We start from the raw sequence: 71,732 nt of genomic DNA, 5'->3' as shown, positions 1-71,732 counted from the left end.
ACCTGGATGTAAATCAAACTCCCAGTGTGACTTGGAGCTGTTTCTCAGGGTTCCTGATTATGCAGGGATTGAGACTCATATTGAAGCAAGGGCGAGTAGAAACCCCATTCATTTCCCTCTGTCCAGCACAGGGAAGTCACAGACTGGGAGAGCTAGCAGCCCTTATCCTAATTCTTCAACAGGGCTAAGGGAGAACTTCTGTGTAGGGAATAGAGAGAAAGAGAAGAGAATGAAAAGGAGGGGGCAGCTATGAGCAGGGCCAGCTCTACCTTTTGGTAGTGTGAGGTGATAACCTCAGGCAGTAGATGCTGGGGAACACCACTGGCACCCTTCTAGAGGTTCCTCATGAACTCTCTGCTGGAGGACAGAGCTGCGTATGCCTCACATGCTAAAAGAGAGTCACCTAAATTCAATTGTGGTGGAGGACACAATGCCATCCCCTGCATTGAAGTAAGATTCAGCTGCCAGTTTAGTAAACTTCTGTATGTGTACTGGGTATTTATTTATTTATTTAAAACATTTTTATACCGCCCCCATCACAACAAAGCCTCGAGGTGGCTCACAACATTCATAAAAAGATACAATTATACAAAAGATACAACACAAAAAAGATACAATGGGTAGGGGCACCATCTGGTTCTTAATCTCAGGCAGCAAACATCTTGAGAAGAAACATGGGCCCCATGGCTCTCAGTACTGCTAAATATCCTCACTGAAGTAACAAGGCTTCAGGTAGTGGTGACTAACTTGCTTATCCCATTGCTTTCAAGAGGGCTGTGACATGACTAACTACAGTCAAAAGTTGTACAGTAAAATACCAAAGGCTGGTTCAATGTTTCTGGTTCCAGAGGGTCAGGAATGGCCTTCAGGTATGAAACAGCTACAGGCTAGGGACAGTCACAGCGATGATTCAGGTCAGCAGCTTATTTGATCAGTTGTACACAACCTGACTCATAAGTTAGATAAAGCCAAATGAATTGTTTATAAACCAGAAACAGACTATCTTTGAACAATCTTGTGAGAACCAGATTGTTTTATCTTTTCATGGCCTACTAGTATGTATGAGACAGCCTGGAAAATCCCTCCTTCACAAGGAAGTGCTAGTGATTAAGTTACTTCTAAAGGAATACCAATGTCTTTTTCTGCTCTATTTTGAGAGAGTTAAATATTAATGTCTGCATTTCCAATATTGATGATGATGCCATTTCATTCATAGCTTTGTATATGGTAAAATGTCTTTCAAATATGTACAGAACAGTTAAAAACAATGACAAATTATTCTTTCTTTTCCTCCAAAAGGGCAGTGACAGCTATGATGAGAACTTTCATTTATGGGAATCATTATGGAAAACCACAAGTAGGTCTTCATATTAATTATCAACACTCATGATTTGGGAATGTCACCCGGGGAAGCTGCAGTTCACCCTGAATAAATAGAGGCTAGAAACTCAAGTTGCATGGGCAGAACTCTGCAAGCTGGATGATCTCACAGGTAGAAGGGGGATGACAATTTCCTTGTATTCCCCTCCCCACTTGCAACCTACCATGCTCCTGAAAATTTGCTTGGGGGACCCTCCAGAACAGTGCACAAGGTTGTGCCAGGGACTGCAGGGAAAAGGAGAATCAGTGAAAATGGACACTCTGCACAGTTAATTTGGCATTACACCTTCTTTGCTTGCAGATTGGATGTAGATATTTTGCTATCTCAGTTGGAGCAATAAATAAACCTGCTCTCCCGCCCATCTGTGTGTACTGTGTCCAAGAGTCTACTATAAGGTTGGGGCTAGGGTCTGTATCCAACCCTTCAATTACAGAGGGCAGGTTCACATGGATATGACTACAGGGCAAACACAAGGTTGGTATTTTCACTGAATTACAAGAAACACCACCATGAACCATGCAGGTGGGCCAATTAAAGGCAAACACTGAGTAGGTCTGGTGACTACATAAGTTGTGCAAAGCATTGTGTAGTAAATAGATATTGTGCTAGTGATTGTATTTGCATGTATCCTCATAATTCTCAGTGATGTTGCAAGGAATCATGGGATGTACTTCAGGTTTTTAGTTCATGCAATGTGGTAAGAGACTCATCTGTGTTAGGAAAGTGCCTTGCACTTCCAGCTGATCTATTTTTATGCTCAGATTTAAAGGGCTAATTCATTCCTCCATTTTACTGTACTGTAACACATAGAACTCCCTCTGAAAACTGTTCAGGACTGTTCAGCATGTGCTCCTGACCATTTCCTGAGCTAGAGCTAAAGGCAGGTGAGGAAGAGGCTGTGGTGCTGTAGAAGAGTGTGTCCAGGGCAATGGTCACTGGGCAGCTGCTGGGCTGAGTGCCCTCAGTGGGTCCTGGCCATGCCTACTGTGATGTGGGCACTGCCATTCACCTGAACCCTTTCTTTGGGTGCATCATTCTTCAGAAGCTAGGTGGGTGGCTAATTGAACAAAAGCCTTATCTTTGGTGGCACCTTGTTTGTGATATTTCCTCTCTAACCAGATTTGCCTGGCACTTTTAACTATCATTACTCACCTCCTCCTCCTCCTCCTCCTCCTCCTCCTCCTTCTTCTTCTTCTTCTTCTTCTTCTTCTTCTTCTTCTTCTTCTTCTTCTTCATCGTCATCCATTATAATCATTTGCCCCTTGACTTCCTTTCCCTTTTAAATGATTTCTTATTATTTTCCATTTTATCCATAATTTTATAATTACTTGTCAGGCTAGGAGAAATGAAATGGAAACACACACACACATGTTCTTGGTGAAATTAACCCATGTTGATCTCAGTCATTCAGGGTTTTGAACTGACCTTGTGAATGCTCTTTTCATTATATGAATGACCATTTCTATGGTTTTCATTTCCTATCTTTAAAAGAACTAACAAATCACTGCTTTTGTTCCCACTTTCAGCAAATCCATTCAGTGGCATTGCATGCAACATCGTGGCTGTGTTCAGACAACACAACGGCCATGGTGATTTTTTAACATTGTTTGCCTATCGTGTTGTCTGAACCCAGTCATGATATTTCATCATGGTAAATTTGGTCTTTACAAACCACAGTAAGAACCAATGCTTTGTCCTATGGTTTCTCCATACCACCATGGCCTGTCAAGTTGTCTCGACAGAGGATCAAGATTTTGGCAGTCCTAATATGCAATTACCAAAGAGTCCTCTGGAAATAGCAGCAATTGCAGTGGCTGCTGCAAGCATCCAGCCTCTGTGAGGAACAGGCAGACAATACAGGCAGGGAGTGATGCACCTTGGGATCAAATTTCAGGCACAGTGGCTGATAGGAAACATGCCACCAGTGGAAGGGATGATGGAGAGAATGGAAAACATGATAACACAGAAAGCACTAGATCATCTGTTGGGTAGGTCATGGTTAAAAACATGAAATGTGGTAACTATGTCAGGTTGGGTGAACACAGCCAATGTGTTTAAGAGGAAAAATCATTAGGGGCATACCTGCGTTTCACACTTCCCTTGATACTATGCCTTATTTTACTGTGAGCTTTTGGGAATTGTAGCTTGGTGTCGGTGCCGCTGAGGAACATCTACAGTTCTCTGGGACTTTGACTATTAAACCAAGTTGGCCTGTAGGCACTGGAACATGAGAAGAGATTATAAAGGTATTTCCTTTGTCCTTCTTGACTGAAGCTACCATTGTCTGTATCTATATTTATTTTTGATCAGCTATTAACAGGTAAAGATGAACTCATCGCCTTGACCTCAAGCAATGCTTACGCAGACTCGTATTTGATATTTAATATTTGACATGAGATATTGGAGGTAGTCTGCTGTTCTGCTTAAAGCAGACCGATACTTCAGGGCTTATTCATGAAGCCATGATGGAAGGACGGACATATTCTGCTTATTTCCTGCAGAAATCAGAGTATTCATTCTCAGTTCTGGCTGTCAGATTATAACCTCTTTCTGAGCATATATTCACTTTGCACAGTAGTACACCCAGCAGTTATCCAATCTGTCTTTCAATTGTGGCAAATGGGAAAACTAGAGAAGTAGACCTATTGATTTTTTTGTTGGATGAAAAAGAAGAAAAACCAGAGCCAAAGCCTTTCTGACATTACGTCAGAATGAAGTAAATGCTATTCAATTCACTGCTTGCCAATTTTATTGGAGAGAGGAAAAACCCAAACTGAAGTGAAATCCCACAGGATCTTAGACTCATGAAAGAACGTATCAGACAGAATATGAATTGTCTTTATTCAAAAATCCAGACTCAGTGGGTCAACCTGGATGTGGGTAAGCCGTATCAAGTAGGATGTCTGTGTTTAATGATGGAAAACTGTAATATAATGAAATAAGTTGGCCATAGAAACCCAAACAGAATATATAACATTTATAAACTACCCAAATCCTTATGGGCTGTAACATTAGGTGTATTAAATGTTTCCTGGGTTGTCTTACCCATGTAGTCATAGTGATGAGGCATATCTATATATGAAGGATGGATCTTCTCAGTGGACTGTTGTGTTGGAATGTATGGGAATTTTTGAACAAATGCAATGGTGGAAGCAGCACTAAATTTGACTTTCAGACAGGCATGATGAAATCGATGATTTGCAAATATATACGAGAAGGGAAGAAGAAGTGTCTGGAGGTGGTTTGGGAATGGAAGAGGGCAAAGGAGCTGAGTCCATCCAGATTAACTGGAGGGCCTGTGGGTAGGGAAATCGGCCAGTTTCAATAAAGGCATATTATATGCCTGGCTTGAGATGGGACTTCAGTCTCCACGAAGGACCAAGTGTGCAGTCGGGGAGCGCTCCCGGATTCTGTGTTGATCGGGGAACACTGTGGGGATGGGCACGAGTACTTATTGGCCTTTTCTCAATTTTGGGGCAGGAGCTTTTATTTATATGCCAATATGTTATTGGTTGCATTGTAAGCAACTGCACCATTCTATCTGAAGGGTGAGGTGAATGCTTCTGTAATAGTTAGTTTGGGAGTGCTCCTCGAGCCAGAGTTATCCTTGGAGCTGCAGGTGACTGTTGTGGTGAGGAGTGTTTTCCTTCAGCTTCGCTGATCCACCAACTACAACCTTACTTGGATGAGCAGAGCTTAGTGACTGTGACCCATGCTCTGGTAACCTCCCGACTGGACTATTGTAATGTGTCTATGTGGGGCTGTCCTTGAAGCTGGTCCAGATACTTAAATTGGTCCAGAATAGAGCAGCCAGGCTGCTAACAGGGACAGGCAGATATATGCACATAATGCCAGTCCTATCACATCTGCATTGGCTTCCAATGGAAGTCTGGGTCCAATTTAAGGTGCTGGTGAGGACTTCTAGAGCCCTCAATAGCTTAGGACCTGGATATTTGAAGGAGTGCCTCCTTCCATATATACCTGTCCGGGCCGTGAGATCTGGAGCGGAGGTCCTTATCTGGGAGTCCTCTTTGAAGGAGTTCAAAAGAGTGGCTACCCGGACAACGGCCTTCTCTGTGGTGGCACCCTGGCTATGCAATGGGCTCCCCACAGAGGTGAGCCTGGTGCCAACACTTTTTTCTTTTTGGTGCCACGTGAAACCCTTTTTATTTTCCCATTATTTAAAATGCTAATATCATTTTAAGATTCGGTGTTATTTATTGCAATATCTTGATGCTGTACCTTACATTATTTTATTGTATTACCTCCCTGGAATAGTGAAGGGTGGGATATAAAAGATTTAAGCAAACAAACAAATATTACATAAGCAAATAACTCAAATTAATTTATTGATTTCTTATATATTTGTAACACCTTTCTGAAAACAGCCAAGGTAGTTTTCAAAAATAATTCGTAACAGCTAGCTGTATTATTAAAAAGAGTTTTTCACTCATCTAAAACAATTGTGACCAGCACAAAATACGATGAGTTGACACTGTGGAAACACAAAATGAAATTCTTCAAGGGTTCTATTTCCTCTGGCCTGTGGAAGCAAAAGAGGGATATTGTTTAGGAGACTAAAGGAATAAATACTCGCCAGCTCTCTTGGCAGGGCCAGAAGGAGAGGCTGGTGAACAAGCAGTTACAATGATGAAGAGAAGGAGAAACTTCACAGGGTGCCTTGCCAGGATTCCTGTAAGGGCGCGGGCTTTTGACAGGTGTCTGGTGGCACCTGACCTTGACGTTGAGCCTGATCTCAGCTTTTGTGGTTGTGAATTCCATGAATTAATTGAATATAGGATATTGCATAGGGTTTTTTGGGTGACAGAGATTATTGCAGAAACTATCAAGCTCCCAATTAAAGTAATCAGGGAGCAGAGATCCAGTATTTTATTCCGTGACCAACCATGCCCTCACATGAAGGCTTTTGTTTTACTGAATGTGTCAGTCATTAAGGTGCTACAAGAGTCTTGGCTGATTCAGGTTACCACCCATGGATTTCCTACATGTAAAGCATACCTTCCACAGAATTACAGTGCCCTTCCTATTTCTCCCTGGTCTTTAGTTCCAAGAGGTGTTCATTTCAGACCCCTGGGACCAGGACCCAGATCAGAAACATTCTCCTGAAGCAGGAGATATTGCTCTTCTTTTCCTGGCTCTTCCCTTGTATCAACTGCTGTGGTGGGAGCACCATACATGATGATAGCTCTGCTCTTCACTCATGGCTGTGAGCATGTGTGGTGATGAGCACCAGTGGAGTCAACGATGCAGTCTATCCCTTGCATGGCCAACGCAGCCATATCTGCAGACCAAAGGGAAGAGCCATGCCTGCCACATACATCTCTTTTGCTCTGTTGGGATGAATTAAATCGATTTCCATGGGGCTGGAATCCTACAGAAATATACTGCATGGCAGGAAACAGACATCTCATATTGAAGTTTACCGTATAATCTTTGAATTCTTCGCCGATCATCAGATGGGAGCTTGAAGGTTTTTGGATTCTGGTAAGAATAGGTAGGGAACATCAGAGCTCCAGCGACATTTGAATGTTCCAGTCCCAGGGAGTGGCCAAATTCATGAGCAGCAACAAGGAAAAGGTTGACCTCTAAACCACAAAAGAAGGGGAAAATAGAGAATCAGGTGAGTGTTAGGTATGTAACATAAAAGGTATCACATGCCCATTCCCAGCCCTGCTGCCTGAAATGCATTACTGGAGTTTTCAGCAGTTTTAACTGGGATGTCATCCATGCCCATGGGTAGTGTACCCCGAAGCACGGTCCCGGATACCCGTGTGGAGCTTTCACCACTTCCTGTGCACAGAACATGGTCCATGCAATTCATCCAAATCTGGCATGCAGTCAACAGTTTCAGTATGATGGAATTTTCCAAGAAAATGTCCAGCCACTCCTTTATATGGGCTGGAACTCCTGGGCACAGTCCACATTGCCCTGCATTTGCAGTGCGGACAGAGCTGGAATAAGTTGTTCTGTACTTGGCTTGGAACAAAATAAGTCCTTGCAGTACTCTTTCCATGCCTTTTATGACTAAAATACACATATCTGATGGACTTTGATAGGACTTAAATCCCTGGTACGGCTGTGTAGCAGGGCTAGGGGATGCTTCTCAAAGGGCTGAGCTTCAATTCCAACCATCATTACATTTGTGCGTGTGGCTAAAGGCAAAATGGGCAGAGTCGAAGTGTGATTGCAACTCAGCTGACTCAGAAGTAAGTGGGACAAGCCTTTGCACATCTACTAAGAAGTAAGCAGGACTGGATTACTGAACAGCTTTCTGAAAGAGCACCCCAAATGCCAAGCCTCTGCTTGTCTACTCAGCTTTTAGCAGGACAACCCTCAGAAATCAGCAGCACTGAATCACACATAGATTCCTTCACAGCCCCCTTCCCACAGTACCTATCTCTACTCAGCTGCTGACCAGACAGAAGATATTTTCTCTGCCAGAAAGCTCTACATTTGCTTTCATTGTTGACCACTGCTTTCTGTATTTTGTCATAATTGCACTCTTCCCATTATCAGTGTTATTTTAAGACTAATGGTTATTTATGGTTTATAGGTTGCCTTGATTACACTGTGATTTGAAAGAAGGGACATAAATACTGAAAATCCACCCACCCACCCAGAATGGCACTAGCTAAGGAATGGCTCACCTCTGTTGACTTCCGACCAGTATTCACTGTCATCAAAGTGAGCATCGCCCCCAATGCCCGGTCCAGGAAAGTAGGCATGCGCCAAGACTCCTCCTCTTCCATCAAAAGGGCCAGAGTCACCATGGGCTAAATTGGTAAGGAAAAACCATTATTTCAATACAAAATGCTGCAGTTGCATCAGCTGCAATAACTTCCCATTTTTAGCCTACTCAGCCTTGCTCATTGCCTGGGACAGTTGTGCTGCCCAGGAGCTGGCACTGTTCGCTGCACAGGATGGCAGGGTTTTATTTGGTCCATTTAAGCCATTTCTTGGCCCTTGCAAGTGGCACCCAGCCACATAAACCATCCAATCATACTTCTGTACTGGTGGCAGGACGATCTATATTGGAGAGGAGGGCAGCCAGCCAGCTCAGCAGGTACAGGGCAAGCTGGACGGCATGTGCCTGGCTTTGTCCTTCCAAGGAGGGAGCAGCCAGGCAGCTCAGGAGGAATAGCTGCGTCAAGGGGCTGCCAATGCAGCTGCTGCTGGCCACCTTGCCACATGTCTGTGCTGGTAGTGTGGCATTTTCTGGTAAAGATGATGTTATCATTATTATATTGATATCCTGCTTTTTCCCCTCTTGCAAGGAACCCAGGGCAGCTTTCATGAACTTCCTCCTCCTCCTGTCCATTTTATCTTCAACAACCCAGTGAGGTAGCTTAGACTGGGAGCCAGCAACTGGCTCAAAGTCATCCCGTGAGCTTCTCGGCCAAGCAGGGGCTAGAACTTGGATGTCCAGCACTCTCAGCACTGTACCACACCGGCTCTCAGCTTTGTCAAGATTTCACAGTTTCTATTTCAAAAAGGAATTTGGAATGTTTGGGTGGGAACTGAGGGAAGGGTGCTGTGCAATGGCACCATGATTGATACTGGAGTTCAGGTGCTCATTATCACCATCTTCCAAGGAACAACTCTGGGTATCTGCATTGCGTGGGTGTCTTATGTATGTGTGTCCAGGCAAAATACACATGCCAAGCACACCCACAGCAGCTGTGATAGGGCCAACAGCAGCAGTGCAGACCATAATATCCAGTTTATTAGGGCCAGCTCATAGCTACAGACTTTTTAATGTGTTGGCCTTAGTGGGGAGAACATAGGAACATAAGATGAGCCATCCTGGATCCGACCAGAGGTCCATCTAGTCCAGTGCTCCATACACATGTGACGAAGCAGCCGCCCACAGGATCTCTCAAACAGGAGGAGCTGCCATTTAGGCTCTGCTCAGACTGTACTAAAGGATGAAGAAGTCTGTTTAGGGCTCAACCCTGTGCAAGATTAGGCAGAAGGAGGGCCACAATTTCTGCATGCCAGAGCTGTTACTATTCATATCAAGCCTTTACAGCACAAACAACCAGAGCAATCCAATTGTTTTTACTGCACCTTTGGCTCAAAGGAAGTTCTGTGATGGGTAATGTCTCAGAAGAGGCCTCATTCTCTTTCAGTGCGAAAAGTGCATGCTGTTGTGTTTGAAGGGCCAAGAGACAGACTTACCCCCACGTGCAAAGCCAATTTCAATATCTGCACGCCTGTGAGTTCTTCTGAACATCAGTGGGGTCACATCGCTCCACACCTTGAACGCCTTTGCTATCACTTCATCCACTTTGGCTCTAGGCAGATCGGGGGTGTAGTTAGTGATCCTTTGAGTGAAAGAGAAAAGTTCCAGTTTAGTATGTATTCAAGGAACAGAACTTCTGATATTCAAGAAAGAGAAAGCAAGCGGAAAAGTAGTGAACCTGTATGTCAGCACATTGGACCTCCACCTTGATACATAGCCAGCTTTGTGGTAACTGGGGGTATCTGGCATTCCACAGCGAGGCTTCTTTGCCGTCGCCATGGTTTCTTCATCCATTTTCCCAGTGACGTTCAAATGGAAGAATTTCTGCATTTCTCTAATTCTGTCTTCCAGGCTCAGAGCACTCTTATGATATGTTGGGAAGAATTTGTCAAGATAAACCTGGACCAGGAAAGAAAAAGATCACTTCATATTACTTAATGCATTCCTTTTACTTAGTGTGGGACCTTAAACAAGTCTGCCTTGATGGTTGTATGGTTAGAATCCAGTTTTAAATATTTTAACTTTATATTTGGATTGCAGTTTCTGTCTGTTAGTTTTCAATGCTCAGGATTCCTGTTGGATGTAAATCCACATATAAATCTTACAAGCTCAAATAAAATATTTTTGCGACCTTTTGGTTGGCCTAATCAACACACTATACCAATAGGGATATAGAAATGCTGGCATTGCCCATATTAGTTCTTGCTCCACATGATGGGATTATTTATTTTGTTTCTATTTACTCAATAAGAAGGAAGGCAGGGTGAAGCCTGCGAAATTTACATCATGCCTATACAGAAACAGAATAAATATTTGAGAATTCTTTCCCATGGAGATGCCTGAAAACCTCTGCACGCAGAAGAATATGGGCATCCGATGCAGAGAAGGAGGACCGAAGAGAGAGCTTGCCTGTGATTTGGGCTGTCTGCCTGCATCACTTTGGAGATGGAGAGGACTTTGAGATACACCCTTGGAGAATCAGCCAGGGCAGTTCTTTCTGTGCTGGATGCTGGCTGCGGATCCCGAGCTCTGAGGTTAGAGTGATTTTCTGAGTTTGGAGCTGGGAATTCCAACAGTCCCATGTCCCCACAGGGACGGTCTGGGGGCCATAAGATTGCCTGCAAATTATTAACTATAAAATGGCCTCTAAAGAATAGCAGCCATATCCTACCCTGCCCAGTTCAAGAGATAAATCTGGATGATCCTTACCTCTAGAAACTTGACGTCTCCAATCCCTGGTGTTGTGTTCTTAGGAGCTACTGGGATGGTGATGCCGTAAGGCACGAAAAGTGCCATGCAGATTAGGATGGACTTCATAATGGACTTTACTGAAGACTCTGTGTTAGCAGAGAAAGTCTTCGTTGTCCTGTGGTGTCTACCAAGCAAAGAGGGTGAATTTATATAGATCCATCCAGTAGGAGCCCTCAAATTACTCATCTTGTCACACAGTCTGTGGTTTGGTGACTTTGCGTAATACTCTACGCATTATAATTCTGCAAAGTGTGAAAAATGAGTATCTCAAAATGATTTATTCATGTCACTTTAGCATAGGAAGTGGTCTGCATCTTCCCTCTTTATAATCATCTAGTAAAGCTGCAAAAAGAGCAGCTGTCTTCCTTGAATTCCATTGCAGACCATTCTTTGGTTTGGTGGGTTAGTTCTCATGGAGGAAACATCAGTCAGCTGGTGGGAGAAGCCTTATAATTCTTCCTTTCTGTCTGAATGAGGTTCCCACTGGAGCCTATACTCTAGAACTCTCTCAGTTGGTTAAGTACCATGTGTGCGTGGGAGAGAGAGATACTATAGATTTTTTTTTAATTTCTTTTTCTTTTTTTCAAACTTAAGTTCAGGCCATCACTTTTCCCCTAATACTTGAATTTTGTATGGGATTTTGCCTAACAGAGACATGGCTGCCACAATTTCCTTAACATCATGCTTTTTTCAAAGTTATTTCCCATGATATATGTGCTTTGTATTCTCACTGGAAAATGACAGTTTGCAGAAGTGCACATTTCAAAATATCGCTAAGTTTTGCTTGGAGTATTGTTTTGGTGCTTCAGAATTAGGTACATATGTATTGAAATGCGAATGCGTGTCTCCCCCATCCTGAACATATATGGAAAGTGCATAAGATGTTAGCTGAAGGCTGAAAGCAGTGTGTGTGTGTGTGTGTGTCTGTGTCTGTGTCTGTGTCTGTGTCTGTGTGTCTGTGTGCATGCATGGCCTCTCTCTGGAGCTCTTCCATGAGCAGATTTTCTGTCGAGCAGGAACACCTTCTGATTGCCTCTCGCCCACTTCTCCCCTTCCCACAGATGCAGGTGGAAGCTTCAGAAACACAGGCCTTCACTGGAGCACAGCACTTCTGTTCTTGTACATGTGTAAATATAGTACACCTTGCGAAGACACCGGACCTCTGCTGTGGTCCTCTCACTGCAAAGAAATAAAGACTCAGACAGCACTGGCTGGGGATGTGTGAGGAATCCATTTGAGGTTGGGAATCCACAGGGTCCCCTGGGCTCGGCTACCTGGACTCCAGTGTGCTTTGCAGCAGACCTGAGTCCAAGTTCCTGGTGAGTGGATCCCAGGGCGCTTGCCCAGAAATGAGCCCTGAATGGCGTGCAAGCAGTACCCCTCTTCTGCACAACGTCTAGGCACTGTTAGGGTGGCTGCACCTGACTCGGAGCAAGGTTGGGCACGTGGGGCTCACCAGGAATCGAGGCCCCTGTGCAAGCAGCATCCCTCTTCCACATCACCTGCGGCAGCTATTTGGGCTGCTGCACCTGATGTGGAAGAAGGCTGCTGGGTGTGTGGCTGGGGGTCCAGAGCATTCAGGGACTTCTTCACAGTTTGACTCTCTTTGTAGACCACGTCCAGAGGGATGGATTCTGAGAGGCTTCATCACAACCCTAGGCGTAGCCCTCCGGGAAGCGGGAAATCAGCAACAAGAGTGCCTCAAAACACATTTACCAACCAATTGAAGGACAAGCTAATGGATTGGTTAAATTAACCTGCATACTGGTCAGGGCCAAGACATCTGCCAGAAGAAAAGAACAAGGTGCCTCCTCCTCATTCCAGATGCACAGGCCAGCCGGATTGCCAGTTTCCTGGTTGGGAACAGGATGTGTTTTCTGCTGTTCTCAAGGGCAGCAGGTCAGTTCAGGAGGCACAGGACAAGCTGTGTGTGCTCGTTATTGCACTGGGTGCCTTTCTGAAGCTTGGGAGAGCCTACAGGCTCACAAGCTAAAAGCTCCTCCCCATTAGGTGGAAAGACTTCCTTGCATATTCTCCTGCAGGTTTGCATTCACCTCGGTGCAGCAGTATATGTGGGCACTGTGCAGGGTGTTCCTCCCTCCCCTCCACGGCAGCAGTTGCACAGGAAAAGCCCACTGAGGAAACTGCCAGTGCAAATTTATGGATAGTGTTGCATTACTGGCACAGTATCCCATTTCAAATTAGAAGGATGTCTGGGCCTGCCAACTGGAGATGCCAGAGGTGCAATCGAAGATACACAAACACGGAACATCTGTAGTGGTTGTATTACTGTAAGCATATCACAGCTACACGTATGCTGATTGCAAAATACTGGAAGAAGCGGAAGCTGCCTTCTAAGGAAGAATGTACAAGGAAACTGTGGCGAAGGATGTTAATGACTAAATGTGCACACTTCTAAAAGATGCTGGGAAACTGCTCGATAGACAGTCATCGCTCCTGGATCAATGGTGACCATTCATTATTTGTTGGCAACCTGTTATAAGGTCCAAATGATTCAGATCTGCATCTTTTCCTTTGTGTTTTTTCTTTGTTTTTCCTGCAAGAAGAGTGGAGGTAGTTCTGAATCAGATTTTGTTCCTGCTTAATAGCTGATCAGTGCAACAGATATTCAAATTTTGCTGTCGGCCCGAAACTCCAGCAGTTGCATTGACAGATCAGAGAGGAAAGAGCAACAGAGCAGAACCAAAACAACCTTTTAAAATAATCAAACATGCTCTTGTCCCCACCAGTTACATTTTGACCTTCATGAATTAGAGTTTTCCTCCAATGTGCTGATTAGTTCGAATGTTGAGGGAATAGCACGACAAGTGGAACTAGACACAATGTGTGAGTTGTGTGACTGGCGCATTCAGAGTGAGTGGGGCAGCTAGGCTAGGGCTGGGCTGGATCTTGGGGCCAAACAGGCCCTACAGCCAGACCTCCCCACCTTCCATCAGCCACAGCATGGCAGGTGATGAAGACATCTCCTTTCATTCTTGCAGTCATGCTGGTGCTGTGACTGAAGTGGATTCAAAATGCACAACTGCACATGCTCAGAGCATGTTTTTAAAAAGCCAGATTGGCAAACTGTTTTGTCACAGTTGGTACAGGAGCCAGGAGGAGAAATGTGGGGTGCTTCACAATTGAATTAATTCACAAGGCATGATAAGACCATGGTCTGTAAGAACCTAGCTGCACCACTGCCTAACTTCTTTTCTTTGGATTAGGAAGTACTCTTCCCCACGTGCTGTGATCCTGATCGTCTTAGCTCTGCCCTAGATTCGGTATCAGCCACAGAAGTAAAAACAAATAGGCACAATTTGTGTGTCTGAGGCTGCATCCAACAGATTTCCATAAGACTGCCAGAGTGAATGGAAATCCTCATAGGAGAACATTACATATTTATTAATGTATTTATTAAGCAAAATTCTATGCTGCCCCATTCGCCGAAGCCTCGGGGCGGATCACAACAATAAATAAATAAATACACAATTAACCATATAAAACAGTATAATTGGAGATGTCCTGGCTGAAGATATAAAATCAATAAATAATATTAACAATTAAAATGACGTTTAAATAAAAAGGTCTTGGCCTGGCGCCGAAAAGCAAATAATGATGTCGCCAGGTGGACCTCTATGGGGAGCACATTCCACAGATTGGGCGCCACCGCAGAGAAAGCCCTCCTCCGGGTACTCACCCTCCTAATGGTTCCAGTATTACCCTCCAGTAATACAATCACTACAGATGCTCTGTGTTTGTGTATCATAACATATGGCTCCCACATGTTATGAGAAGCACAGTCTTTTGAATGGTCTGTATATGGCAACCTCAGGGACCACGGAAGTACTTTTAAGGTGTATTCATGGAGGACTCAAAGCAGTCCAACATTAAATAAAAATAATTCAAAAGGGATGCCAACAGCACTGGAAAGACAGTTTGTGAGTACCCTACTTTGGTAGAAAGACTAAAGTTCATTCTTTAGGCTCTGCATCTCTGCTCCCAATCTCAACTTCTTTCTTTCTCTTGTAGACTCTCAGCTCAGTCTAGGTGTGCTTGGTTCCTCCATCCAGAGCAAAACTCTGCTGTTAAAGCACAAGAAGCCTTTCCGATTGTATGCTTTTTTTTGCATTCAGAGACTTGCACTCTCTAAAGTCTTGCCACAGTTCCCACTAACCTCTTCAATGGGAATACAAGCAGCAGCCCTTTTTTCCTGAGAAATATTCACCTAGTCCCAAATTTGCAATTGTGTTTGAAACAGGCATATTTTAATGTATACCTCATTTTTTTAAAATAAAAAATGTCCATTGTCACACATGCATGGGAGCAAGTGCACACTTTTGAAAAACAGACACATAAATGCACACTCTCTTCATTCAACACACACATTTTCCCTCATTGGAACAAGCCAAAAGGCAAGTTGAAAATGAAAATGGAAGCAAGGTAAAATGAGATTCAGAGTGATTTTGAAAACAGCTAGGCCAGTTTGAAAATGGCGGGCACTCCTTTTCCCAGGTACAGTTTGTTCTGGGTTCCAGACACAGGGTACACACTCCTCTTTTTCTCTTTTATCAATCAACTCTTGATTACAACAGCATCTCTTTTTCCTGCCTGATTGTTAAGGGGTGGTCTGCCCCCGCCCAGGGTCCCTTGCTGGCTGTAACATAACAACAAACTGCTCTGAATCAGAACTAAAAGTGAGCAGATGCCTGAGGGCACTCATTTGCAGAGAAGACATTTTCAAAATCTTTTGTCCTTTATTGATAATTGTCTGGAATTTATTTCCATGGGTAAAATTGCTGGTGTGCCTTCTGGAAGCCAGAAAAGCAAATACAGCTGGGTTTAAAATCGGCCGAGGCACAATCCCATTCATTTGCCAGTTTTACCTTTTGAAATATATTACAGAATGGGAATCTTTTGGTTTACTTTGTCATCCTTTCCTCCATCAACTTCCCAGGTGTGATGGAAGAACTTCACAGGTTATGTGAAGTCACCTTTATCACACCTATAACTTTGTACCCCAACATCTGCTGCATGAGATGGTTGCATCGCTCTGACTTATGGATGACAAACCCCATATGGTTCAAGGAGTCTGTGTATCTGAACTTGCTAAGGAGCAGCTTCCTCATTTTGTTACAGCTCCCCAAGAAAGCCTATCAGACCCTTCGCTTCCCATTGCATTAAAAGTTTCCATCCTCCATCGAAACACAGCACTTGTGGACAAAAGAGAAAAACAAAACAGCTTTACATTGGATCAAGCAGGCTGTAGATCTGATTTGACTTATTTTAAATCTGCAGGCTTCTAATAATGGAATAATTTATGACTGACCTTATTGACTGCCTGTTTTTGATGTTCTAATTTTGATTTCCATCATGTAACAGTAAAAACCTATACATGTCTACTTCAAAGGGAGTCCCATTGAATCAAATGGGCCTTACTCCCTGATAAGCACATGTTCAAGACTGCAGTCTTAACTGCTGATGGTATGTAATTTTTTTTCAAGGTACATTATGGAAAGTTGCAAGGTAAATATGGTAAACCAAGAAGAGCAGAAATGCTTCATATGCCAACGTGCCCTAAAATGTAAACCCAACAATACCATCATGATTAAACCTGTTTAGGCTAAGTGCAGCCACAAACCAGGAAAAAGCTCCTAGTCTTTTGTCTCAAGTGGATTCCTTTCATAAAGCTTTGTAAAGAAAGCAGTTTGTTTTAGAACAACTACAAGCCTCTCCCCAAATCCTTGCAACAGATCTCGTTCCTTTCTTGAAGAGTCATGATTCTAATTGTAAGCTGATCGAAATGGGTAAAACATTGATACGCTAAGCAGTTTTGGGAACAGGTTATTTGAAACCTGCCCAGGATTTAAGTTCAGCCAAAGAGGAGCTGGCCGCAAATCAGACATCAAGATTAATTAGTCTGAATGCAAGGCAGGGAGCTTTTAGTGGCAGCTTCATCTCTTGTGGAATGGTTCCAAATGACATGTTTGGCTTCTGCCATACTAAAATGTACTGGATATATTTATATTGAAATTTAGTAATGATTCCTGAATTTGAATCTATACATATACATACATACACATACATACATACATACGTGTGTGTGTAGAAGGGCCTCTCCTGTGGTGGACCCCCATCTTTGGAGGAAAGGTTGTCCCCCCATCTTTGGAACAACCTCCCTGCTGCAGCCCAGCTGGTGTCAAAGTTGTTGTCTTTTGGGTGGCAGGTCCCTCTATGCAGAGGCCTTTAAAGATCTCCTTGGTTTTCCAGGGGCCTGAGGGGATTAACCCAGTGATCCCTCTTCTTCCTGGGTCTTTTTATTGTATTTTAACTGCATCTTTAAGCTATTTAAAATCAATTTAAAATTCTTTATACTTTTTGGTTTTATGTTATTTGTATTGTATCTTATTGCTTTGTTTTACCCATTGTTGAAAACTGCCTAGAGAGCTTTGGCTATGGGGTGGAATAGAAATGAAATAATGCATAATATATAATAATAAGGAGCATATGAAGATTTTGTGCCAATCTCTGTCCTCTTTTGACCTCTCATTGGATAAGGGATGTCTTCTTTTTGGGTGATGGGTAAATAGCCACCTCATTACACACCCAAATAGGATATTCTGAATGGAGGCTATTACCCTCTTCATTACTCTTTTCCATGGAGGGTCATATTCTTCATAAGCACAATGTTTGTGCAGTCCATGATTATATCAAGATATTGCTTTGTTTGTTAAGTAGAGTTGATGAATCTGTGGAAGTCAAAAGCAATCTCTCTCTGCCATGCATTTATCCTGACTGGTTGGGGAACACCGATACAATATCTCTGCATGGAACTGAGGCACCCAATGAGTGCCATGTCTGAGTGGGAACTACAGTCCAGCTCTCCTGAGTCCCAGTCCCACACTCTTAACCACTGGCTTTGAGTTTGAGAGAAATGAAGCCACATCCAGATTTTGTGAGCCTAAAAGGGAACATTCTTCCCATCATAACTTTCTAACAGCTAACCAGACTAACCCCAAATGATGCAGAACTGGCTGTAATTAAATGACCTTTAGCCCTTTCTGCTAGGATTCCATGAAAAGTTGGTTTGTTTAGGCTGTTTCATATGGTGCATGTTGCAACTATTCCCTGACAAACTGGGATTGGAGGCTGCAGCAAAATTTTTGTCAAATTTTATAATGTGAAAGAGACTTAAAGCCTCAGGACTGAGTGATACTGCATGGGAAGGGCAAACAGTGTGGGCAATGGATCCACAGTCTCTTGCCTTGCAGTGTCGGGATGGGTTGGCACATAAGCATGGGGAGGAACGAAATGCTGAATCAATATGTTTGCCCTAATTCTGCAAGTGGCTCTCCTATCATGGCCTTGGTTTCTCCTTTGATGAATCACCGCTGCATATCCTCCAAAAAGCATTCCTATTACGATTGAGGTGAAAAGTTCTGTTCGATCTGTGCTGGCTGGTTCCAACATACACAGGCACTGCTAGGCGCTATAATGACAGGTTAACATAATGTGCGAATCTGACTCTGGTCTTGCTTGCAAATCACTAGGTCAAGCGATTCCCCTGGATCTTGGGTCCACAACCACAGCGCAAGGGATGTGTATAAGCCAAAGGTATCTTTGGTGGCCCCATTAATGGCACCACTTTTACCACCAACCCTGCTTTGATTGCCCCTGCTGGAGGCCATGCAGCCCCCTGGCACTCACCCCTTTCCTCACCTCTGATCACTGCCAGCTCCTCTAAGGAGGCCACGTGTTGTTGCTCACCATCCCTGGACTGACGCTCCAGGAGTTGGTCCCAGAGAGCTCTCTGACCTATGGCCAAAATGACAGGGGAATTCATATTTCAAATCCTCACTTGAAAGAAGGCTTCCACAATAGCATTTTTGTTTTATTTTATTTATTTTATTTATTTATTAAAACATTTCTATGCCACCCCTTGCCAAGGCCTCGGGGCGGCTTACAACATCAAATACAAAATACATTAAAACAATAACAATTAAAATATATACAGTAAAATATTCTTGCCACATTCTTTTTTCCCATCTCCTAGCTTGAGAACATAGCAACTTGCTTTCCATTATACTGGACTAGAAGAGTCGACAGTGACTGCCAGATGCTCTCCAGGGTTTCAGGAAGGAGCTTATCCAGCCTCACTTGGAGATACTCAGGGCTGAAGCTGGGGCTTTCTTCCTAGAAAGCAGGCTCTGTGTCACAAAATATAGGCAATTCACCTGAAGATCTTAAATCATATAAAGGAATGAACCTCTGGCTTCTAGACAGTGTTTGAAGGGCCAAACTCAGTTTGAGCTCCAAGCTGAGAGACAGCATTCCAACCTCAGAGCTAGGAATAGGAGTTCTGCCCCTTTGCTGCCCCTTTGCTGCCAGTGTGGAAAGAACCCCACAGGCTGCTCTCCGAGGTCGGGGGAGCAACTTTTCAGAGTGGGAGAAGGGGGCATTGCAGGGGCTGGGGACAGAAGGAGATTGGGGTGGCCAGGAGGAGGAAATGCTTCACCCAAAAGGAGGTCAAAAAAGACATAGATCTGCATACCTATGCTTATGCAAAGCTGTAAGTAAAGGTAATTTAAATAGAAATGCAAGCTAACACTCCATAGGCGGTAAGATTGTGACAAGGAGATCTGTGTGCCTGCTTGCTCGTGCTGCTGTCCAGCTGCTAACTGGAGACTGTCAGCCTCAAGACACAGTGCTCCCTTCTTGTGTTTCTGTATCTTCAACCAGATTTGGACTGGGCACTCATCTGGCAGACTTTCAATTAGAGGACTGCTGCCTCTAAAGTAGGACGTGAATCCACCCTCATTGGCTCCTCTGGCACAACGGTGCCTACACAGACTGGTATTGCCTCTGCGGGGCCTCAGGGAAAAGCATTCCTCAGACTTTCTGCCTGCAGTTCCTTGAACTAAAGCTGCAAAGCGATCAACTTGGGACAAGGTTCTTAAGGTAAGAATCCACTTCTTTGTCCCTGAGGAGCTTCCTCTCCTATAGCAGGTTAACAGGGGTGTGCCTATTGTCCATGGAGATTTGCGTGAACATTGGAATCCCTGTGTTCTGTCAAGGAATTGCAAAACTCAAGCGTTGTGAGATCTGTGCAGAATGTTGTTCAGCAAGCCCCACATTCCTCCCAAATGTGACAACAGAGACCACAAAACTGTGACTGCTCAATGGAGCTGTGTTGGTGCAATGGCGACTTCATCAGCTACCTGTGGGGCTGTAGCGTCCAGAAGGAACTTGGCCCCTTGCGTCAGAACATGTCTATTTCCCATGCTGTCAAATTCCTCCGTGTTCATTTCAACGATCATATGACTCAGCTGCTTTTGCAGACGTTCTGTGAAATGTCCCTGCTTGCTCAATAAACCAGGAATCAAATGGAGATTAAGAAAGTATTGTTTCCTACAGTCATGAGCTTGGTAGCACGGGACAGACCAAAAAAAAAAAAAAATCTCAACATTTACTTGTAACAGAATTTGTTTCTTGTTTTGCTTTGGTAAAATAAGAAATCCCAGTGTTTGTTTAAAATGACACAACACTGAACAAAATGTTATTGAATCTTTTTGGTGTGTGTGGCCCACCATGTGAGAATGGATGCCAATTGTATTTGGGGTTCCTTGAACTGGGTATGTGGTTCTGAGCAAAGTCTGTTTCTGATATGAAAGAAGAGCTGCCTCAAGGGCAATAGAAGGAATAAACAGCAACTATCTAGCAATTCTGAATGCATTCAAAGAGCTTCACATATATTATCTTGCTTAAAACAGACACAAATCAGCAGAGATTTAAGGTTGGTCTGGAGACCAAGACCAGGACTGTCCATAACTTTGCATTCCACATCACTAAGATTGGCATTAAAGCTGGTCAGTGAAGAAAGCTGACAGGTAGAAAAGTTGATGCACTGGAAACATGATGCTGGAGGAGAATTTAGTGAATATCCTGGGCTGGCAGAATGATGAATAAGTGGGTCCCAGATCACATCAAATCAGAGCTTGACCTAGAAGCAAAAAAGGACAAAAACGAGGCCATCATACTGCATCGTGAAAAGCGAAAGTCCCTGGAGAAGACAATTATTCTAGGGAAAGTTGTAGGCAGAAGAAGAAAAGGGAGACCAACTATGAGGTGGATGGACTCCATAAAGGGAGTCACAGCCTTGAACTTAGAAGAACTGAGCAGGGCTTTCATGGATAGGACACATTGGAGGGCTCTAATTCCCTGGGGCACCATAAGTCAGAGATGACTTAATGGCACAGGACAACAACTTTTAAGGTCGTAGCCTGACAGTAGCGATTGGGGGCTGAACCCTAACGTGATATAATTGCATGGTTGTAAATCCATGTCTATTTTTGAAAAAAAAAATCAGCAGAACATACATGCATATGAACAGAAGGTCCATCTGCTCCAGCAATCTTTTCACCCAACTGTCTGTGGGATAGCTATGAACAGGACATGAATACAATAGCACCCTCCTGCTTATGAGCTGCGACTATTGGAGAATATGGCCTCTGATACCGGACATGGTGCATCGCCATTGATAGCCTTCTCCTCCATGAATTTGTCCAATCCCCTTTCAGAGGCATCCAGCTGGATGGCCATCACTACATCATGTGGAAGCAAATTCCATAGTTTAGGTGCTGCACAGAAGAATACTTCCTTTCATCTGTCCTGAATCTCCCACCACTGGGTTTCATGGGATGACCATGTGTTCTCCATGAGAAAGAGGGAAAATGTCTCTCCACTCACTTCCTGCACACCATTTATTATTTTGCACATCTCTATCATGTCTTCCCCACTTGCCTTCAGTTTCCTAAACTAAATGCTCCCAGATGTTGCTAACTGTTCCTCAAAGGGCAGCTGCTCTAGCCCCTTGGTGCAGAGAACTGGTGGAACTCCATCTGAGCTTTCACATAACTTGCTAATAGCTGTTTCATTTCTAAAAATGCTCAAGAGATGCCCAAGCAATGCTCTATCATCTCAGCCTTGAAAAATAACAGACTCATTCATTTCAGTGTCTTGACTTGGCTTGTCTGAAATGCAAAGAACTGTGAAAAACAATGAGGTCAGGAGACATTTTCCTGAGGTTCCGCCCGGTAAATTACTGTTTATAGGTCTACATTTGGAATATACCCTAGAGAATCTGATAGCTCCTGCCAAGGTTGTGTCAGAAATGGGAAGTTCAACTGAGTGCAAACATTCATAAAGGCAGCTTTTAATACCTGGGTTGAAAGATCAAACCAAGAGGGACGTCCTTCTGTATACAATGCATTTTAATGCCCAGGGTCAGCTTTTACAGCTGGGTATCCTTTAGGTTTTTCTGGAATAGGCACACACACTTCAATGAACTGGTATTTGAGATCCATTTAAGCTAGAAAGGTATAATTAGTTTTCTAATGCTCCATCAAAACAGAGTCTATGGGAATGAACTTCACCATAGACATGGGGTTTGTGATGGTGTGGTGTGCAGAAACTAGCACCATGACAGAGCCTTTTGGCTAGAGTCATTCAAATGCTATCTGGAAGACAGTTTCCATTCTGTAGGGTGTTGCCCAGCTGATCCTTTTTGCTGCTTCCTTTTAGGGATGCAAGCAGGGTTGTCTGGAGATGGCCCTTACCTCACATACAAATTTGCATTCAAGAAGGCAAAAGTTTGTGCCAGATAAACTGAACTTTGCAGCTTGCAAAGATCATGCAAGCAGGCATTGTACAATCATTTCCCTTCGTTCTGCAATGTTTACTATTTTGCATAACTTGCAGCTCAATCCTACGAACTTTTTTGCAGGAATAATGCCAGTTGTGTTCGGTGGCATTATTTTATAATAATAAAATAAGAAATAAATTACTACCAGGTAAATGTGCATAAGCTTGTGGCCTTATTTTGGTTTGCCATTGGGATGCCTCTCACTAGTTTTTTCAGTCTCGGCCTGACCCACAGGTGGCCCTTGCATCCACTTTTGCCAAGGTCGTGAGAGGAGTGTCCTCCATTTTGAAGTCACCATCTATTTGAAGGATTCCCTGGTCCAAGTCCAGGTTAAAAATAAAGGACCATCAGAAGGAATAACTTGGACATTGACATCAACAGAATTGAGACAGCTGGCTGAAGAAGGCATAGAGGTAACCTGGCTGCATTCTTCTGCAAATGGTCTTTACTGCACTTCTATCTAAATTATAGCACATTAGCTCTGTATTGACATGCCAATTCAAAAATGTAAATTTTGTGTAAAGTGCTGACCTCTTTTGTCCTCTGCTTGGTGAGCAATGTGCCCTTTTTTGGCCATTCCTTGCTAGCAAACTCCCAAGCTTCTGAGACCACAGTAGGCACATACACATTTTGAAGCATATTATTACAGTGGTGAGAACTAGAAACTTCCCCCTACCCTGCCCAGTTTTTCATTTTCCCCAGCATCTCCCAATCATCAGTCAGCATTCTGCAGCTTCTGTTTTTTGGATATCTATTTTCATGCTTCTGCAAACCTTAGAGTCCCCCAGGCTTACTGCTATCTCCCTTTTGAGGGATGAGAGGTGCCTTTTGGCTGCATTAGTTTCTATTTATGCGTAGGATATGCTCTTCTTACTAATTTGCTATTTTGCTGGCTTGCACTATCATCCACATCCATCCTAGGGAAGGATTTTAGCTGCCTTCAGTGGCTCACAGAAACACCATGGCACTTCCAGGTTCACTTTAAACCATGTGCCCCAACCTTGCAGCAGCCGGAGCCGCCCAGGGCAGTTCACTGCTGGAGGCAGAAGAACAGATTCTTCTCTGCAAATTTTGCCACCCCTGCATGCTAAAACCAGGTGTAATAACCAATCCAGAAGATTTATTTTGACATATGAGTGACCAAACCCTTCACGCGCTTCTCTCCTTCCCCTGAAATTGCCTTAAATATATCAGCAATAAATCAATTAACTGACAATTGGTTTCCCTTTAAGACATCCAAAGACTGGCGGCCAAGGGGTTTTCCGCAATGGCTTCAGATGCAGTTCTTGTGCTTCGGCCCTCTAATGCATGCAAACTGCTACTGTGTAATAGTAATGCATAAATTAATTTGAGGTAAGGAAAATAAAGCAAATGTCTGGAAAAAACAGAAGAAAAAAGAAAAATTCAGAACACGTACAGTTTCACATTTCAGAGTTTGAAACCTGTATTTTTTGTGCTATTGGCAGTTGCTTTGGCTACTGGGCAGTAGAGAAATAAGATAAATCATAATTATAAAGTTCAGTTTAATCATAGCACCATCTTGGCCAGAAATAAAATGGAATTTGCCTCCACTGGCCAGATACTAAAACAAATATTGCTATTATTTCATTACATTTATACCCCACCTCTCTTCCTTTTTCAAGGAACCATAAGCAGCTTACAACTTTTTCTTTCTCTCCATTTTATCCTCACAGCAGCAACAACAATCCTGTGAAGTAGATTGGACTGAAAGTCTGTGACTGGCCCAAAGGCCCTCAGGGAGCCTCATGGCTGAGTGGGGATTAGAATCTGGATTTCTCAAATGCTCAGTCCTGCTCTCTAACTACCATACCACACTGGTGCCCAACAATAAGCACTATCATATATCTATATATTGTGCGTGTGTGTGTGAATATAGTATATTGTGTATATATAATACACACATACACATACATATACAAGGCCAATGTAAGTATAAATAATAGAATGAGCATTTGAAATCATGCATGTTCTTGACTATAAAGTGCCTTTTAAAAACACGAACAAGGAAAGGATAGGCTTGGGAATGTGTGGGGAATCCGTTTGGGCTTGGGGGTCCATGGGGTTCCCTGGACTTCGTTCCCCAGACGCCAGTCTGCTTGGCAGCAGCCCTGCGTCCAGACTCCTGGCATGTGTGCCCGGCTCTTCTCTGCCACCTGCACCAACCGTTTGGGCTGCTGCACTTGATGCAGAAGAAGGCTGGCTGTGTGGTGCCAACCAGGCATGGAGCCCTGTGTGACCGCCGTGCAAGCTTGTCTCTCTTCTACTGCCATTTTGCAGCAGCCGTTTCTGCTGCTGCATCTGATGCAGAAGAAGCTTGCTGTTGGCTCAACCATCATTCGGTGAGCATTCATGGATTTCCTCCTGCTTGCCTCACTTTACAAGAACAGGCTGAGCATGATAGCAGGTCCAGAAATGCTGGAGGGATAGATTCTGCCATCATTCACCCCAGCCCTGTACATAAAATCATAGAATTACAAACTCACAGAATCATAGAACAGTAGAGCTGGAAGGGGCCAGAAGGCCATTGGCTTCAACACCTGCTTGGCGCAGGACACCAAGTGAAACCATCCCTCTCAGATGGCTGTCCAGCTGCTCCTTGAAGGCCTCCAGGGTGGAGAGCCCGCAGCCTTCCTAGATACAGATATCATTCCTGCCTTTAAAAATCTGCAATGGCTGCCAGTTAGCACTGAACCATAATCAAGGTGTTGGTGTTGGTTTATAAGGCCCTAAATAGTGCCTGAGAGACTGCCTCCTTCCCTCAATGGATTTTAATTGTGTTTGCTGGAGTTTTAGTCAAGAATCCTAGACCTGAGATCAAGAGACCACAATCACCTGTAATGAACTTTCTTTTGTTCCTTTGTTTGGTGTGTAACAGTATCCCATGCAGTTATTTGTATGGAGAGTTGAGGGGCCTTTTGAGCCCTATGCTATTTGCTTTAACAAACAAACAAACAAACAAACCCATACAGGGCAGGAGGTTGACATTTGGGGACTTTTTAGACTAGGTAATTGCGACAAGTTGTAGAAGGACAAGTCTATAGGACTACTTATATGTAAATTACAGGGCAGAATATGAGCTAGGATTACTCAAGAGCCCCCACGAGGCTGGGAAATCAATAAATACATAAAATATTGTTCCCTGGTAGGCTACAGTGAAATTCTTTAAAGCATTTGGCTGCCTTTGGACAAATCAGGGTGCTAATCATGCATGCATGTACCCTGATGCACAGTTGTCCTTACCTGGTCAGCACGAAATCAGGCTGTGCCCTGCCTTCTGGTCCATTTCACAATGACAAACAAAGATGAAAACAAGTGTGACAAAGTGAAGAAATGGACCCAAGTTAGTCCCCATATTCCACGATGAGAGTTTCCCTTCCCTTGCTATCTCACAGCTTTATCGGACTTGGTAGGCTCCCTTGAGCGATTCACACGTTCTTCAGACATGTGAAATCAGCTTATCAGGAGCTGAGATATGAGTGGATTGACAAGAGGATCGCAAAATGCATCAAGCACTTGTCAAGTTTACTGGGGATTGCCAGTGACCTTGAAGGACCTTAGCATTCACTCATGAAGTGAGCTTGCTTTAAAACTTACAAAACTGGCAGATAAAGAGAGTTCTCACAGATGCGAGGCAGGGAATACAAAACAATCATTGCCCAATTCTCTCCTAAATGTGAGTTAATTTTGTCATTTTTGGAGTGCAGGCCTGGTAGCTCAGGAGATAAGCACACTGAACATCGCATGCAAAATGTCCCAGTCTCAATTTACTTCTCCAGTTAACAGAATCAGGTAGTGTGGAGGAAGACCGTCTGCATGATGCCCTGAGAAGCTGCTGCCTGTCAGAATGGAATGCATTCTGAAAGTCACTAGGAAGATGTCCATTATTCACAGATCAACAAGTATGCTTAGAGGTTTATAGAATTACATGGTGGGGCAAGGGAAAGAAGGAATTTGATTTATTACTCTTGGGGAAGAGAAAGAGACTGATGAGAAACTTCAAAGAGTTGCCTGTGAAAGAGAAACACATGGACCAGCTGTTCTTGTTTGCTGAGGAAAAAAAAGAAAGGAAATAATAGGAGAAAGCAGACTAGATAGGATGGGCTTTGGGAAGGACTTTTCAGCTGAATAGTGGTGGCATTTTTTGGTAAAATGGAAAGGTGTCTTGCAGCTTTCAGGCATGAAGGGTGTGATCCTGTGTGGAGGGTCCATTGCTCACTGGTAGCAGGTGATGGGAAAGACCTCTGCCTGAGGCCCTGTACAGATGCCAAGAATAGGAGCTGAAAATATGCACAAGACAGCTAATAGCCTGAACTGGGATAAGGTGGCTTCCTAAGTTGCTGAGAAGGGTGGATTGGAAATTACAGATTGGGACATGGTCTAAACTTTAGAGCAAGGGTCCTGGAACTTTTTCAATGGGGGCCAGTTGAAAGGTGGTGGCGGCAGGTGCAGGCCGGTGAGGCGGGGGTGCCTTTGGGCATGGGCTGCTGAGGCAGTGGCAGCGGTGGCGCAGGGAGTCCAGAACCTCTGAGGTGGGCCAGACAAATGGGCATGGCAGTCTGCATCCAGCCTGCGGGCCATAGTTTGAGAACCCAAGATCTAAAGTGTGTGCTAGGCTGCTCTAGATCAGGTCAGTGTTTGGAGAGGAGACCACCTGCAAGTCCCTTGAATTCCTTGTTGGAAGAAAGGCGGGCATCATCATGATACATGAAAGAGTTCCTGTGCTCATCATGCCCAAAATGAAACATTCAGATCCTTCATTTCTGAGTGATGTAGAAGTTCCTCATATGCATTTATGGCATGCATCCCGCAACACTGAGTTGTCCAAAGAAGTTCATAAGCAAAGCACCAACGTGTAGCAGAGAATAAAGAAATAATAAACCACCCCACTGACACACATGCCGTCAGCCTCTTCACTGGTTTAATACAGAAAAAAGTACTTGAGAGCCCATGTGGTGCAGTGGTTAAGAAGGCCGAGCTGGGACTCAGGAGATCAGGGTTCTAGTGCCCACTTCGCCATGAAGCTCACTGGGTGACTTTAGGCCAGGCACTGCCTCTTTGCCGAACCTACCTCACAGGGTTGTTGTTGTGATCATAAATTAGAGAGGAGGAGAACTTTGTAAACTACTGTAAATTCCTTGCAAAAGGAAGAAAGTTGGGATAACGTGCAATGAACAGCAACAATATACTTGGAAAATTTATCCCTTCTGTTTCTAGTGTTCCGGCTCGGATTGTGGATTCTTATTTAGCAAAATCAGGGCCATCCATGTCAGCACAGATGGGCTTTTGCTCCCAAGGGTTTTATTTTACTTACTTACTTACTTACTTACTTATTTATTTAGGAAACTTCTATGCCGCCCCATTCGCTGAAGCCTCGGGGCGGCTCACAAACATAAATAAACTTCGTTAAAATAATATAAATTAACAATATAAATTTAGAAATAGATGACTATCAAAAACTTAGGAACTCCCCCCCACCCCCCACCCCTCCCACACATCTTTGGAATGGCCACCTGTCCAACGGTCCAGTGAGGGCTGAGGGTGAACAATGGTCATTGACTGCTCACTGCCTGTTGAGTGTGGGGCGTGAAACGAGGCACAAGTGGTGGGGGAGGGTGAATGCAGGGCAGGATTCTGGACGGGAACATTGCCTGGAGCAGTTTTGTGCATCACTTGCTCCACGCCTGAGATTTCTTGGCAATCACTAGCTTGATGGGCGCATCCACACAATAACCAACTGATCAAACACCCCTAACTTAAACAAACTGACTCATAAAAAGTGAACCCAAGATCCGGAAATGCTTCCTGAAAAGGATTTTAAAAAACAGAAATCAAGAGTATGACCAGCACTTCCTTTGAATCCTCTGTTTGTCTGTGGTGTAGGTAGGGAGAATGAGGCTTTCCAGACGTTGTTGGACTGCAATGCCCAGCATTCCCGGTGATTGACCATGCTGGCTGTGGCTGATGGAAGTTGCATTCTAACAGCATCTGAAAAATTCCCTACTTTTGTTCTAAAATATTTTGAAGTTGTTTAGTAACAATCATATGCATATGTACTTGGGATTAAAGCTTATTGAATTCAAACAGGGCTAATTGTGAGTAAATGTGCATAGGACTGGGTGTTCTAATGTGCTTGTTTATAGGGCTGGCTTATAGAGGGCTACCGTGGAAAATGGTCCGGACATTACAACTCCATTCATCAGCTGCATTGGCTCCCTGCTTCAGTGCGAGCCCAATTTGAAGTGTTGTCTTTGACATACAAAGCTCTAAATGGCTTGGGACCAGGGTACCTGAGGGAGTGCCTCTCTCTATATTTCCCACCTGCCCACTTAGATCCTCCTCTGACCTCCTCTTCCAAATACCCCCTCAGGAAGATCAAGGGAGAAAAGACTAGAAGGGGGACTTTTTCAGCAGTAATGCCCGCACTGTGGAATTTGCTCTCCAGACACATATGGTTGGTGTCAACTCTTCTTTCCTTTAGACACCAGACACCAGATGAATTTTTTTTTTTTTTTTGCTCAAACAAGCTTTGGGTTAATTAAATTAATCATTTATATTTTGGTTTTGAATAATTTATTTAATTTTGGGTTGTTAATTTCTTGGCTGCATTTCACATGTTGCGGGTGGTTTTATAATTTTCTCTTGAGGTGGTTGTAATCTATTATTTTACAGCTTTTATCTAATTGATCTGTTTTATGAATTGGATTGTATGCTGTTTTCAGCATTTGTAAGTTGCCCAGAGACTCTTCAGGTTATGCAGTGGCATGGAAACAGAGCTAATAAGTAAGTAAGTAAAGGTGATACAAAGAGCGAAGGAGAGGTGATACATCTCTCTGGCTTGGGCAAGGCGTTCAAAGTTGCATTGCGTTTTTTCCTCGGAAATGTTTGTTTTCTTTATCAGAACTGTTGCTTGCGAACACACTAGCTGTGGTTGCAGTCTTTGGACTGGTTCTCAGGACAAGGCTGGCCTACCATGGGCTCTCACCATAGAGATCCAGTGTGGTGTAGTGGTGAAGAGCATGGGACTGGGACTCAGAAGATATGGGTTCTAGTCCCCGCTCGGCCATGGAGCCAACTGGGTGACTTTGGGCCAGTCACAGACTCTCAGCCCCACCTACCTCACAGGGTGGTTGTTGTGGGGATAAGATGGAGGAGGAGAAGGATGTAAACTGCCTTGAGCCCTTTGAGGAAAAAGGCAGGATATAAATTGAAAAATAAATAAAGAAATAAAGAAATAATCCACAGTGCATGTAGTCCGACATTTTGATTGTGCAGCTCTGGATGGGGGTTGCTGAGTTATGTAAAGCTGTTTGGGAGTTGTCTATTCAGAATGCCAACCAGTCTGCATCTAGCTCGCACCACAATTCTTTGTTGGTTAAACAACCCCCAGTAAACCCAGCATATAGTGTGAACCAGGTTTTTGAGGATACTGCTCAGAATTGCTGTATCATCATCAACACCACCTTCTTCATCATCATCTGGATCCAATTACTTTCCAGTGTAAGTGGGATGTAAGTTAGATGGTTGAATCTCTAGGTTTAGTCTGAACTTTAAAAGGATTCTCAGTATATATACCAGAATCTCTGAAGGAACAGGCACCTTTAAATATGTAAAGGTACATGTTTAGACAGAAAAAAATCCTATGGGTTCCAGCATTCCCTTGCCAGTGATGGAGGCAGGGGGAATGCTAGGGGCCATAGGAGTTTTTTCTGTCTAAACCGTCATGGGATTCTGCCCAAACAAACAATGCGATGTACTCAGAATTCCAGATTTTATCCGTCATGCAGTGTTTATTTATTTGTTTTATTTATATTATGACTTTCCTCTAAGTTGGCCTGCATGGCCCCTCTCCCTTTTATGTTATCTTCATTGCAATCCTGTGAGCTGGTTTGGGCTGAGAGTCAGTGGGTGGCCCAACATAAATCATCCAGTGAGCTTCATAGCTACTTGGGGACTAGATTCCAGATCTCCCAAGTCCTAGCCCAACTCTTTAGGGTGGTCCTCTTTCACAGAAATTAGTCCTTTATTTGAAGGGTTGCCAGAGGACAATCTTCTGTCCTGAATGCCACCTCTATCCATTTGAAGTGTGACGGAAAGATAAGCAACAGAAGGAAAAGCTGGACCTTGAAGTTGCTCATGGGCAGCAAACTGGAAGGCTATGTCACTGGCACTGTCTTCCATGCCATGGTAGTATCTACTTGAATTATAATAGATTTGCATACATATGCAAATTTCATGCAAATTAAACCCACCCTTTGTCCTATGTTTTGATATTTCCTCTTTTTGGGAGATTCACAAGTTTCAACCCTGAGAAAGAATGAGAAGTGCAGGACAGGGATCTGTGAGGGATCCATTCTGGGGGTGGGAGTCCATTGGATTCTCTGCGCTCATTGACTTCGACTCTGGTCCACTTTGACGTGCTTGTGAGCCTGAGCACCTGGTGACTGACCTCAGCACTTGTGCAGTGCTCACCAGGAACAGAGACCCTTGCAAATGTTGTGCAAGCAAGTCTCTCTTTCATGCTACATACAGCGGCATTCGTGTTGCTGCTCATGATGCAGAAGAAGGCTGCCAATTGCGCAACCTTTGTTGTGTGAGTGTTGGCAGACTTCCTCACAGCTTGAACACTGGAGGGATGGATTCTCTGGAGCTTCAACATACCCCTCCTGCATTTTGCCCTGAGTTTCAGGGCAAAATGAGTTTCAAGGCAAAATTGGGGCATGAGCTCATGTTTCCTACCACACCACCCAAACTAGGACATCAAACTTTAGTCTGGAACATTGGACCAGATGCTACACTCAAATGACAGTATATTTTTGACGCATAAAGACAGGTAGTTGCAAAACACCAACTACTTCCTTTTAGCTGCAATGCACTAGATTCAGCATTGTATGGTCATCATATTCCAAGCGGATGAATGACTTCAATTTTACTCCAAGAAACTCAGGCGGGTGGATTTGTTCCCCCTCTTGAGGTAGATTTAGCAAAGAGATGGTGTCTGGCTGAAGTATATCTGGAAAATTACCTAGATTGACAGGGATTTGAATCTCAGCCTTCCTCCTGCTAGTAAGGCATTCTGTCACCAGCTGGTCCATACAGCTGGTGACAGCAACTAGTAATTGTTCTCCAACATATCTTGACTAAAACCCCTTATTTGCCACCAGACTGAGCATTCTTAGTCAGCCATATTGGAAAATGGCATCTATAGAAAGCATGTATTGGAATGGGCCTGCCTACCCATGTACAAAGTGTTTCAGCTTGAGACCAAAACACAGATTTCAAGAATCTCTTCAGGCCTATTTTCACGCCAAATCTAAAACTAAGAATGGAGTTATAGAAGTTGGGAGTGAATGTCTTACCTTAGGGAAAGGTGGGTAGCAATTTCCTCACAGCCACAAAGCTGACTGGCAGACCTTGGGCCATTCACTATATTTCAGCCCAATTTACCTCTTATGTTCATTTAAGAGCTTTCTTTCTTTCTTTCTTTCTTTCTTTCTTTCTTTCTTTCTTTCTTTCTTTCTGAATTTATCCAGTTCACACCTCCCTCACTGCAGTGAAATCTGTGGTGGAAATCCATATATTTTTGATTGTACAGTATAATTTGAGGAACTGAAAAAGTGTGTTTTTCCAAAATGCGCATGAGAAAAATGTCATTTTGAAAAAGATGGACAAATATGCTTTAATCAGTGGGAGAATGCATGCATTTCAACAATGTGCACATTTGTGTACATTTGGGGAAAAATGTGCACATTTGGGGAAAAAAACAGGAATGGAACTAGTCATGAACGTGAAAAGAAAAAAAGCAAAGTTCCCTATCTGATATGGATGTGGGATGGGATGAACTTTGAGGTGGAATCTGAAAAACTTGGACAAGCTCAGGTTCTGCTTGTAGATACATCTTACCCCAAACTCCTTAAAGCCAGGGTGATAAAATCCATAATAAATAAATATATGAAAATCCAATGCATTATGATCCATTAAGTAACTCTCAGAGCTGGGTTGAGGTGCGGAATGTGTACCACTTCAGTTGTTGTTGAGTTGCACCTCCCTTCACCAGTGGCTCCCAACTTATGGTCCCCATGCAAATGATCATTTCTGTGGAAGAAGAGGGCAGTAGACTGCAATCCCATTGAACATATTTCTCCTTCCTGTGGCCACATGGTGATGCTGTATGTGCCATCTCTTATGGCAACCCTATAAATAAAGGCCCTCAAAATTCCCTGTCCAGGAAGCTCTGACCAGCTCTTCTAAACTCAAGGCTGTGCCTTCCTGTATGGAGTCAATCCAGTTCATGTTTGGTTTTCTTCTTCTCCTTCTGCCTTTAACGTCCTCTGCCTAGCATGTGGCAATACTCTCACCCAAAGTTAAACCAGACGCAAAGATGGAAGCAACAGAATTTTGGGGAAACAGTCTCCTAAAAACTAGAACTCTATATCACTTTTTAAAATTGATTGGCCCTGTTATACATTAGGCATGATATGAAATTTCAGGACCAGCTAGTTTCTTAATAAGTCCTGATTTTGGACATGGTGAAAGTAAAGAGCAAAATGAGGAAGAAAAGAGCAATCTGGTTTAAGACAATTTGCTGTGATTATCTTTTTCTAATGCCATGACTACAGCAATGTTATTAAGGGAGGTAAAAGACTAAGGGTGCCATGCTGTACACGTTTACGAAGCCGTACAACTCCCAACCAGTTGGATTAAGCTAGGAATTGCAGGAACTGTTTTCCTGTCTAAACATTATAGGATTGCACCTGAAAACACTTGTTTTTGAGGGTTTTTGAGCCTTTGACACCTATGGAGCAATGCAATCATTGAAGCCGTAGGAATTTTCAGTCCCAGCTCCAGGGTCTCCATTCTGCAGCTGACATGGAAAGATTTGCACTAGCTGCTTCTCCAGGGTTGCAAATATGACTTTGAAAAAGGGGCTTGGTGGAAGTTTTGGGGGCTGCAGAAGGGGAGGAGCAGGTACCCCCCCCCCCACAATAGGAAGTACCTGCCAGTGGCTCCTCAGCATCCTTCCCTCCTTTTCCAAAGACCTGCTAGAATTGGCCGTCTAAGAACTTTGGAGAGTGGGAGGAATGTAGAAGTGACTTCTCACCCACCATAGGATGTCTGTAATCTTTTGAGTCTAGAGGGCTACACATTTCCAGAGTACCCTCACATATTTGTAGGGGACGGTCAGGCTTCGGCGAATGGGGCGGCATAGAAGTCCCCTAAATAAATAAATAAAAATAAATAAGCCACAATCCATCCAACTGAAGCACTTTTAAGTGTCATTGATACCCGAAGGAACGCCTTCTTCCATATTTGCCCTCCCGCCCCTTGAGATCGGCAGCAGAGGCCCTCCTCCGGGAACCCTCCGTGAAAGATATTAGAAGGCAAAGTACCCGGAGGAGCCCCATCTATGGAATGCGCTCCCCAGAGAGATCTGCCTGGTGCCATTGCTATTTGTTTTTCGGCGCCAGGTTAAGACCTTTTTATTCCAGTGGTATTTTAATAAGTTTTAATATTGTTTTTTTATGTTTTTAATTGCAGCCAGTGTGGGTCGGGGATTTTATTTATGTTATTTATGTTATTACATTGTAAGCCATCCTGAGGCTTTTTTGTGATTAGGACGGCATAGAAATATTTTAAATAAATAAATAGATTGATTGATTGATGGATGGATGGATGGCAGCAGTTTATTCATTTGTGCACTTGTTCTAGTGACATGTGAAGAATTGTTTGTGGGTGTGGGTGTGGGAATCCATCAGATTCCCTTAGCTTGGCTCTGCGGAGTCCGGCCTGCTTTCTTTCTGCCCTGAGTTCCCCTCCCTGCAGGTGTTCACCTCCGGGGCGTTCCGCAGGAACCGAGTCCAGGTGGGCGTGGCCTGCATGCCCACTGTGCGAGTGGAAGCGGAGTTTGACTTCTGCACACATGACTTGCACTTTTTTGGTTTGAACACTTTTTGTGCAAAGAATTACATACACTGAATGAATGGCGCAGAGAAACCAGCTTTTTCGAGTGCGGGTAGACTTGATCTCTGGTCGGCTTGCTTCCTGGCCGGGATCAGGAGTGGAAAAGAGGTCCGCTGAATACAAGGAAGTTAGATTTGGCCTGATCCTTGCATCCCAAACTCATTTTTTCTGTTTCCAGAATTTACACACTTCCTTTTAACAGCAACAACAACAACAAAAAGGTTCCCAAGGTGGTTCAAATATAATAAAGGATTTAATTCCCCCTCAAATAAAACAATATAAAACATTTCAGATACAGTTGAAAACGAATTCAGAGAAACAGTCAAGAAATGGACTTTTGGTTAATTACCAAAGTCCTTGTGAAATTTTTAAAAAAGTATTTAAAAAAAGTATTTATCTCTAAAAAGACACCTAAGTGTACAGAGTGACCCTGTGCCCTGCATTACGGAGGACAGTCCTTTATTTGCAGGGTTGTCAGACAGTCCCATCCGACACCATAAAAGAGGAACATAAATGAACCTTTGGAGGAAGAAAATTTCACAAGTATGGTGCCACAACTAAAAAGACCCTGCTTCTCTTGGAAACTCAGTTTTAAAGATGGGGTGAACAGTCAAATTGAAGTGGAAGTCTCAAAAAGCAGTTCTTCTGCTCACAAAAGCCTGGAACAATCTTTGGAATAGCTCTCAAATACCCTTGCCCCACTTTCCTGTTCTCTACTTCCCTTTCAGAAATGGCTATCCAAATATACTTTTGCTTGTGAACAGGGAAGAGCCAATGTGGTGAGAGATTCTTTGGCTCCCACATGTGAAGGTGGGCAGGCATACTAGCTCACAACTGGAAATATACCGTTTTCTAAATGAATTGAACTGTCATGTCCTACTGGGATCAAGAATCTCACATTCTTCTTGAAGGAGACCATTCCACCTCTTTGGAACCACCACCAAAAGGGCTTTGCTTCTGTTAGAAATGCCCGTCAGCTCTCAAATGGATGGCACCTGGAGCACACTTAATCTTGCATTCTGGGTGCTGAGAGGGAGATGCCTCAGTTCACTGTTATGCCAACAAGTCCATCAGATGTAAATGGCCTTAATGCTGATACCACTACGCCCTACATGCATTGAACAAGCAGCAAGGCAGAGGCACCCCTGAGGAACACTAGCTGTGATCGTAAAATGAAGCTGAGGGAAGATGACTCCCAAAGGCTTGCCATCCCATATGGAGGTGGTGAATCGGGGTGCAGGTGGAGGCTTTCTGTGCAGAGGGGCTGGAATTATTTGCTAGTGTTACTGGGAGGAGTGAGGTTCTTCCTGTTGTCATTTTTCACATAGAGCTACACGGACTGGAGCAGAGTTGCTCTTGACTGCCATTTAAGTCCCAGTGTGCTCTCCTAGAGGGAGGGAAATGACGCAATGTTGTTCTGAGGCCCTGTTACAGGGTGGGCTTGCAGCTGCAGAGGGAGTGGCAAGTAGGAAGTGCCCCTTTCCTTTCTAACCCCCCCCCCATCTTTAAAAAGCTGAATTGCTCACAGTATGCAGGTGTGGGGAGGCTGGTTTTTCTCTCTTGGTAGGGCCTATCATGCATCACTGCTTTTCTTTTCAGCTCTTTCGGAGCGACCCATGGTGCTCTGTTGCGTAAACCTGCTGGGGGTGGCGTTCAGCACCATGGACCAAGCACCTATGAAACTCAAAAGAAAGGCTGCAATGGATGAGCCCCCTGCTGACTTAGCAGCCACCAGCCTCCCATGACAAAGAGACACCCAAAATGGGTTGAGGCATTTATTGCGCAATCTGAAATGTTAGTGTGGAATTTATTTGAATATTTTCCCCCTGTTTTCCTTTCTTTTTTGTCTAGGCTTGACAACCCTTGGTCATAGTTCTTGTGAAGACAACGCCAAAGGGAAGGCAGACTGGGGCTGAGGCACTCCACATTTCTAGCATCCTCTTGCTCATCGCGATCATCCAAGGTTGGCTTGTATTCAGCAACCCACCCAAGAGCTGGATTTCACAATATTAACCACATCTTCCTTTTCCTTGTCATATTTATAGGCTTTGGGGCCTGAAAAGAAGTAAATGAATCCTAGAAAATGGAAAAGGAAGGCAAAATAGGAAGTATTAATCTGAGAGTACAAGATTCACTGTAACTTCTCTCCAGTTCCCTTTTCCTAGAATAGTATTGCTGGAAGGACCAAGAAGGCCATCAGGTCCAAGCTCCTGCTAGCTCAGGACACCAAGCTGCACCATCCGCTCAGATGATTGCATCTTCATTGCTTCTAGTGTGGGAGAGCCCAGAACATCTTTGAGTAATTGGTTCCGTTCTCATACTGCTCTGTCAGGAAATTAACAGTTCCAATATCTAGTTGGATTCTGGTTTCTCGTAACTTAAGCCTGCTCTGCCATGTCCTGCTTTGACTGAGAAGATGCTTGTTTATGATCTCTTCAATCTCGTCCACTCACTTATTTGTTCGGACTGCAATGCTGGCAAGATGCCTGCATCCTTCTGACCCTGCAAGACTTGACTTCCTGTGAAGAGCAGGAGGATTGTGGATGCTACAGGGGCCTATGTGCTTTGCTACCCAGCTAAGTGGCTGATTCAGGCCATTTAGCAGGCTACTGCAAAGCAGGAGGGAAGGAGGCTGAAGCGCCACTAGGATAACAGTGTTCTCGCTTCCTTGTTCTGCAGTGCAATGAGTTAATGGTGGCATTCTTCACAAATCCAGTCTGCTGAAGTCTGACTTAAACATGGGCAAAACAATTTCCTGTCTAAGTTTTTCACAAGACTCTTGTTTCGTTCAAATGCACTTATATGTTGTGCCAAATTCACACGAAAGCAGGACCACAGATGACTTTCGTGGCAATCCTGTACCCAGATAGACCATCAGAGATGCTGACTGCATTTAAACTAGAGACATCCAAGGTCCATGATGTCATGTTTCAGTCACATAGTTAGAATAAATGGGAATAGGCTGACGCCATGGCATAGAGGAACAACCATGGGTGATTTAGCCTCTTCGCTCTCCTAAGGGCATCTAGTTTTTAGGCCTGAAAATAGTTCAGTCAATGGAAGCATAAAGTGTGCATTGTGTATTCTTGGCTACAATAGTAACAAAAGTCACATGTCTGATCGAGGAAAGGGGAGATACTCACCATTCACTTCTACCGCTGCATCTATTCTTCCGTTGATTCCTGAGAACTCGTCCTCAATGCTCTTTGGAAAGTCCTTCTCCATTTTCCTTTTTGCTTCGTCATAGCTTTTGAGAAAAAGACATGTCATAATGGGGGGTTTCATATAGCTGGAGTCAGCCTTCAGCCTACATTAAAGTGGTTATCTCCAAAAATAGCAAGAGCTGAAAAGTGAAAATCATTTCACTGTAGAGATTGCAAAAGGGTTGCAATACTAATGCATTACTTCTGACCATCTGCAAGAATTGTCCTGTTGGAACAGACATACTTGGTTGTCTAGTGATGGGCTATTTAATCATGAAATTATAGATACAACTGCCCCTCTCTCTGTGCATTGACAACCAGCACGGTGGTTGGGTTGTTGGACTAGGGATCTAAGAAAGCTGGGTTGTAGCTCCCATTGGCCATGAAGCTCACTGGGTCAGTCACCTTTGGCCAGTCACTGACTCTGAGTCTAATCTACCTCCCAGGGTTGTTGCTGTGAGGATAAATGGAGCTATGTGACCTTCTCTTGGTTTCTCAGAAGAGGAAAACAGATGGGATATAAATGCAATGCAATAATAAGAATAATTGTCCAAATGTATGGAGCAAACGGCCAAGAAGGATTAGCAGCCTTGCCTCAACTTGGACTACAGCTCCCATCATCCCCAGCCAGAATAACCTACACAACTGGGGGCATCAGCTTGTAAAAGCCTTAGTGCTCTCAATTAATTGGTTACGAACACACTTTTGATCCTTTACTGCATGACCCCAAGAATACCCCAGTATTATTTCTGGTAATACCTGGTTCTGGGGTCACTCAGAAAACATGACTAGAGGTATTGTTGCAACGAATTTCTTCTCCATTTAAGTACTAAGGAATAAAGTCCTGATTCATGAGAGATTTTTGATGCTTTTATTAGAAGGCAAAAATAAAGGAACCTGTAGTATTCGTCTCCTACAAAGAAGAGTGTCTTCCTTTCATCGCGCAGGTGGACTGCTGCATCAACGTTCAGCACATTCCTAGGAAGCCCAAAGTCTGCAATACTCCGAGGAGGACCTTGCATTTGGAATCCACGGGTTGTCCAATAATGAGGCCCTGACAGACAGGATAACACAGAGAAAGGATGCATTTCCTAGCTATACATTGTGGTTTGAATATTCCAATCTGCACCTGTGCCTGTTTCCATGGAAAGGAAAACTCAATGGCTCATTCATTGGGGGAATGTTTGGTCTACTAAGCCATAGACTATTAATGTTAATGTGCTGCAACTATGTAGTTTATGACTAATTTCTCTTGCTAGAAACATTTTTGTATCAATTGATCAAAGCAAATGAAAATTTATGGAGTGGAAATGTCTGGAATTGTCTGGAAAACCATGTTAGTGCAAGGTGGCCCTCCTCAACACAACTGCATCCATCTGTTGCACAAGTCCCATAATGCCCAGGCAGCACTTGGAGGGAACCAGGTTGGGAACAGCTGGTGTAAGGAGTGGGACTACTCTAAAGGCCCTCCCCCTACTTCACCATTCACAGGGGACAAATATAAAGGGTGAATTATGTCATTGATTGGGGCAGTCCAACTGGGACCATAAGTGAAGCCATTCCAGTCTTGGGGAACCCTTGGTGAAGAAAACCTTCCATAGCCTAACAAGTAAACTGATGCAGTCCATGCTGCCATCTTGGAATTCTGCATCATTCCTACCTTATCCTGCTGCAGCTGTAAAACCAGCAGAACCAGCTCAGAATCTGAGGGAATCCTGGGCAATGTTTGAGGGTGTTTCTCTGGTAGGGCTCTGTCTCCATGTGTGGGCAAAGATGGGCTTGTGCAATAGTACAGGCAGGAGAAAGCAGCACTGCATTGGGCAGCTGGGTTTACCCAGTCAATGCTGTTTGGAGAATCAGATTGGGAAAAAATGGCAGTACAAGGCAAGATGCAAAGATCGTTGCCATGCCTTGGGGCCCAGCTGGACTGGCTTGGTGAAAAGTCTTTTGAACTCTGCATCTATTAAAAATAAATGGGGAAAGTAATTATCCTTCTTACAAGATCATTTTAAGGATGAATCGGAACCTCACTAAAGGCCCAAGCAGTTGTTACTTTAAAGCCACATCTAGCAGCTATGTCTTTCCCCCTTTTTATTCTTGAGTAGGTGCAGGGTACCTGATCTTTGTCAGGATGAAAGTGTGTGGGTTCAGGGGCTTTTATGATGCTCATGGGCTACCACAACCTATTCAAGAATAAAAATTGGATGCGGGAGAAGACCCAGCTGCTAGACACACATTTAAAAGAATGTCTCTTCTGGACCTAAGTGTTGCCAATATAGAATGATGAACAATCCTTGTTATGCTTAGCTTCCCTCCCACCCTCACCAGAACTCCAGAGGTAGATCACAAATGTTTCAGAAATGACTGACCCTTGAAAAAATAAGCAACTCCTCTCTCGGATACTTCATAGGCAGCATCGACATTTGACATGAGCTGAGGGAACGTGCTTGTAATGGCAAGTGGGTGGATGTTTGTTGTTAGTTGGGCCTGCCTTCTCCAAAAAATCCTAATTTTGGGATGGGTAGGGAGTGGAAGAGAATAAGGAAGAAGAAACAAACAGGAAAACAGTTTACTTCACAAGATGCTTTAAACCTAAGAATTCACTCAGTTATGCTTTCCCATCAATACCAGAAATAAATCAACAATAACTAGCTTGGGCAGTATTTTTGTTCTGAGATTAGTTGCCAGAAAAACAAGGGCAGATCCTGCAACCAGTAGCTTTTCTCTGTGTTTTTCAAGGTATACTTCAGGGGTGCTGTCAGCTTTAGCCTGAGCTGGAATAAAATGCTAGGTCCACCTAAACTTTGGGATTTCGCCGTTAGAGACCTGGACTACTACTTTTTCCTTAAAACAGAGTAGGAGTAAAGAAAAGTAAATAAATACAAAGAACCATGGCAGGGTTAGAATTTTCTGGGAGCCAATAGCTCTGGCCCTGCCATGAGACCAAATGAGGTACTTATCTCAGCATTCTCTTGGCGTGAATCTGTTCTGAGACAAGGCTAATTTGCCAGGCATCCTCATGCCTGGTTCCAGCAAAGGCAGGTAAAAAGCACAGAAATGATCCGGCAACAATAACCCAAAGCACACTGACTTAAGTTTCTAAATGACATCCAAAATGCAAAGGATGGATCATCCCCACCTGGGGGAAGCGTTTAGAAATCCATTTGCTTAGCTAATTCCCGCAAAATGAGCTTGTGCATTTGAACCTCTGCCAGCCTCAATAAATGTGCCATTGGGGTGTTATCTAGGGATGTGTGAAGGACATGGGAATGCTTGGGCATGGGAATCCATTAGATTCCCTGAGTTCGGCTCCCTGGACTCCACTCCATCCGGCGTCCCAGTTCCTGGTGAGTGCACCCAGTGCTTGTGGGGTGCTTATCAGGAATTGGGCCCCAGGCACTGTGCAAGCAGAGTTCCTCTCCCGTGCCAGGAAAAGCTGCCACTGGGGTTGGGTCTGCAGCTGTCACCAAAGAAGGTCACCTGGTCACAAGGTGCTCAGCAAGGAAGGAGCCTCATGTGACGGCCTGCAGAGCCTCCACCTCACATCACATTCAGCTGCTCTTTGGCCAGCTGCACCTGATGTGGAAGAAGATTGCCAGTTGTACACCTGGGGTTTTGTGAACTTTCACAGGCTTCCTCTCAGCTCAGCTCACTTTGGAAACCCGGCTAAGCACAAGAAGAAGCTGGCAAATGCTTGGAGGGATGGCTACTGAGAGGGCTCATTCTAGCCGTGGCATTTTCCTCCCCAAGAGTGCCTGAAAGTGGTTCCATCTGGGAGAAAATGGTCATCTTAGATATAGATGCTTTCTTGCAAATATCTAAAGAATCCTTGTAAGTGAGGCTGTTGGTTTGTGCATAGGCCTAACAAAAGCTCATTGCGCAATGGGTGGAAGATGCTGAAGGGAACACAACAGTAGTAAGGTGTTGGGGTGTAGTTGTGTGTGCCACATGGCCTATCCCGGATTCACTTACCAATCCTGCTGCCCTTAGCTGTGGTGGCAGAAGTTGTCCTTGCACCAGTAAGAAAGTGAGGTTCAAGGTCCACTCTGATCACCTTCACCCCTTTCCATGTGCCAAAGTGCAGGACACACCATCCTGCCCCTTTGTGTTAGACAACAAAATATTCTGGCCTAGGGTACAAAACCTGCTTTCACATTATTGGCAGATGCACAGCTGTCATTTGGTAGTATATTATTCTCTGCAAAGTATCTGGAAGAAAAATTGAAGCTGCTGACCTTTCTTTAACAAGCAAAGTTTTCTGTGGGACATTTCCTCTCTCTCAGTTATGCAAAACAGCAAAATCATTCCAAAACAGGAAGCAAAGTAAACACTGAAAAATTGCTCCTCAAAATCAAGAACTGCATGTGAAGCAATGCAATCTTGTTAAAGAATATGTTGTGGTTTTTCCATAAAAGGTAGTTTGAAGTGAATTGCTATCTCGGGTTAGTAGAGTTAAGAGCTGCTTTAAAAGGAAAATAAAATTTTCTGCTCTGTCAAGAAAATTACATGTCTACTATGCTTTGGCAAATCTAGATAGCATACTAAAAAGCAGAGACATCACCCTGCCAACAAAAATGCCTATAGTCAAGGCTATGTTCTTCTCAGTTGCAATGTATGGTTGTGAAAGCTGGACCATAAGGAAGGCTGAGTGCCAAAGGATTGAGGCCTTTGAAGTGTGGTGCTGGAGGAGACTCCTGCGAGTCCCTTGGACCACAAGGTGATCAAACCAGTCAGTACTAGAGGAGATCAACCCTGACTGCTCTTGAGAAGGTCAGATACTGAAGATGAAACTCAAATACTTTGGCCACCGAATGAGAAGGAAGGACTCCATGGAGAAGAGCCTAATGCTGGGAACAATTGATGGCAAAAGAAGAAGGGGATGGCAGAGGATGAGGTGGCTAGATGGAATCACTGATACAGTTGGTGTGAGCTTAGGTGGACTCCGGGAGATGGTGGAGGTCAGGAAGGCCTGGAGGAATGTTGTCCATGGGGTTGCAATGGGTCGGACACGACTTCACAACTGACAACAACAAATATGCTTTTGCTACTGACATTTGATCAACTGTAATGCTTACCGATCCTTGAAGAAAAGGAGTTCGTTCCCCAGCATTGTAACAGCATCAAATGAAAAACTGGAGTCACAGTGATCTGGATTGGTCGACGTGGGTGGTCTGGGAGCAGGATGATGTGGTGCTTGGGGTACCCTGGATCCAGATTGCCGTGACCCTAGAATGCCACACACAATCTGGTTGACTGAGAAGCGAAAGTGGCAAAGCGGCTGCCATTCTGCACAATTCTTGTGAAGAGAGGCTCTCACTGCTCTCAGCAGGGCTCACTTCTGAGGAGACATGCCAAGGGCGGCACTGTTTTGTTGCAGTCCCAAACACACTTCTTAGGCAGGCAGGCTCCCGATGAGCACCGTAACCACAGCAGTAATCGCTGTGCCAAGAAGCAACAAAAAGAGTTGGTGGTGGGGATTAATCTCTCTCTTTTCCAAAGCAGCTGGAGAGTTGGGAGAGGGTTGAAATGGTGGAGGACACTGGGAAGTGTCAGCTCAACATTTAAAAGCAAGAAGATCACAATGACAAGGTGAACCCGCCACTCAGGTTAGGCACTCTTACTCCATTGCCTTCTCTCCACAATTTATATTGCTTCTGAATTGCACTGCTGGGTCCTGCCTTTCTCTTCCTATTATCTCTCCCTTTGCAACTGCGTGCAAATTAGCCCGAGAGCAACTTTAGCTTGTCAATTACCTTGTCTATTGCCTACTCCATCTGACATACAAGGAACTGACCAGTAAAGAGAACAAGTATCAGATGGCCATTTGTGCAGACTGGTGAAAGACTGACACAAATACTAACAATTAAAATTATGACCCATCTGTGCATTGACGAGGCACTGAATTATTATTATTCTAAACAAGTGGTGGCCCTTCCAAAGTGATGGTCCTTTGGCATTGGTGACAAGGGCAGCTGGAGGAGTGGCACAGGCTGTTTGACACTCTTGCCATGTGACTCTAGGTGGTTGTGGCAATGCGCGATTAGATTGAGCTCCTCGATTTGGGCTACAGGGTAACCCACCATGGTTACAAGCTACCCTACAGCAAGGCATGGCTTCTCTTTGGCTTCACCCCACAGAAAACACACCAATAACACAACAACTTGCAGTGGCTGGCTGTCCATAGTGGTGATTGTGTTATATGAACCCAGTCACTGTTGCACTGTAAAGTATAGTAAAGTATTGTGATATTGTATTAGTTTTGTGAATTGTTTTGATCATGATGTATTGCAGAAAAAGCACTTTGCAGATACAACTATGACTAAGGCTGTGGACATACTGAGTCATCATGGTGAATAATATTTCTTCTTTGCCTGTGTGTACCATAAAGAGAAGTGCATGAAATTTATTCATATATGCAAAAGGATAAAGGCTCAAGCACATATATGTTTAGACAGAAAACCCCCCCACCTCTCCCACATTTCCCAATCAGCTGTGCTGGATGGATACTGCTAGGGATTGTAAAACTTTTTAAATATGGATAGAATTGCACCCTAAGTGCAGGATAGAAAGGAATGAATTAATCAATTAAGAGATGAGAAAAATGGATAAGCTGGACTTTAGCTTTATGTTATTACCATAGAGTGCCTGGATTCCTTTTACATCATCTTTGGGAAGACGGAAACCAAATGGATGTTGATATCTGTATGTCGGGTACATCAACGCTGAGGGGTCAGTAGAATGGGCAAGGCCGAGTGCATGGCCAAATTCATGAGCCGCAACAGTGAATAAATTAAATCCTGCACAATACAGAAGAACACGTTTCATATAAATGGATACATCTGGCTGTAACAGAAGCAGAACAGAAAAACAATTGTGGTTCTGTTTACAGCAAGTTGTCAACATGAGTCAATCCTACAGATTTCTGAGCTATGGTGGATTGATGGTCTGATTATATTATTTCTTGCAATTGAGCAGAGATGATAAACAAATGTTCCTTAATGAGTGCTAATAGCTCAAAGATGTTAATTATCCATGATGGTTGTGGTTAATACCAGCCAGGACAGGGCTGCTGCTAGTCCTGCAATATGTACAGGTGGCAACGCTAACAGTTTGGGCAAGACAGACACAGCAAGTGTCTATTGTTAGTCTTCCTCAAAGTAGATGTAGTGACATGAATAGAACTCAAATTAATCATGATTAACTAAAAATAGTCTATGACTGAATTAAGTCTCAGACATTTCAATAGGTTTACTATAGGTAGGACTAATGCTAGATACAGCCACTTGAATTGCAGGGGTGTGCGAGGAATCCGTTTTGTGTGGAAAATCCACCAGAGTCTCTGCTTTCATCTTCCTAGACACTGGTCTGCTTTGAAGCAGTGCAGAATCTGAGTTCCTGGTAAGCAAGCCCAGGGTTTCCTGGAATCCCCCAGGAATTGCGCATTGCAAACAAGGGCAACATTCTTCTGTGCTTGCTGCTGGTGGCTCCACTCATGGCTTTCCTCTTTTGCCAGATGTGCAGCTGGGGTGTGGTTGCCAGGAACTCGGACTCTGGGCCACTGCAAAGTGGACTGGAGTCTAGAAAGCCAAAAGTAGGGAAACTGGTGGATTTTCAGCGCAAGACAGGTTCCTCACACATCCCTACTCCCAACCCCAGTGAAGATGCCAGTTGGAAGAAGGAATCTTGAAGGGCTCGGTGCAAATGCCATTTGCTTTTGGTACAACAGAGCTTGCTTTATATAGTGTTTTCCTAGGCTTCTCTGGGCTTAGCTTATATATTTTCAACAAACGGGAATTTCCATGGACCTCCAATTCTCTTTCACCCAAGACAAAGCAAATCCTGTAACTGTTTCTGGAAATTCTGACCAAGAAAGTAGGCGGGACAGAACAATCTTTATTTAGGTCATTGCAAAACAGACCTAAACCAGACTAATACAGATCCTGCTTCTCCGAAGGCATTTTCATGTGACTTAAACTGTCTTTTGCTTCTCTCATACATGAACGGATGGTCATTGTTTTTGTTGAAGTATGAGTTATTTCTTAACTGAGTTGGTAAGCCATTGGTAAATGTCTGTAGGTCTTCACCACTGTTATTCTTCCACGACTGGGAAGCATCTAAGGTTGCATAAAGAGGGCCTGTGAGTACTGAGTCTACCAAAATCCAAGATTTATCTCAACTAAACACCATGAAATATATTGTGATTGTTTTAATTCTCAAGGGTCAAAACTTTGAGAGGGGATATTAACTAAGTGACGATAAACCCTCTTTTCATAAAACCATTTAATCAAAGAGTTGGAAGGTCTATCAGTGGTCATTCAGTCCATGTGCCTGCTTGATGCAGACTCTGTTACAGTATCTCTAACAGATGGCCATCAAACTTCTCCTCAAATCTCTCCAGTGAAGGAGAACCAACCATCAGTCTGTTCCATTGCAGAACAGCTGCCACTCCTAGGAAGTTTTTCCTAAGCTTTAGCCAATATTTGGTTTGATTTATTTCCACCCATTGCTTCTAGTCCTGACCTCTAGAGTAACAGAAAACAGGACTGCTCCATCTTCTGCATGACAGCCCTTCAGATATTTAGAGACTGCTATAAGTTCTCTCCTTAGTTTTCTCTTCTCCAGGCTAACTATAGGCAGCTCTTTCAGCCATTCTGCATAGAGCTTGACTTTCAATGCCTCATTATCTTTGTTCTTTTTCTTGGGTATGCTCCAACCTGTCAATGTCCTTCTTAAAATGGGTTATTCAGAACTGAACATGGTACTCCAAATGTAACAGAAATATTATTTTCTGCAACCTGGACACTATGCTTCTTCCAATGCAGCCCAAGTTGCATTCTCTTTCCTTGCTGCTGTGCTGCACTGCTGCCTCATATTTGGCTTGTGGTCCAGTAAGACACCGAGGTCCTTTTCACAAGTCCCGATGCCAAGCCAAGTCTCCCCCATTATCTCTGTTAAACTCATCTGGTTAACCTTGACTAAGTGTTCAAGCCTATAAAGATCAGAACCTTAGTCCTGTTTCTCTGCTGGGAACAGACCCTCCTAGTTTTCTGTCATCTGAAAATTTGATAAGCATCCTCTCTACAGTATCCTCTTGACTTCATCCAAGTTACCTATAATCACGTTGAACAGCACAGGGCCTAGGTCGGAGCCCTGCTGCATTTCATTCAAGAGCTCCCTCCAGGGGATGCTGAGCCATTAATTAACACCCTCTGGGTACATTTGCTCAACCGGCCAGTGAACTGTAGCATTGTCCAGTTCACATTATACTATCTTGTTAAGGAGGAAGTCATAGGAAACTTTTTCACATGCTCTACTGAAATCATGATATACTGTGTCCTCAGCATTCCTATGATCCACCGGTCTAGTAATTCTGTCAATAGACGGAGTTAAGTTTGGTTTGGCACAGCTTATTCCTGACAGACCTATTTTCATTAATTTACAATTGTCTGTGCATTTCACAGTGAACTTCATCTTACTTATTTCTGCTGCACTTGATTAATTTGGGATGAACTGCCCCTTCTGGGTGAATTCAGGCCAGATGCGGTTTTGCTCATACCGTTCATCCCCATTGTCCATTTCTCTGCATTGTCAAAATGGGTGTCTCCACCTAGTCCTTCTCCAGGTGCGAAGGCATGTGCCAGCGTCCCCCGAGGCCCATCAAAGGGGTAGGAGTCCCCATGATCTAGTAAAGTATAAGAAAATAACACGACTTTATAATCATCACAAATAGTAAAGTAACAGTTTGGTTACCAGGGTGTGGACCATGAGATGCTTTCTGATGTGGCCTCAGTGTCGTGCAGTTCCACCATCCTGGTGTTTCGCAATGTACCAATGACTGGAGACAAAGACCAAACAACCATATATTTAGAAATTAGGATCAGGTTGACTCTAATTTGCCTTTCAGCTTTTTAATGATACCTGTTGCTTTTGCTTATGCTGTAAAATGCCATCCAGCTGATGGTGCTGTATGAGTTCTAAGAATATAAGAAAGAAAAGCCCTACTGCTCAGACCAGAGAACTACATAGTCCAGCTTTCTATCCTCACTGTGGCCAACCAGCTGCCCATGGGCAAGAGTGCAGCACCACCACTATTTACTCATGTTCCCAAGTAACCGGCATACAGAGGCCATACTGGAGTCATCATTAAGCCATCATGGGTCTTAGCTATTAAAAGACTAAGACACTCTGAAGACCGCTTCATTCATTCATTCATTCATTCATTCATTCATTCATTCATTCATTTTTTCTGCCGATGTCGCCAAGGACTGAATACTGACTCTCATGGGCTCTTACACAGGATAGGCTTGAAAAGATCAAAAGGGCCAGCAGAGGATCTGAGTTGTGTGTATCTACATGAACCATATAGAAACCCCACATCAAACAAATACACAAACGGCACTTCAGGTGAGTCAGTGGCAGTCCTCCAGGGGCATTCCCACATACAGCTGTGTGTTGGGTGTTGGACACGTCGAAGGCAAAATATGAACTGTCCCAAGTGTTAAGACGTTCCTTGTAATGCCACCCGCTATGTTTTGCTACCATTATTCCCTCTTTGTTGCGATGGCACCTCCCTGCCTCCCCCTCCCGCAAGAGCTCTTTCCCACTCCAGGATGGGTGCTGTTCCCAAATATCACTTACAGCAGTGTTGGGGATTTTTTTTTCTTGCAGCAGGTGAAATATTTACTAAATGATTCCCCATGATTTGGCTTAGCTTTGTTCATGGCACTGCATGTTGAAACTAGTCTTCAGTTCTTATCATCCCATAGGTTAGCTTTTCTTGAACTTGGTTGCATTTCCTGGAATTCCTGACCACTGGCTGTGCTGGCTGGGGCTGATGGGAATTCCAAAGTACTGAGACAGCTCCAGTATAGGGAAGGTTGCCATGGTTAATATGAATTCTATAATTCTGTCCAGTTTATCTCAAAGGATAAATAGACTTACCCTATTAGCAGCAAGAACCAATGCGTGGCATCTAATTGCAATAACAATTACCTCCACTTTCAAATGATATCATGATATCAGCTTCTCCTGAATTTGCCTTTACAAAGTTCAAAGGGGCGGCCATGCTCCATGCTTTCAACCCCATCTCCACGGCCTTGTCAACTTCTGCATGACTTAGACTGGATGTGTATTTTTTGATTCTGGCGAAGGGAAAACGGCACATTTCAGGATGGCTGCATGGAATTATGGAAATTAAAGGAACCAGACTGGATGGTAGCAAGGCTGGGGAAAGGTTTCCAATACACGACGAAGAAAGGATAGGTTTTCATTAAGCTTCAGAAAGGAGATGAGTGGCCCATAACCTAGCCAGATGGGTCATTCCATGGAAGCTCCTTGAGGCCATACTGAGGTCTCCATTTAGTGGAGAGCAAGAGCGTTCAACCACCAGGTTGAGGAGGCCCCTGGGCAAGGCTGGGCTCCCTGAGTGGACACATGTCTCTCCCACTGCTGCCACCAACTCCCATCTCATTTCACACTCCCATCCCTCCCTTCAGTCCCAGTTCATGCAGCCACGCAGAGTGAAAGGGCAAGGCAATGGGTGCTGCCACCTATCCCTTGTCCTCCTGTTACACCAAGGCAGAGGAACAGTGGAGTCCATTGTGGGTCGCTTGCTAGGTTGTGGGCCTCAGCAGCAACCCAAAGGTGCTGAATCCTGATGCTGGACATGATCAAGCTTCACAACGAGGCACATTAGCCTCGTCTTCAGAGCATCCAGTCCTTGCATTTGAAGAACATTTGTTGGGCCATTGCCATACAGAGTATCCACTTAATGGGTGTCTAGTAGACTTACTTAATTGCTTATAGGAACAATCAACATTTGTAAGTGCATGTTTGAGGAATGTGGATTGAAACACGAGTGGGGAGGAAATGGGCCACCTCACCTCTCACCCTGCCTAAAGCTGCCTTCCATAAATAGCACCCACATGGTCGACCCTGGCGATATTCCTGCCTCTCCTACATAGATGGGCCTCCAGTCATGTGATCTGTCTCCTTAGCACTTCAAGTAGCCCCTGGGGATTTTAGGACTGGAGCCAGAGGCGTGACCAGGCGGGCTTCATGCGTGAGTCAGCTGGGCATGCGGACAGGCTATCTTTCAGCAGGCTCAGGCAGCCCCTTGTTGGTGATGCCCATGCTGTTCATGAGGGGGGACCTAAGGGGGTCAGTAATGTAGGCAAATTTGGTTCCAGTTTGCAAATCATCTGAAATTGCTCTGTTTGCAACCCCAGATATGAACTAGAGAAAATGTTTGCACATTCTGGAATGTGATTTTGTTGAGTGGAAAAAGTATTTTTTCAAACAGATGTGCACTTTTCAATGTTCTTTTTAAAAAAGCATTTTCAGAAATGCACACTTGTCCTGTCTGAAATTATAGCTTTTCTCATTCAAAATGCCCACTTTACTCATTTGAATGAACCAAGAAACAAATTACCAATGAAAACAGGAAACAAACATTACTGAGCTTCAGACTGCATTTCCAAGAACTTCAGTGAGTCTGAATGACCTTGGTTCCCTTATTCCTAAAATGTGCTGAGGGTGCAAAACAAGGAAACTTTAGACAGAAAAGGGAGCATGGTAGAAGCTGTAGCCCCATTTCTGTTTAAACTTACTTAGGATTTCACCTTGCAGGGATTATTATTGCTCTGTCTACTTCCAAACAAAATAGAGTAATTACAGTAATTTTGAATTTAGAAAATGTGATGCACTGTATCTACGAGAGAGTCAAATAAATTCGGCAGGACAACTGCACAGGCTGAATGCTCTGCGACATTGAAGGTGATTAAGGAGGAAGCTTTTGGTCATACAGTCATCCTGCTTCATTTGTAGAATTTTCTGGAAGGGGTGGGATATTTCCAGATAATGTAATTCCCTGCATTTAACTGTCCCAATTCTCCCACCATTTCTTCCATCTTTTTCCTTTCCAATGAAATAAAATAAAAATCAGAGGAGGAAAGGGGCCATTTGTGACATTCAGAGGAGGTCTATGGTTGAGCGCAGTCTTGGCCCACATGATTGTTAATAGTTCTGCCCCTTCCCTGGCATGTGATGGATGCAACTTCCAGGTTTTAGTGGGTATTCTTTTCCTTGCTTAGCACAGACTTGGAGAATGCCTCACATGCTTTGTGTTAAAGCAGGGGTGCAAAACTTCTTCCCTGATGGCCAAATTCCATTTTGAAGAAAGTCTTGAGGGTCAAATTCCAGTAGGGGGCAGGGCTGAGGGCAAAGCATGCTGGGCCAACCCCTCCCCCCAAAAAACATCACCATGTTTCAACTTAAAACTTCTGACATCCATAATGTAGACTTGGGGGATGTGTGTCACCCTTTCAGAATGAGGAACAAGCTTCACCAAAACAAGGAGACCATCAAATGATTAGCAGCTGGGCTACAGAGAGAGGGGTAGTGCAACATACATGGCCTCTGGGGACTCCAGAAGGCAAGACTAGGGTCCCAGGAAGGCTAGTCCTGAAGTTGGGAGCTTCTTTGCTAAAGCTTCCCTAGCTGCCATACCATACTGGAGCCCTCGTGCTGGTAACGACAGCAAACAAGCCCTGCACCTGCCGGCAGAGCAATGCAGCTAAGGGCACATGCAGCTTGACCCTTGGGGGCAATCTGCTGGGGGCTGATCTTGAGGTCTAAGAGCAGTTGCTGAGACTTCCCAGGAAAATGGGGGATATTCTCCCTGTCCCATAGGACTGTACCAAGGATGTCCCATGGTGAACCTCTTATGTGTAGATTGATGAACTGTGAGAAATAATCTGAACTGCAAAGGAGAGGGGATAACTTACAATATAAATGTATATATCTTACAGCTTTAACATTTATATTTACATGTTAAATATTTCAGTAACATTTAAGGTAGTGGACAGTATGGACTCATTACCTATAGGTCAATGTACTTTTTTCCCATTTTGGTTCTCCTGGGAAAAGGCGATAGTTTGCCACATCAGGGACGCCACATCGAGGCCTCTTTATTACATCCATGGTGCTATAGTCCAGCTTTCCAGTGATTTGCAAGCCAAAGAATGCCTGCATTTGCTGAATCTTGCTTGTCATGGAAGTGCCACCACTTGTCATTTCCCCAACTTGGTGTCCTCCTTGAATTGTGTAAAATTTGTCAAGGTATTCCTAAAGACAGAGAGAGAGACAAGTAAGTTCAGTGGTCACTTGTGCGTCACCAAAAAGGGGACAAAATTGGATTCAGATTTGCATCGGGTTCACATTTTCATATACTGATAGATTCACATTTAGAAATAGTTATGCTTATTTAAGTAGAAATATGCAAAACACCATAGTGGGAGAGAGGAACTGTGTGTCTGTCCAGTCGGCTGTCCAAGGGCTTCTGTACAGGACACAAGGTGGCGCTGTGGAATAGAATAGAATTGGGAAAACATGCTAGGCTTCTTTAGTGAATAGTGGTGGCAACCAGAAAAACAGTTGACTTTCCTTGCTTTAAGAAAAGCTCTGAAAAGGGCTGGAAAAGGCAGAGGAGTTGCTGGAGGAAGATGACATTTTGAAAAGGCCCCACAAATATCCTTGTGAGAGGGATCATGAGCGCACAATTGTTCTCATCAGGATGTCTTTCCTCACCAACTTGGGTGAGGAACGATTACTTTGCGACCCTCCCCCAGCCTGGCACAAAGTTGAAGCAAAAGTTGGAGGCCGATGGAAATCAGGACTGTACAAGGAGAGCCCAGAGGGCAGATTTAAACACAGTGAAGCTTTTGCTTAAGTCTAGTTGCCAATAACATGATCACCACTCATGATGGTGGCACCAAGGATCAGCAATGTGTTCAATTCCTTTACTCCAGGTCTTGAGAGTAAAGTCTTTAAGTCTTTACAGTTATTTATTGTAAGCCATCCTGAGACGTTCTGTAGGGGATGGGATAGAAGAGCTTTAAACAAACAAACAAACAAACAAACAAACAAATACTTTCAAGTCCAGGTTGAGTCTCAAGTCATTGCAAGAAATTTTCAAGTCAAGTCTCAAGTATCTTCCCAAGACTCAAGAGCTAACTTAATCATAGAAAAGGAAGGTGGTGGTGTGTGTGAGTGTGTGTGGGGAGGTGGGGGAGGTGTAACCCCCAATGTTCCCATCCCAAACCTTGCCTTCCCGTCCTCCTTTGGAACCTCCTCCTCTCTATCCTGCACCCCTCCCCTTTAAACTCCCTTCCTCCCACTGCCTCTGCTGTTTCCTTGCCTGCCTTCCAGCCCATCAAAGATGCCTTCAGCGGAGATAGCCTCAGGAGATCCTGCCACACATCGGATGCAGGGTGTAAGCCCTGGAGCAGCTTGCTCCTAAAAACAGAAGAGATCTCAGGCCGAGTCACTTGCTTATTGCTCTCAAGTCAAGTCCGAGTTGAGTTGCTGACACAACTTGAGTTAGACTTGGGAGCAAGTCACTCAACTCTAGTCCCCAACACTGCCAAAGATGCACATCATGATCTAGATGATTCACACATTTTAATTATATTGTCCAGTTACTTACAGAAGCACAGCAATTCCAATATTAACAGGCTGCTGCTGTTATAGGCTGACTTATAGAAAACCTATGAATGAATGCGCTCCAAAATTTCCTATCCTTGACAGCCCTGCTCAACCCTTAAAAGCTCACGATTGTAAGAGATATTTTTAAAAAAATCATAGGCCAAATAATCTCTTCACAGTGCAGTCCTATGCAAGTTTGCTAGATAAAGATCCCATAACACCTACCAGCTCTGCAAATCCCCTGTCAAAACAAGCCAGAGCTTTTCCCAGAGAAGGCAAGGCTCACCAGAAAAGACCATCATGCTAGGGAAAGTCAAAAGCAGAAGAAAAGGAAGACCAAGTAAGAGATGGATGAAGTCCATAAAGAAAGCCACAGCCCTGAATGTAGACACTCTATTGCACATGCTGAGAACTATGTTTCAGTTCTCCTGTGTTACACAAAACAATTTGCAACATAAGGGAGAAGCATCAGACATATTCACAGAACACATTTACAAAACTTCTTTATGTGGGTGGGGAAAACTTAAGCAGCTCTTCTTTTCTCCAACTTTCAATCGTCAGCTTAGGCTGTGGTGACCACTTGGGGAATGCACACTCTTTTTTGCACCTATAGCTTCTCCTTTGGAATCAGACTCGAGAAAAATCCAGTTCTTCCTGCTTTTTCTGAGGTCAACTATGGAGAACTCTGATGGCTGTGATGTCACTAGCCATTTCTTCCCTTCCCATTTATTTAAATCCAGAAGACTGAATATGCTCGCTTGTTCGCTCTCTCTCTCTCTCTCTCTCTCTCTGCATGTGTGCATGCATGTGTGCGTCCATGTGTGTGCACATTTTTAAAGGCAGACTGAAGCAGGGCAGGGAGGCAAGCCAGAGTGGTGGTCCAGCATTTGATTTCTGGATTGGTATGTTGGTCAAAAGGGTTAGCAAGGCAGGTAGAATGCAAGCAGTTGTGTTTGTGTGAAAGAGAAAGAGAGAGCGCGAGAGAGCAGGACCCCTACCTGCAAGGTATGCCTTTATTCAGCCTAATTTAGGAAAGCAGAGGAACCGTGATAGAACAATGGGGTAACTGGTTGCTTCAGACTGCATTCACCATTCATTCTAATCCCTTCCCATGCTGTAAATGCAAGGCAAAATTTCCTCCCTGTGCTCCTGTTGAGGTCTGTGATTCTGGGCTCACCAAATGGCCAGAGGCTACAGATGGTCAGTGCAGCTACAGTAGGATTTGAAATGATTGCCAGCCTGTTTCTACCCTGTGCACAAAGGACTACAGACTCAGTGCAATGTACTTTCTTAAGGCCTGTAGAGTTGACAGTGTCAAGAGCTGAAACCTTCTAACTACCATAGAGGGAGAAATAGCAAACAGTGCACTTGCCCACCAGTTCCTTCCCACTGCAAATATTGGCAGTAGTGCCACCAGGGAAGGACTTCAGGGCAGATGTTTGGGGCTTGCACAGAGCAGAATGATTCTCAAGCATCACAGGACTTGCTTCCACACTTCGGATTCAGGACTTCTCCACATGCCATTTTACTGAGGCCTTTGCTTCTGGATTCTTTTTGGCAATATGAGCTGCTCTTTTATGAGTTGTTTTTGGTCCCTCCCCTCCCTCCCTCCCTTTACCTTACTATATGTTCCATCACACAACCACAATGTGGTGCTGTGGTGTAGTGGAATTGTGAAAATACAGGCACTTTTCATTTCAGTTCATGTTGCCTTTTTCAGATAATGCCACTCCTTCTTCACTCTAGAAAAAGGCACAGAAATTCTTGGAAAGCCCTGGAGAAGTGCTGGAGAGCAACAACATCATGTAAAGCAATTACAACTACTGTGAGTGAAGTCCTAAGTGAAGTGCGATACCTCACAAACTAAAGAGCCCCTCACTCCACCCTGATGAGACCATTATATCCAGAGTCTAAAAATAGCTAACTGAACTACAGAATGATACTATCGCCTTATAAACCCCTTTTCAAAACTCCACTTCATCCAAAGCAAGCCCTACTTATGCCAGCAAAGCTATCTTCTAAACCTCATGAGCATTCTAGCTTTGCAGTCCAATGCTCTGCGCATTTCAATTGCTTAACAAATCTGACTCGATTCAGCGGAGCTTACACTCAAGTCAGTAAGCCATGGGATTGCATTCTAAGTCACTAAAATGCTGCAAACCATCACCAACCTGGGCGATATAGAGGTCTCTCCAGTTGGATGTCTGTGACAAGGCAAAAAGAGCAGGGGCTGCAGCTGAATACCTCAGAGAAAGCACCAGAAGTAAAGGCGGGCAAAACATAGGCAGGAGAGCCATTTCTTCCCAGTTGCAAAGGGTAGCTGGACAAGAGCAAGCAGAAGGACCCTGTGCCCCTTTTATAGAGGAAAGCTGGTCCAGGAACTAAGAAACAAGGTGACTCATGTCTCGGAAGGTAATTACACAGCTTGAAGTTTTGATGAAAGGGTAACATACTAGTACTTAGATGGAGAAAGAGTTGAATTCCTCTGAACTTCATCATCAGGAACAAAATTTATAATGCCCATGAAATTCCTCTGTGCAACAGGGCTTTTATTTCTCCCCATTCCTGTTAGAGTCACTTTCATTCCCCATGAAAAACTGTGCCTGAGGATCAGGGCAATTTCTAGACAGTGAAAGGAAGCAGAAATGGGCAGGCCCAGCTCTGAGGAGAGGGATTGGCACAAGCGAAGGGACCACATGCCTGGGTTCAGACAATAGGATAACCCACACTCAAGGGTCCATTATGGGTTGAGTATGAATTATCAGTGAACAGTTTGTTGGTGCCAGTGCAGGTTGTTGGTGGCATGTGGATTCTTAATAAAAATCCCAGCCCTTGAATATGGGTCATCACATTTATTTATTTTATTTATTTAAAACATTTCTATGCCACCCCATTTGCCGAAGCCTCGGGGCAGCTCACAACATTAAATTAAAATATAAAACATTCCAATATACAAAAAATTAACAATATAAAATAAGTAGCCCTGGCCAGATAAAATAAGCAGATAATATTAACAATTAAAATGACGTTTAAATAAAAAGGTCTTCACCTGGCGCCGAAAAACAAATAACGATGGTGCCAGGCGGACCTCTCTGGGGAGCGCATTCCATAGATTGGGCGCCACCGCAGAGAAAGCCCTCCTCCGAGTACCTACCCTCCTAATTTCTTTCACGGAGGGTTCCCGGAGAAGGGCCTCTCCCACAGATCTCAAGGGGCGGGCGGGCGTATATGGATGTAAGTGCTCCTTCAGGTAACCAGGACCCAAGCCGTTTAGGGCTTTATAGGTCATCACCAGCACCTTGAATTGGGCCCGGACTTCAATGGGAAGCCAGTGAAGCTGACGGAGGACTGGAGTCATGTGAACATAACGCCCAGTCCCCATCAGCAGCCTGGCAGCTCTATTTTGAACCAATTGAAGTATCCGGACCATCTTCAAGGGTAGCCCCACATAGAGCGTGATACAGAACTCAAGGTGGGAAGTCACCAGCGCGTGTGTCACTGTCGCCAGGCAGTCGTACTCCAGGTAGGGGGGCAGCTGATGGATCAGCCGAAGCTGAAGGAAAGCGCTCCTCGCCACTGCTGTCACCTGAGCTTCCAATGAAAGCTCTGGGTCAAGGAGCACTCCCAGGCTGCGGACCTTGTCCCTAAGAGGGGGTGCAACCCCATTCAGGACTAAGTTCAATTCACCCTCTCCGAAGCCCAATCCGCCAACCAACAGGACCTCTGTCTTGTCTGGATTGAGCTTCAGTTTATTGGCCCTCATCCAGCCCATTACCTTGGCCAAGCACCGGTTCAGTACAGCCACTGCCTCACCTGGATTGGTAGAAAACGAGAGATAGAGCTGGGTATCATCAGCGTACTGATGATTCCACAGCCCACACCGCCTGATGACTTCTCCCAGCGGTTTCATGTAGATGTTAAATAGCAGAGGGGATAGAATGGACCCCTGTGGTACTCCATGGCATAGCTGCCATGGTGCAGAGCCATAGTCCCTCAGCACCACCTTCTGGAATCGGCCATTGAGATAGGAGCAGAACCACTGCAAAGCAGTGCCTCCGACCCCCAATCCTGCTAGCCTATCCAGAAGGATACCATGGTCGATGGTATCGAAAGCCGCTGAGAGGCCCAGGAGAACCAACAGGGACGCACATTGTGTGGACATTGTCTGAACATTGTGTGGACATGGCTAGAAGTCTTTGTGATCATGTAGAAAGTTCTCTGTATCCTGACCATTATCCATGGTATTTTATAAATTTTCATTATTCAAAAATTTAGGGAGATATGTCTTAGCTCAGTGGCATATCACACGTTCTGTTTGCTGAAGCCTCCAGTTTCAATCCACAGGTAGGATTGTGGAGGGTTTGTATCTGAAACTTTGGAGAACTTCTGCCAGAAAGAAATACCAAGTTAGATGGATGGTCCTATGATGGAACTCAGAGGTTCAACTGGTTGAACTATAGTGGTTAAGAATGCTGGACTGGGGCTCTGGAGATCCAGGTTTCACTCAACCATGAAAGTCACTCAGTGACTTGGCCATTCACAGACTCTCAGTCTAACCTACCACACAGGGCTGTTGTTGTGAGGATATCATGGAGAAGAGGAGAACCTCATAAGCCACTCTGGGATCTTTGCAAGAGGACATTGGGATAGAATGCAATGCAACAGCAACAACAACAACAACAACAATGTGGGTTCCATTTTCTTCAAATGAAGAGCCTTATGTTTAACATAAGTTCCCAGTCCAACTCAAAGTTCCACGAGCTTCAGCCCTGTGAATCCAGTGGGCTATTAAACTTATGAATTCTCTCTTGGATTGTGGCTCTGTCTTCAGTTATGTTTAGGTAGAACATGGATCTTTGAGCATCATGTGCGTTTGCCATAAAGCAGGGATGCGGAACCTCTTTCAGCATTGGGGCAGAACTCCATTTTAGAAATGCACTTGGGAGACACATTTCAGTGGCAGGAAGGGCTAGAGGGGCAAATTTGGAGGGGCAAACATACCATACCAACCATACCTTCATATTGCTATTTATTTCATTAAATATCTCACCTTTCTTTCTTCTTTTCTGATGGAACTCAAGGTGGCTACATGTGGTTCCCAGGTGGTTTCCCCTCCAAGGGCTAGACCTTCTTAGCTTCATCAAGGTGGCTGCCTCATCAGGCTTGCACCGTAAAGCTCTTACTGCCTGTCACAAGAACTTAGGAGAGTCATTTCAACTTTTTGGAATGGCGAAACAGTTCACAAAAGATGGAGACTCACTAAATGACCAATGGTGGAAAGATGGGGAGTCGCTAAATGGCTGAGGATTAAGAGAAAGAGGGATGGAGCTTGAGGAAGAAGACATAGTCATTTGGGAGTCTCTAGGAAGGTGTGAGGAATCAGTTTTGTGTGGAAAATCCATTGGATTCCCTGGTTTCAGATTCTTGGACTCTGGTCTGCTTTGTGCAGGCCAGAATCTGAGTTCCTGGTGAGAACAGCTCAGGGCACTTGCCAGGCATGGAGTCCCATGCTCTGCATGAGCAGCACCGTTTTTCCATGCCCACTGCTGCTGCTGGAGAATGACGCCTGCTCACCTCCCATCTTTCACATCCTGCAGCTGCTCCTGAGAAGGTTGCTGGTTGCACAGCTGGCGGTCTGTGAGCAGTCATGGACTTTCTTGTGGCTCAGCTTCTTTAGCAGGATTGGACCAAGCACAGGGAGAAGTATGTAGATTCTGGAGGAATGGATTCCTATAGAGCTCATCTCAGCCCTAGGAATTATGGAGGGTCAGATTATGACTCGATTTGATTCATAGGCCTGAGGAGCAACTACCTGAATTGCAAAATGCTTAACCTGTTATATATAGCAATAAAGTCAGATAGAGGTTTAAGATGGGATACGTCTTCTGATCTGCCAATATTTCAACCTCAGTGGAGTCATCTCTGTTATTTGGAACTTGATGCAGAAAAGACACTTGTTGAAAGATGTTTCATGATGGCAACAGATACAAGCATAAGCTGAAATGCTGATCAGCCTCTGTAGATACATCAACCATTGTCTGTGCCATTCTCAGGGCTAGCCTGATCATTAGACAGTGTGAGGTGACAGCTTCAGGCAGCAGATGGTGGGCGCAGTGGTGGCCACTCCCCAGCCATCCCTTCCCAGCCCTTCCAGCCCTTTCTTGGAGGACAGTCTGCTGTCTTCAGGTGTTGCGGAGGATGTTCTCCTGCTGTTTTTTTAGTCACAAAGTAGTGCCCAACCCATCATGACCCCATGGATAACGTTCTTCCAGGCTCCCCTGTCCTCCATCACCCCTCCGAGTCCACCCAAGCTCACACCCAATGCATCAGTGGCTCCATCTAGCCACCTCATCCTCTGCCGTCCCCTTCTTCTTTTGCTGTCAATTGTTCCCAGGGTCTTCTCCAATGAGTTGTTCCTTCTCATTAGGTGGCCAGAGTATTTGAGTTTCATCTTCAGTATCTGGCCTTCTAAAGAGTAGTCAGGGTTGATTTCCTTTAAGATTGACTGGTTTGATCTCTTTGCAGTCCAAGGGATTCGTAGGAGTCTTCTTCAGCACCACAATTCAAAGCCTCAATTCTTCAGCACTCAGGTTTCCTTATGGCCCAATTTTCACAGTCATACATTGCAACTGGGAAAAACATAGCCTTGACTATACTCACTTTTGTTGGCAGGGTGATGTCTCCGCTTTTTAGTATGCTGTCTAGATTTGCCATAGCTTTTCTCCCAAGGAACAAGCTTCTTTTAATTTCTTGCCTGCAGTCACCATCTGTGGTGATCTTGGAGCCCAGGAAAATAAAATCTGTCACTACCTCCATTTCTTCCCCATCTATTTGCCAGGAAGTGATAGGACCAGATGCCATGATCTCAGTTTTCTTAATGTTGAGTTTCAAGCCAACTTTTGTGCCCTCTTCTTTCACCCGCATCAAGAGGCTCTTTAGTTCCCTTTCATTTTCTGCCTCCAGTGTTGAATTAATATTGACCTGCCCGTCCTGCCAACTTCTGGTCATGCAACAGGCGGGAGGGCATCTTGTTCCTTGGCTCAAGCAGCAAAATGTCTCAGTCCTGCCCTGACCATTGCAGCTAAGCATGTCTACCAAATCTGCTTTCAGTTATTCAGTAATATTCATTCATGTGGAACATGCATTTCAGAGAAAGGTAAGTAAGTGTGTTTACACAGTAAGAAACCTGAAGACTGTCAAACTCCTATTACTGTTAATTATCCTAAGTGTAAGCTTGCTGGGTTATATTTTGAAAAGTATTCATGAACAACCATGACAATTATAGCCTGTTTTGGGTGTGAAATGCAAAATCACAACGATAGCACAAACTGGGTGCATTGGCAAGCTGTTGTGTTATTGCACTCTGTCAGTCTACTAAATTATATGTTTGTTTGGCATGCAAATCAGCATTTTCTCTAAGTTTTTCTTTAACACGTATTGCCAGCAATGTTTAAGCATAGTGTTGAGAGAAATAGTTTCATACAAGGTCTCTGGAGGGCCTCCAAAGTCCTTCACAATTGTGGGGACAAATTCTACTCCCCTCTTCAGCTCCAGGATGGAGACTAGGTTGAGTTGTGGTATGTTGGCACTGCACTTCCAGATGCTTCTTAGAAGAAGAGCAAACCGAGCCCCAGAGGGCCTTCCAATTGTGAAGGTACAGTTTTGGAGTTGCACTGGAGGGCAGAAGCATTTGGAGCTTCAAGGTTGGAGCTTCAGGGGTATTCGGCTCATGCAATGCACTGGGGATCACGAGTGGGCATGAGAAGATCCGCCAGAACTAGTTTGACCCGGTTTCCCATTTTTCCCATCTTAAGTTCATTTTGTCTCGTTTCTGCATCAGTTTGCTTTTCCACAATGCATTTTATGTCTATTTTTCTAAATAGACATGTTTACCCCAAAAGGCACATTTTTGCAAGCAATTCCCCTGAATAGCACGTGTTTTTCTATGTTATTTGCATCCATATGCATGTTTTTGAGAACAATTTTCCTAATATAATGTTTTGTACACTTTTATGATACTCAAACAGCATTGCAAAATTTGGAGAAGCACAAATATGGAAGTAGAGCTGCATTGCAGCCTGGAGATTGGATCAGGAAATGCAAGTTTGGTACAATCTTTTAATAGTGGAAATCAAATCAATTTCTTCTCTTTCCCCAAGCCTGAGCATGGTAAACGAACTGCTGGCTCCTATAACATGAACATAATAATACCAGCAGATTCTACTGGGTGCTTTTAAGAATGCCTGTAATAATATTTGTGATGGACTTAGGAAAGGCACACTGCAAATACTTAGGTCACAACTCACTGGCCTTCTGGATCCTTTCCACTCTAGATGCCCCCTATTGATGGAGTTGTATCCTACTGCAATTTCCCACCTGCTGCCCTGTTGACATCCCATGCTGCACATGAGGGCAACTGTGTATAGTACGGAGATTGAGATACGCCCTGATAGTATCATGATGATCAGTAGGTTTGCTTTACTGCAAGTGCCCATGTTGGAAAACTCCAAGCACATGGACAAAATAGGTTCTGTCCAATGTCCAATGTTAGCCTGACTTAAGTCCCATTCATTTTAGTGGGTTTATTATAAATGGGACTAACATCAGATACAATCTAATGAAAAAGCTTGGTTCCATGGCTAGCCACATAATGTTAGGGACTATCTGTCCATACATTTATTCGTGCCTCTTTCCATCTTTCTCTTTATCATCTATCCATCCACCCATCATCTCATCCATTTATCAATATATAATACCATCAGTGTACTTAGTAGTTTTTATAAAATATAACAAGTCAGATCCCTGCCATAAGGAGTGTACCAAAATATATATGTATGTCCTACACAGGGAAAACAGCAGAAGAGCTGGAAATGCAGAATGGGGAAATGAATATGCAGAAATAATATATGGTTGTTTCAGTTACACATTCTTGTGCTTGGTTACAGGATTTATTGCACCAGGAGATGAATGGAATCTAGTGAGTTGAGCCAAAGGAGGGCTTTGAGGAGGAATTCGAAGAAAGTGAGCCATGGTATAAGGTTTCTGCAGAGAAACAGATGTGCTGGGTTCACCCCCCCCCCGCCCCTTCCCTCTTAAGAATGTGGTTGCCAGTGCCAAGAGCTGTTCGGTGGATTGATAGACTCTCCATTCTGCAGGATGCTCATGCTCCCAGGTGTCTTGATTCCACCAGAACTGGTGAGATTCTGGCCACATGGCTGCTCCTGGCAGTGGAGGAAGGGAGCAGCAGCTGCCCTTTGGGGTTCTGAAGAGGCCAACGTACGTAGCTCCCCAACCCACCAAGGTTCCCCACCCCTCCTTTAACTGGCCCGAAATGGGTAAGAGGAATCTCTGGTGTCAAGATATACTTGCTGAGTATAATCTTTAGCACTTGTTTGAAGACAGGTATGCGCTTATTTAGATGCTCCAAATGTGGGTGTCATTCTTCCGCTCGCATCCTATCACTTAGATACTTTTGGTGCTCTTCTCAGGTGGCATGGCTAAAAAAGCAAACAAATTGACAGGTTATCTGTTCCAGCAGTCCATTTTAAGCTTTCTAATTATGCCTTAGGATGTGTTTGCGTGAATCACAGGTTTACTTGTCATCATGCACCCTCCTCAAAACATCAGGATAGATCAAAAATATTCAGTAGTAGGTTTTGTTTGTTGGTCCTCACTAGAGGAAATTGCTGTCTATTACACACACACACACACACACACAGAAGTGGGGGGGGGAATAATACATGCAGGCAAAGATGTATATATGTATGTAGGTTTATATGTATTTCTGAATTTGTGGACCCTATCCCCACTCTTCAGCCCCTCTGTGAAGCTCACAAACATCAAACAAACCATAACCCCTCCCCCCACACACAATAAAACAAACATTTTAAAACTACAGAGTGGTATCATTTATCCATTTTGTGCATTTCTAATCTAATTTGCCCAATAACTGATGTTCTCTGGATGGATTTCACTCAATTAAAAACTAAAATTCATTTTTAAATTCAATTAGAAATATGAAACATGACATACTGATTTAAAAGAATAAACTATATAATTAATTTTAAAGCACAGTCAATCAATCATGCATGTCTAAAAACACTGGAAGCATTTGAGCATTTGCCTATCTAGCCCAGCATTAATATGTTTAATTTAGCCTTTCCTATGAAGACGAATGGAAGCCATTGAACTCTCAAGGTCAGGCTAGCAATGTGTAAGGAATCTGGCTCGGGCGTGGGAATCCATCGGAATTCCTTGTCTCAGCTCCCTGGACTCTGGCCTGCTTTCTCTCTGTCCTAAGCTTGCTTTGTGCCAAGCGTTCATAGGGGTGTCTGGAGGGAAGTGAGCCTAAGCCAGCCTGTGGGGGTGGCACACACACATGCCACTGTAGGGTCGCTGTGCACCCCAAGGTTTGCTTCCATGTACGTGACTTGTGGGAGTTCTGTATTGTGCAGACTCTGCACAGAGAAGCGGCTCTTATCATGGACTTGCTCAGCTCTGCTTGATTCCCGGCCAGGACTGAGTGCGCACAGAAGGCGGTCCGGTGAGTGCAAGAGAGCCGGATTCCACCCTGATCTTTGCCTTCCTCGCCCACACTCTCCCAGGGCAGAGGAGGAGGAGAATCGGTGCAGGCGATCTTTACTTCGCCACAGCCCCTGTCCCCCTGTTTTGCTGCCATTTCCAGTCATCCAGTAGGGAATTTCAAAGCGGGAGAGGAGGAGGCTGGAGTGATTTCAGGATATGTCATATCTGGACAGTCTCCTCCTCTCCCTGTCTCCTGAAAAGCCCCGTTGAGGTTGCCCTCCTAACGTGGGAAAGCAGATAGTACAGTTCTTTCTGCACTAGCTGTGGAAAGGGCGTTGATTTCAGCTCTGAGGATGGGGGTGCTGAGAACCCAGGCTATTCTGACCCCACCCCCAAGACAATGCCTAAGATCATTCCCTAAATGTCCTGATGCCATGCGTTTAAAGTTTGCAGTGCAGGCTGGTGGATGTAGTGTTAGCAGGACTCATCTGCCACATGACATGCACATGGTGGGCATGTCGTGAGTGGAGCTGGCTGGAGCCGGGGGTCAGACTAGATGGCCCGGTAGACCCCTTCTGACTCGCTCTGTTTCTATGTTTCTATGATTTCACTCTGAACTTTAAAGAAGCCATGGCGGTACCAAACCATACTGCCCAACTAGTTTAAGCACCATGGACAGCTCCTTTAGAGCACTGAGTATAATCCAGAGTGGATAAGGGACCCCATTGACACTGGAGTCAACAGCCTCCATTGAACGTTTGACTATTTTTAATGTACTTGATTTTTATTGTGTTAAGATGTTATTATTTTAAATTGTTTTATTGTTAGTTTTGGATATTGGGCAATTTTGTCATTACATGCTGTCAGATGGTGTCCAATTTATGGCAACCCTACGCCCCCCCCAGTAGCCCGTCTTTCCTAGCCCTGCGCAGCCCGTGTAAACGCAAGGCTGTGGCTTCCTGTATAGAATTGAGCCATCCCCTAGTTGGTCTCCGCCTTCTTTTGCCTTTGACTTTCCCTAGTATTGGCTTTTCTAGTGAGTCTTGCCTTTGCATGATGGACCAAAAGCGCAACAGTTTCAGTTTTGTCATTTTTACTTCTAGGTAAAGCTCTGGTTTGATTCGATCTAGAACCCACTTGGTTGTCTTTCTGTCGGTTCAGGGTATTCACAAAGTTCTCCTGCAGAACCGTGTCACTAACACGTCAATTTTCTTCTTGTCACCTTTTGTCACTGTCCAACTTTCCCACACATGCATAGTGATTGAGAATACAGAATAGTGAACGATCTTAGCCCTGGTTTCCAGGGAAACCTCCTTACATTTGATGATATTTTCTAGTTACTTCATTGTTGCCCTTCCAAGTCTCAGTCTTCCTCAAGGTAGTCTCCATTTGAGACGGATGACCAAGCTGAGGTATGTGAAATCCTTATCAATTTCAGTTTCCTCACTATTGACATTAAAGGTGTGTGATTCTTCTGCAGTCATATTTTTTGTTTTCTTAATGTTCAGTCTATCAGCTTCCTCCTTTATTTTCTCATGAAAATCAGACACTTGAAAGCGCATTCAAAGTATGTGCTCTTCTATTGATTAAAGTGTGCTTGTGCACTTTCTGGAAGTGTGCATTTTGTTGTATATATTTATCAAATGTGCTCATTTTTTAACACAGACCCACCTCCTGCAAACAGCACTGCTTGCTCAGGAATGGATGAGCTAAGACACAGAGTTTGCATTCAGATTCAGCAGGAATGAATGGGGCAAATTCTGGCCATAAACAAACCAAAATGAATTTTTCATATACCCTAAGTATGTCTGCTGTCTTGCTTTTGAATGGACATAGATAGTACAGAAAAGTCTTGTCTGTGTTTCAGTGAAAACACCTGACACAAAAATTTTGCAGTGGAGGACATCATTCTTACAAAGCCAGAAAATGACTTAATTATAGGTTTGATTTTTTTTTTTTGCTATCTCTTCTTTTCCCTCTTTATGTTCATGTTTACCTATACAGAATGCTGATTTTCATATCTTCATTTTCCTTTGCATGTGCTTTTTTCTGGCATGGAGTTACATAAGCATCCTCAGTGTAGGTAATCCTCTGCCAATTCTAACCATATGAGTGAAACCAGTGGTACTATGTGGGCAGGATTTGGGGGCAGAAGTCCAGGACTCCACTGAACAGAATAAAGTGGATGCACCCAAATGCAGCAGAGCTGGCTAACCACATTTCAAAATAAATTAACTAATACACACTACCATCTAAACATGGCTGTTAAGCCCTTTCAATCAAGGGATGAATTCAATTTCAGAAAAGCTCCAAGGTGCTGCATTCCAGGGTCAGGTGGAACCTAAGAAAAAGCAGTGGAGACAAAAGTGTTTAGTTAAAAATAGGGGGAAATACAAAGGAAAGAGGTACTGTTTTTTACATCATGGAGAGGCTCTGGGAACCCTTTCACCCAAAAACAGGTCAAGAAATGCTTTAAATTACTATCCAAATGAAGACATTTAAAATAAAAATGACATTTGTAACACCTACCCTATCTCACCTGCCACCTTAAAAAATCTCAGTAAAGAACTGCAGCTTTTCTGAATTTACTGAATATTCATCAAGGCAATTTGGAAAACTAAAGAGGAAGCAGAAGGGAAATTGATCTTCTTGAGTATCAGGAGAGTTTGCAAAATCATAGAGGTGGAAATTAGGATTAGGAACATAAGAAAAGCTATGCTGGACCAGACCAATGATGCATCTAGTCCAGTACTCCATTCTCATGGTGGCAGACCAAGTTGTCTACAGGATTCATCAAGCAGGATGGGTACAAGAGTTCTGCTTGCCCAAACTCCTCAGCAACTGGTGGAGTCCTCTTATAATGGAGGTCCTCAACTGGTCCTCTTACAATGGAGGTAGCACGTAGCCAGCAAGCCGCCACCACCTCCGCCTCCTCCACCTTCTCCTCCATCTCCATGAATCTGCACTTTTAAAGCCATTCCAGTTGGTCACCATCACTATGTCCTGTGACAGTGAATTCCATAGAATTCCTGCAATTCCATACACTGTGTGCAGAAATGCTTCCTTTTATCTGTCCTAAATCTCCCACCAGTAAACTTCATGGCCTGACCCAAGCCTTCTGAATCTTCTCTGTATTGCATGGGAAGGTGGATTTTAGTTCTACTATTATGGGAGAAAGAGAAAATGTCTCCCTCTCCACTCTCTCCTCTTTCTTCACATCATGCATTATTTTAAACCCCTCTATCATGTCTCTCCTTAGCATAGTAAAGAGCAGAGACATCACCCTGCTAACAAAAGTGCGTATAGCCAAGGCTATGGTTTTCCTAGTTGCAATGTATGGCTGTGAAAGCTGGACCATAAGGAAGGCTGAATGCCCAAGAACTGAGGCCTTTGAACTGTGGTGCTGGAGAAAAGTCCTGCGTGTCCCTTGGACTGCAAGGAGATCAAACCTGTCAGTCCTAGAGGAGATCAACCCTGACTGCTCTTTAGAAGCCCAGATCCTGAAGATGAAACTCAAATACTTTGGCCACCTAATGAGAAGGAAGGACTCACTGGAGAAGAGCCTAATGCTGGGAACAATTGACGGCAAAAGAAGAAGGGGGTGGCAGAGGATGAGGTGGCTAGATGGAGTCACTGAAGCAGTTGGTGTGAGCTTGAGTGGACTCCGGGGGATGGTGGAGGACAGGAAGGCTTGGAGGGATGTTGTCCATGGGGTTGCGATGGGTTGGAAGTGGCTTCACAACTAAAACAACAATCATGTCTCTTCTTATCTTTTCTTGAAGCTAAAGTAACTCAGATGGTTTAATTGTTCTTCGTAGTGGAGTTATTCCAGTTCCCTGATCATTTTTGTTGCCCTTCTCTTCAGTTTTTCCAGCTCAATAAGGTCTTTTTACAGGTAAGGTAGAGGTAAGGATCAGAAGGGCAGTTGCTTTCCAAAAGGCTAAAATCCACCTTCCCATGCAATGCTGAGAAGATTCAGAAGGCTGGAAAAGGGCATGGGAAAGAATTGCCCTTTCCCAGTACCAGGGAACTCCCCACAGTTGCATAATAGGAAATTACAGGTCCCCTACACCCCAGTAGTGACCAGGGCCATCTTAACACATGGGCCTGCTGGGCACTTGCCTGTGGTCCCCATACTAATCTGTGTATGTTAACCCTTGGAAAATTGGAAAACTTCCAGAATTAACAGTAGCTGTAGTTGTCGTAGGGGCCCCAGTACACTGCTTTGCCCGGGGCCCATAATGCTGTTAAGACGGCCCTGGCCTTCTCTCCCCAGTGATCTTAGCAAACCAACAACAGCTGCCTCATTAGCTGTCTGGCTTCTCACATGACTAGGAATTATGTTCTGAGCATCATCCATTCTCCTTCTCCAGGCAGGGGAGCCAATGTGTAATCATTAAGAAGTCAGATACCTTTTCCTATTAAATCTCTCCCTTTTTTGTAGGACACTGGATGGGACACCCCTGCACACATACAAACACAGACAGCAATCTTTTTACTGCTTTAAGGGAATTTGGATACAAAATGCTTGATTGTCTTTTGTATGGAACTTGGTAGATCCACGTTTTGTTGATCCCCAGAGCTCCTGGAGGGTGTAGAAAGTTCCTGCATAGACTGCTGAATGGAAGCTCACAACCCCTTAGGGAAGTGCAGGGGTTGGCAACCCACACGTGGCTCTTGAATCCCTCTGCCGTGGCTCCCCTTGCTCAAAACACGGCTGGCACAAGGGGAACATCCCGATAGCTGGTTAAGTAAATTGCTACATTCCTCTGCTATTGTGCAGGGAAAGAGTGGAACAAGCTTCCTGCAGGCTCTCATGTTACACGAAATGCTGCTGAAAAGATTCTCTTTGTCCAAATGTAATCTCCTTCCTCTGAATGATAAAAGCTGTACTTGGGACCGGTCAGGATTCACATCACTTGATTGTTTATCTGCTAATCAGTCACTAAACACACCTATATCTGCGACTTCCCCACTTCCCTGGTAGACCAACCATGGATAAATCAAAGAAAAGAAAAGTTTCTGAAGAAAACCAATCATTTAATGATGCATGGGTAGATTCATTTGCTTTTACTGCTGACGAACTTATGGGGTCTGCTGTTTAATGCATGCAGCCCTTTAGCACTGACTTTGACTCTTCAGGAAGCTGTTCTCCTATTCAAAATATATGAAAGGAGTCCTACTAGTTTATAATGTAAGATTAAAAATAACAGTTTTTAGTGATTGAACAAGAGCTGCAGCTAAATCATAATGAAGATATACACAGCATTAAGGTAAAAAGGATATATGCAGTATTATCTTCATTTTAGATGTCAAAAGGGTTTTGCGGCTCCTGGTGTTTTCTTTTGTGTGGGAAACTGGTCCAAATGGCTCTTTGAGTGTTAAAGGTTGCTGATCCCTGGGGAAGTGTAATCACACAGCATTGCAAAACCTGCTGCCCCTCTATGGAATTTGTGGAGGGTGGGGGGGGGGAGAATCGAAGACCAAGAAAGAACAGTTTAAGATATGCAAAGCAACCAGACAGATTTCTGTCAGAGGAACAGGTCTAGGAGGCAAAAAACTCAGAATGGTCTAGGAAGCAAACAACAAAAGAAAAAAGAACCCCCCCCAAAAAAAACCCCCAGTATGGATGTACAGGCAACCTAACCCAGCTTTGAGTGCTCTGCTGAAGGAAGGAGGCACGGGCAGTTACTGGGTAGCTACTGCTTCCTCTGCCCTCCCTCCCTCTCCCGGCAGGGCAAAGGGAGCCCGGACGCACCCCGGAGAGCAGTAGTGATGGTAATGGCTGGAGCCAGGCTATTTTGGGCCCTTCTTCACCCCAATACACCAAGGTCTTAACTCTCTGCCCCCTTAAAAGCAGAAATATATTTTTTAAAATGTTCAGTTGCTGGACTTTACTGGCTATTCCTTAAACTGTCACTGATCAGCTGTTCAGCATAGACAAGAGACAGCAAGAAAACAGGTAGTGGGGAGACAAAGGGCAGGACTAGAGGTTAGGAGTGGAAAGGAAGAGTGAGTGGGAGAGAAACAGAGTGGAAAGGGACTGGGGAGAGAAATAGCAAAGCTAGAGCCTGCAAGTGCAAAGAGGAAGGGCCTGAGTGGGCAAAAGAAGACTGGCTGATCCAGGAAGCAATTATTCCATTTTTCCCTCCGGATCATCGCATTTTCTCGTCCCACCACCTCTTGATTGGCCAGCCCCCATGCCAGCCATTATGTGACTAGTCACATTCTCCATACCCAAACATGCCCACAGGTCCAAAAGCTTTATTAAAAGCTTTTCTATCCTGTCCCAGGATGTTTATAGGGGGCGGGATAGAAAAGCTTTTAATAATAAATAAATAGCCTGGGGACCCCTGCAATAAAGCATCCAGTGCTGCTTGTTTGTTCATTTGATTTATATCGTACCCCTTTCCTTTTTAAAGAATTCAGAGGAGCTCACATCATTCTCCTCTTCCATCACTCAATCCTATCCCCACAACAACAACCCTGTGAGGTAGGTTGGGCTGATAGTCTGTGACTGGCCCAAAGTCACCCAGTTGGCTCCATGGCTGAGAGGGGGCTAGAACCCGGATCTCCTGAGTGCCAGAACAGCACTCTGATCCGCTGCACCAGACTGGCAGCCAGTCCCAAACCTGATCCTTTTAGCGCTGTGATATGAAGCACAGTGTTTCAATAAGGAGAACCCCGGACGATGCTAATGGTCTCTTATTTTATTTATTTATTTATTTATTAAAACATTTCTATGCCGCCCCTTACCGAAGCCTCAGGGCGGCTCACAACACAAAATAAAATACAATAAAATACAAAAATAACAATATAAAATTAACAATAATAAATAACAATATTTAACTTTGTGTTCATTCATTCTATGCAGTGCCTTTTCTGATCATTGCAATGTCAGATTTTGCATTTGGAACTCATTGGCAACATTACACATGTAGAAATATACCTATGCTATATTCTTTGCCTAAGCTCACAGAGTACAATTCTTTTAGAATTATAGGATTTAGCAGAAGAATGAAAAATATGGACTTCCTGCCTCTGGGCAGGTTAGTGTCCTGACAGAAGACTTTTAATACACTGAAGTCCAGCAGATGGCAGCACCAGATCTTCGTATATTTCGTAGAGCTCTCTTGAAAATCAGCCATTAGCTTTAATGCACAACTTTTGCAAGTACTCAACATTACACGTGTTCTGTCTAGTATTTTTTGTGTTACCTTTTTGCAGGTATTGTTGAGTTCTGCACAAGGCTTTCCATGAAGACCAACAAAGGCATTTGCAATGCTGGCTGGCCTTCCAGAGAGCTTCGTGATGACGATCAGCTGGACATTCAGTTTTGGAGTGAGGTAATGGTTCTAAGACATAGCCTGAAGCACTTTGAAATTGAGGAGAAGGAGAAGTGGAGCCTGGGGGTTCAGCTGAAACCAGGATGCAGCCTTTATGGGCAGAGGGTGTGTCACATGTCCTTCCGGTATTTAACCTAAGGACCATCAGTTTTATTGCATGCATAAGGAGCTGGCTTGCTTCCTACGTGTTCTGCTGTCCTTTACAAATACATTATCACAGAGTTGCTCATGCTCCTTCATCTGGTAAGGAAATGGACCTTGTAAACAAGTCAGACTGGAATTTGCTACTGCTGGTGCAAGTGGGGTAAGACATTGTCCTTTTGTGAGAACATTTCTTTAGGTCAAAAGGGTTATGTGGATGGACCCCCTGTCCTAGTGATGCAAGCAGTGTCTCCACCATTGGACAGTTGCGCTTTTCTCCAGAAGGCATTTGTTATCGGGCTATCAGGATGAATGTTGCTAAAGCAAACAAGACACATTCCTACAATTATCGTACACCACAGCACCACTTTGTGCTTGTGTAATGGACCATGTAGGAAGGAAAGGAAAACCACAGAAAAAACACACAAGTAAAGGAGCTGACCTTAATCCCCCAAAGAAT

At 44.1% G+C, this 71,732-nt stretch overlaps 2 protein-coding genes across 2 annotated transcripts; both read right to left on the bottom strand.

Moving 5' to 3' along the window:
- Window positions 1–5,642: 5,642 nt before the first annotated feature.
- Window positions 5,643–10,998, bottom strand: LOC123029389 (matrix metalloproteinase-18-like). Its single transcript, XM_044442346.1, has 6 exons — window positions 10,854–10,998; window positions 9,823–10,043; window positions 9,581–9,726; window positions 8,050–8,175; window positions 6,826–6,987; window positions 5,643–5,924 (listed from the first exon to the last, which is right to left on the bottom strand). The coding sequence occupies exons 1-6, from the start codon at window positions 10,959–10,961 to the stop codon at window positions 5,911–5,913; spliced, it is 777 nt and encodes a 258-aa protein (XP_044298281.1). The 5' UTR covers window positions 10,962–10,998; the 3' UTR covers window positions 5,643–5,910.
- A 25,552-nt stretch (window positions 10,999–36,550) lies between these two features.
- On the bottom strand, window positions 36,551–55,522 carry LOC123029465 (matrix metalloproteinase-20-like). Its single transcript, XM_044442497.1, has 10 exons — window positions 55,433–55,522; window positions 51,658–51,902; window positions 48,771–48,919; window positions 47,335–47,460; window positions 44,414–44,575; window positions 42,854–43,004; window positions 40,148–40,284; window positions 38,676–38,832; window positions 37,719–37,822; window positions 36,551–36,651 (listed from the first exon to the last, which is right to left on the bottom strand). Exons 2-10 carry the CDS (start codon window positions 51,849–51,851, stop codon window positions 36,551–36,553), a joined length of 1,281 nt encoding a protein of 426 aa, XP_044298432.1. The 5' UTR covers window positions 51,852–51,902; window positions 55,433–55,522.
- Window positions 55,523–71,732: the final 16,210 nt, after the last annotated feature.

This window comes from Varanus komodoensis, unplaced genomic scaffold, assembly GCF_004798865.1.
Source record: "Varanus komodoensis strain SLA01 unplaced genomic scaffold, ASM479886v1 scaffold4, whole genome shotgun sequence".
Lineage (NCBI taxonomy): Eukaryota > Metazoa > Chordata > Lepidosauria > Squamata > Varanidae > Varanus > Varanus komodoensis.
This window is presented reverse-complemented; position numbering and strand designations above follow the sequence as displayed.

Bases quoted from the DNA above. Each gene is read 5' to 3' on its own strand.
- LOC123029389 (XM_044442346.1), bottom strand. From the start codon at position 10,961: ATGAAGTCCATCCTAATCTGCATGGCACTTTTCGTGCCTTACGGCATC. The intron at 10,044-10,853 runs GTAAGGATCATC...TTCCTGGTCCAG, and splicing joins GAGACGTCAAGTTTCTAGAG to GTTTATCTTGACAAATTCTT. The intron at 6,988-8,049 runs GTGAGCCATTCC...TTTGTGGTTTAG, and splicing joins CTGGTCGGAAGTCAACAGAG to AGGTCAACCTTTTCCTTGTT.
- LOC123029465 (XM_044442497.1), bottom strand. From the start codon at position 51,851: ATGACAAGTGGTGGCACTTCCATGACAAGCAAGATTCAGCAAATGCAG. The intron at 44,576-47,334 runs GTATGAGCAAAA...TGTATTGTGCAG, and splicing joins ATGGACAATGGGGATGAACG to GATTTAATTTATTCACTGTT. The intron at 36,652-37,718 runs GTGAGTATCTCC...TCCATTTTCTAG, and splicing joins TGCAGCGGTAGAAGTGAATG to GATTCATTTACTTCTTTTCA.